General features: G+C 52.0%; 2 protein-coding genes and 1 long non-coding RNA gene across 5 annotated transcripts in view; 1 reads left to right on the plus strand and 2 right to left on the minus strand.

Moving 5' to 3' along the window:
- The window catches only part of LOC122382894 (signal peptidase complex subunit 3-like), a 6,531-nt gene extending 5,520 nt beyond the window's left edge, over positions 1–1,011 (minus strand). Inside the window, exon 1 of the mRNA XM_043368805.1 lies at positions 680–1,011. Coding sequence (XP_043224740.1) covers positions 680–822 — 143 coding nt within the window. The 5' untranslated portion in view covers positions 823–1,011. The remainder of the gene's footprint in view (positions 1–679) is intronic.
- Positions 1,012–7,543: 6,532 nt separating this feature from the next.
- LOC122382895 lies at positions 7,544–13,851 on the minus strand. Its single transcript, XR_006256743.1, has 3 exons — positions 13,539–13,851; positions 8,047–8,172; positions 7,544–7,778 (listed from the first exon to the last, which is right to left on the minus strand). It is a non-coding gene; the product is annotated as an uncharacterized LOC122382895 (long non-coding RNA).
- Positions 13,852–23,039: 9,188 nt separating this feature from the next.
- LOC122382873 (adenylate cyclase type 9-like) lies at positions 23,040–60,712 on the plus strand. 3 transcript variants are annotated; one of them, XM_043368743.1, is made up of 7 exons: positions 23,040–23,111; positions 34,915–36,421; positions 49,063–49,259; positions 53,282–53,369; positions 54,610–54,695; positions 56,988–57,090; positions 57,588–60,712. In XM_043368743.1, the coding sequence occupies exons 2-7, from the start codon at positions 34,945–34,947 to the stop codon at positions 59,249–59,251; spliced, it is 3,615 nt and encodes a 1,204-aa protein (XP_043224678.1). In that variant the 5' UTR covers positions 23,040–23,111; positions 34,915–34,944; the 3' UTR covers positions 59,252–60,712. The 3 variants fall into 3 exon arrangements, with proteins under 3 accessions (XP_043224678.1, XP_043224676.1, XP_043224677.1); XM_043368741.1 differs by lacking the exon at positions 23,040–23,111 and adding an exon at positions 27,357–27,546; XM_043368742.1 differs by lacking the exon at positions 23,040–23,111 and having other exon boundaries at positions 34,832–36,421.
- Positions 60,713–60,948: the final 236 nt, after the last annotated feature.

Raw genomic sequence — 60,948 nt, forward strand, 5'->3', positions numbered from 1 at the left:
ATTCATACATATTATTCAATTCTTACATATAATATACATTTTGCATTATGTCTGAAAATTAAAGCATGATGATACTTTTCTGAGCCTAAGAGAAACAAGGCCATTGTCTAAGATGGAATAAAACCTGAATTGGAATGGCTAGAATAGAGTCAAGACCCGTGGCCATAAAGACAGCTTTGTGAGGACTGGGCATCTTTTATGTGCTAGTCCACAGAGTGACATCACCATTTGAACACTATCAGGAGTAGAAATAATATCTGTGAAATGATATTGGGTCCTTAACTTGTATTTATCTCATCAATGTGTACGCAAAACCTTACACAAAATTCAAAAACTATATTTTTAAGTGGCTTCCTTAGTCATTGTTCATAAATCATTTACACTACTGTCATCAACCCTCAGTGGACAGGCATTTTCACAGTATGGCCCACGTCAAACCGCATGATCTTCCCACAGCCACTGCAGGCACCTTAACATAAAGTGGATCCGTCATGCATTAAGTTTATAACACTGAATATATGAGAGCTTGTCAGGTATCCTTAAGACTATTACAATTTATCTAGAATTTCTTTCTTTCATAAAATCACTAATTCAGACACACAATTGAATGAGAGCCATCTATAAATTAAATTTGGCTAAGCAGCACACAAATCAATACATAAAACTTGAAAATACTTACACAACGACCTGGACAGTTCTCACATTTGCGTCTCGCCGATTATCATTGAAAAATGTTGACGCAAAGCAACAAAATGTGAGAGATGCAAGAACCGAAAGGGTGAATGCAAGGAGAGCATTACCCCTCGACAAAAAAGTATTCATTTCAAAAACTGGTGTAGAGCAAGCAACTTCAAGACAATAATGGACACGTTTTAGCAAATTTGCAATCGATTATCGCATCCACTGACCACTGAATTCTATAATAATCGTATCTCAACTACCCCTATCATTAGAATAAAACACACACGGCGCTTCACAAAGCAAAACAGCCGGCCCATAATGACAGATGACAGCGCTGTATTTGTGAAATGTGCGTCAAAATTGGCAACAGCTCGGAATGACTCTGGCGCCCCTAGCGGTAAAATAATTTTTTGAAACACGATTGCTGTTGTTTAGATTATTTCTTTAATAGATACCAAAAACGAGGAAATTCGTACTGATAATTTAGTAAATTTGTCACTTTCAAAAGATATATATAGCTATAAAGGCCTCAAAACAAAGTTGACCTAAAATCTTACTACACGTTTGTGATGACGTAATGGGCAGTAATGGGCATCAGCCAATCACGAGAGGAGACGCTTTGGTGGGGAGTGTCTAAAAAGCAGACAAGAATTATTGGCAGACGTTGCCTTGGGCAGACGGGCCCATGCTCCGAAACTACTAATGCCGATTTCAACACACCCTTCAGGATTAGGCGCGCCGTGGTCTGAAACGGTGCCATTTTTGACAATTTTTTTTATTTGTCCACCCTAAGTGGTCCAAATCGGTCCAAAACCCCTAAAATCTGTTGCAGATGAGCCCATGCTCCGAAACTACTGGATCAGGGGTGTCGATTTTTCAAAATGGTTGGGGGTGCTCAACCCCTGCACCGGGCGAAAGATTGCAGCTTTGCCATGCGGCACAACCGTACAAGGCAGGGTTGGTTATCCCCATAAGGTACTGATAATGCCGGGATTTCTACTAACATTTCCCAAGGGCAGAACCTTCTTCTTGAAAATCATTCTGCTCGTCCTAGTACTTGGCTACCTTATTACATAAACATGTTTCCGAAAAAAAATCATATATTTGCCGGCAGCATGGCGCAGCCCCGACACCTCTGTAATAAGGTGACAGAAACCAATGACGGCGATTAGCACCGGTGCAGCAGCCGCTGCGGTCCGCAGGGGCGGACATTGCGCGGAGGCAACGGTAGCTACGAGGCTCTGGTGGTAATCAGACGATCCCAATATCGCTGAAAAATGACAGGTGATCGCATTTGGATATTTACGGGTTTACGATTTTCCCCAGTGGCGTAGCCAGGTGGGCCGTGAGGCACGTGCCCCCCCCCCCCCCCCATCAGGTTCGGGCCTTAGGGTCCCCTCGGGTTATTCGGACCTGAGGGGCCCTGAGGCGCCAACTGGCCGCTAAGGGTCAGTGTTGGCCATATTTGGACATAGAAGGGATCCACGGGGCTCGTAAAAACCCCTCATGGGCCCACAAGTACCAACACTAAGATCTCCATAAGGGCCCCAAGCCAGTCTCTGAGGGCCACTTGGCGGCCTCTGAGGGCCCCTTACCGGCTTCGGAGGGCCACATGTCGGACTATGGGGGTCTTAACCGGCCTATTCCAAGCCAGCAAATTTGGTCCTGGCCGTAGCTGGTTTTACTCTGGCTAGTTCCGGCATTTGCTCCGGCTAAAGTACGGGCAAGGTCTGGGGCTCTACTGGAGCTGATACACGATACCGGAGCTCGCCCGCATCACAGCCGGACTTATGCCGCATCAGCCGTGCCGTACCTCCACCGTACTTCAGCCACAGTAAGCCAGAGCAGCTATGAGGTGCAGCCGGACCTGGTCGTAGGGAGCCAGACTTGAGCCATGGCAGGGAGTCTGACTTGAGCCAGACTTGGCCGTTCGGAACCGTACCAACCCGGGAGCGCTACGGCATATACTGGCTAGCCGGAATAGAGCCGTATCGACCCAAACCCCGGATCTGACGGCGATACTCTCGTCAGTTACCAGCGACCCTGACGGTCCCACACAGTTGACTCGGAGGGTCACAGCGGCGTCTGAGAGCACCATGCCCGGTCTCTGAGAACCCCACAAGGCTCCTGAAGGCACCGGTGACCTCTTGATATCTTCTTGTCGGCCATGAAGGGTATATCCGTTCCGTAACAGCAGTTCTGAGGGCCACACGCGCGCCTGTGATGGCCCTCTAACTTACTTTTCTTTACATTTTTATTTCATGCATTGTAAATTGCGTAATTGTTTTATTTTTAGTAGTGAAAGACTGCGGAACCAATTATTTTCCTCAAGCAGAGTTAGTGGGAGTTATTGAGGGACAAAATAATTGGGGGTGCTAACTGGAACATTTGGGGGTGCCCGGAAAACCATTGGGGGTGCTCACTTGAGCATTGGGGGTGCTGCAGCACCCCCAAAAGTATACAAATCGACACCCATGTACTGGATCGATTTCGATGAAACCTTCACCATTAGACGCGCCGCTGTCTGAAACGGTGCAGTTTTTGATATTTTTTATGTTAGGGGTTTTGGACCGATTTGGACCAGTTAGGGGCGACCAATAAAAAAATTATCAAAACAACGGCACCAATTCAGACCACGGCGCGTCTAATGGTGAAGGTTTCATCGAAATCGGTCCGGTAGCTTCGGAGCATGGGCTCGTCTGCAACAGTTTTAAGGGGTTTTGGACCGATTTGGACCACTTAGGGTGGACCAATCAAAAAATTATCCAACACGGCTCCGTTTTAGACCACGGCGCGTCTAATGGTAAGGGTTTCATCGAAATCGGTTCAGTAGTTTCGGAGCATGGGCTCGTCTGTAACAGTTTTTAGGGGTTTTGGACCGATTTGGACCACTTAGAGTAGACCAATCAAAAAATCATAAAAAACGACACCGTTTCAGACCACGGCGCGTCTAGTGGTGAAGGTTTCATCGAAATCGGTCCAGTAGTTTCGGAGCATGGGCTCGTCTGCAACAGATTTTAGGGGTTTTGGACCGATTTGGACCACTCAGGGTGGACCAATCAAAAAATTATCAAAATAGGCACCGTTTCAGACCACGGCGCGTCTAATGGTGAAGGTTATATTGAAATCCACCCGGTAGTTCTGTTTCGGAACATGGGCTCGTCTGCTTTTTAGGGGTCTATGGTTCTGGACCATTTGGTCCGATTGGTCCAGTCAGAGTGAATCAATCGCCAAAAACGAAAAACGGCACCTATATATCTTTCCTGCTATTGAATGGTGAAAGAGTTATCAAAATCGGTCCAGTAGTTACTGAGCATGGTCTCGTCTGCTAATCTCGTCTGCTTTTTAGACACTCCCCTTTGGTGGGTGCCGGCCTTGGGGGCCTTGGGTGCCAGTCTTGGCAACTATCAAACGTCGTTTGGCGGGTTACGCAGCTTACTTGGCCAAGACGGGGGACCTTGGCTATGTTTTTTCCAAGTCAATATACCCTGGTTTTTCCCACATTGTATATGTTTTTCCCGTCCCATAGTGCCCCAGCGGGAGTGTCCTGTCGACCCGAGTCGACCAGTCGACCGGTTGCCTAAAGGCTCCGGCTCGAGCCGCTTCGATCCTCGCCGCTTGCTATACCTACCGACGGCGGATGGTGATGGCCTGCGGCCAGTAACTGTCATAAAGCGACTGTGGTATGTAGGTATGTATGTATATGTATACATATATGTAGGTAGGTATTACATTTGCAGGGCAGTCCACAATCAGTCGTGGCTATTATTGTCCCAAGTCATAAGATAATGGATAAAACCATGCAAGTTGCAATCATCTCAGGCGTCGACACCATCATAATAGAGCAGTAAAAACAATCACACACGCTCACAGCCCGGGCCACATTCCACGATTCATACGCACTGACGCCTGACGGTCTCGTCTCACAAAGTCAAACATGGGCTCTTGCCTCTTACTGCTCGCACAAAACGGTGGTGAGACAGCCCGGTGGCTCCGGCAGGCAGCGAATTATAGAGGTCTGGCTCTATAGGCGAAGCAACGCCTCCCGGTCCCTGTCCTCGGCCTAGATAGACGGAGGAGGTCGTCCTGCCGCGTGCTTCTCGGCCGGGTGTCCCGGCATCGGGTAAGCGAGCTTGCCAGCGAGTCCGGTTCACCCCTCCGCAGCACTCTGTGCATCAGTTCCAGCATCTGCGCCTGCACATCTGCCGAGGCGTCATCTAGCGCACGGGAAACATGGTCGAATTTACGACGGCCAAAAATACCCTCAGTGCGAAATTGATAATTTTGGTGAGTCAGTCTGACAAAATTTTGCTGCGAGCCATTTCCGTAAACAGTTAGACAATATCGGATCCGTGAGAGTACAAGTGCCGACACTAGCACTTTGATGACTCCGTCCGGAAGATAATGACGGCAGTGAGCTAAGCCGCAGCGCGCCCCAGCAACAAAATCCACGACTGATTCGTAGGATTTAGTTGCCTTGCCAATCAATCTTTTTCGCATTGGGTAGCTGTATTGTATTGTATTGTATTGTATTGACAATTAAAACACTCTCCATATTAAAATGGCTTTTCTGAGTTTATTCTGAGCTTTGAAATGCCTGTGTATTGTGATGCAAAATATTATTTCTGTAATGATAAGAATTGATTCACTGTAGCATGTTTTCTCAGCGTGCGTGACAATCAGACATTGTGGATTTGATGGCTTTTTGTTCCACCAACTTCCCTGGAAAAGCTCCACCCCTCCTAATCATGTTTAGCATTTGTTGATGAAATTGAAAGCTGGTTTCTTGGGAGGTCTGATAAGCCCTTTTCAGTCATGCAACCTGCAGGAGTATGATTTGAGCCTTCCACAAAAAGTTCGGTCTTACCGGCCGTGATCGCACCCCTACCCCAATTCCCCGTCCGACAATTTTCGGTCAGGAAACGCGTAACTTCCCCATTTGGACAGATTTTTGTCCAATGCCTGGTATTAGCCGTTTTCACGACAGCCATCTGGTACACATCTGGTGCACATTTGGTGCAGATTAGGTGCAGATTTGGACGGTCAACTCAGGTTCAGTGTGTCTCTTATTAGCTGCAGCTAGGGTTGCACTAATTGCTTATATACCTGCTTTGTCATATTATCAGAGAATATCATCGATGAAAACACTGAAATAAATTCATGAAGTACAGATATTTGCTGTAATCTGAGATTAGGTACAGATTTGGTCAAATTAGGTGCACTCGCCGGATAGCCCGTCCTGAAAACGGCCATTGCCGTCTGCCATGTTCAGACACCCTCAGAAGTACGGTATACTTAATGGCTGAATCGGCTGGGTTAGGGTAGGTCTTATAGTACCTATGGTGGGAGGCAGAAGAATAGTGATAGGGTTAGATGTAGTGGCATACGTTACCATCCCAAACATTTTGTCTGAGACTGAGAGACTCATTCCAGCATTCATTGCATACCCTTACCGTGCCCCACAGTCTTATAAACCTGGGTCCAAATATAAATCGAGCATGCTGCGATTGCTAAGTCACCATTAATGCGGTATATCGGTGTTGTTCTTCCGTAATCCGCGAAATAATGAGGCAACTTTGGTTAAAATTAGACCTCCATTAGTGCATAATTAGCAGAAAATATAAATGAAGGTGAGGCGCATAGCTCCTAATAGGGCGAGATGGATAGTTTTTCATTGGCCCAGGCACGTATATCGATTGTGAAATGTCGGTACTTACATATAAATGCACCATTTTGCCTTTTCCATCCTTAGGACGGTCAATTCCTTCTCCTCCACGCCTCAACCCCTGCTCCGGGCTGGTCAGGCAACTTTATCCCACGCGGGAAGCTCCCATTATAGGAGCACGCCCGTAGCCGGGTGCAGTAAGTGTTTTGGGGGCTGGTTGGCCTGTCCACTGGATGGGCTCAGCCCCGACGACTCACTAAGAGGGTAGGGTGCCTGTTCAGACCAATGTCTCCCCCTAATTCCTATCATCCTCCCGGCTCTGAAATGGTCCAGTCAGACCGAAAGAGCCTAACATAACAAAACAAGTAAAATGCTTGCAACTGTTGCCAGAGTCCAGCGCAGGCCTTCCGTCGTCCATAGCCTTTCGTCTGACGCAATGCGAATGCTAACACTAACTATATATAAACATGATGTGTGCTCAATTTTTGAAAACTGTTCGTTTTATTAGTGGAGGAGATCAGGAGGGGATAGCTATCGTATCCGTTTTATTTAATGGGTCTGCATGAGCTTGAGCACTCAACCCGGAGCAGACCTCCATCCCGGATTCAACACCAGGGCGCAGCGACCGTCGCCGGTACTTGGGGCACCGTTAGCAACTTTAGAACCGTTAACGGTGCATTAGCCGGGTGTGCGCCGCCGCTAAGAAATGCCCACGCATTTTACGTTCGGATGAGAGGCACCGCTCAAGGGATTTTCCTTCTTGCACTCTACATGCATACAAAATGGAGGATAGAAGGTTATAGGGTACGTACTACGTAGGTAGTATATACTATATAGGTAGGTACTGAGTTTAATGCCTATCACCCACCTGCTTATAAAGCTTACTCTCATTCTGACTTTCACTGATACCTCGCATTATCTGGCTTACTTCCCTCTCGCTTGCCCTCCATCTCTCTCTCTCTCTCTCTCTCTCTCTCTCTCTCTCTCTCTCTCTCTCTCTCTCTCTCTCTCTCTCTCTCTCTCTCTCTCTCTCTCCCTCTCTCCCCCCTCTCTCTCTCTCTCCTCCCTGCTTTTGCTCTGGTCTTCACCTGGCTCTTGTTATCATGTAATTTATTTAAAACCACTACCAGTTTCTGCAGAGTGCCCGTACTTACACCTGATTGGCGGCGCGGCGAGCTGGCTGGCATGCTGCTCATTTCTGCTGGCCTCAGCTCTAACTGCCGTCGAGCACTTGTGCACGGAGTGGATGGTCGTACAGTACAACGCCCCCGGGGCCGCCCACCTCGTCCTGTCCCCACGCCCGTAGACTGGGGGACTCCGGTTCCAATCCCGGCGCGGATGCGGTCCGTGCTGCGCTAGCATCGAGCTGGGTTCCACGGGATGTGTGCAGTCGTGAGACCGCAGGCCAGGCACAATCAGGAGACTGAAGAATCTGCGGCGAAACAGCGCTATCAACGAAATAATTTTGCTTAGGTTAGATGAAAGAAACGGGAAGGAAAGAAAAGCTAAGGTTCTTTTGATCAAAGCTTTTTGACCGAAATAAAAATAAATTTTAAAGACCGTATAACTTTACCCGAATAACTTATAGAGTCGGAACAACGGGATTAAAATATTGTTTTCCTCCGATAAATTTAGGACGTTCACGCTAATAATTTTTCGCTGTAAGTGTCTGAACGTCTAGCCGGCAGTTGCTGACTCACGATATGACTGACGTGTTTTATTGGCGTGCCTCCTTCACGTGCCGGTGTTGGTTCCGTTCCGGGGCCAGCTGTCCACACCGCTGCGTGACGCTCCAGACTTCTTTGGGCTCGTGCCTGATTCGTCCTCTAAAAAATGGGTGGTTTTACCGCATCATGGACCGGCCGAGCGGTGTACCGCAGGAATGCCACCGGCGACCGGCGTAGAGTGAGCTTGGACTGATCTCCAGGGTTTTGGTGAAAGAGGCAAGAGTACGCCGGCGCAGGTATCTACAGATACAGCTGGCTCATTTGGTTGCCCCTGGAAGAGTTCGTTGACAGTGAATTCAAGGTCAGGGTTACTAGCCTGAACGCTAGCTGCAGAATGCATCCTTAGCTCCAGGCAGGTGCAACGATGATGTGAATCCTAATGTGAAAGCCTGACTCCTGATGGAACGGGATGTCTCCTGACAGACTTGAAAACTCCTGCTCAATTTGACTAGCCACTGGAAGAGCAGATTGACTCCTGACAGACTGAATGACCGTCAGCGGGTCTGGGCGATTCCTGTCATGACAGACGGACTTTGATTGGGGTAGATATTTTGCTGAGGACCACCCTGTCTGACTCGGCGCAATCAGCCGGTGAGAACCTCCGGTGAGAGCGCTCAGCGCCTCTGAGCCCTCAGCTCGCTTTGAGCTCCCTCTGTGAGACGGCTCGGCTTCGGACAGTCGCTCGGTGTGTGGGCCGACCTCCCTCTCTTCAGGGCCGGGCGCCAGATCACACCACTCGCCGGCCAGCCCGCGGCAGGACCCGCCCCAGAGGTGAGAGCCAGAATACGCCGCTGGCCCGCCGACGCGCACTTCAGAACCGATCGGTGGTGCTGCTGGCTTTGATGACGTCATAGGTCGAGCCAGTGACGTTAGCGGTGCCACGCGGGCTGGCCGTCACATAACCGGTTCGGGAGCCCGGCGGCAACGGTGGCGGCGGCGCTCTCCCTGCCTCCTTGCCTGTCTGTCTGCCGCTCCGATGCGAAGGGAGGGATTTCGGCTCGACTCTCGAGTCTGGGACTCTGAATAAGCTCAACGGCCGACTCTCCTGGACGGCTGAGTCGCGTTAGTGCGGGCGGGGTACCGCGCGTTGGCGCATGGGACGGATGAAAGGACAGATGGGCGCGTGTTTTATTATGTATCATAAAATGCGTCCTTTCCTTTTGCTTCCATGGACTAAACTCTCACCAGTTCTCTCGCAATACGCTCCAAAAACGGCCGTGAGAATCGGACTTGGTAGGCTTAGTAGACCGTATTTGTCTACTCATGGATCCAGACGCTACTACAGGCACTCGTGCTCATATGAGAAGGAAGCTTACCTGATTTCGTTGGTTTGCTGAAAAGCCGGTTGCTTCACAAGCTTAAGATGGTAAGATTTAGTGGATTCGGAGCACAAGAAGAAAGCTGTACTTATAGGTATAAGGTGGGTACTCACGTGTGAAGTAGGGATTTAATGCAGAACAGCCATAAGCTAAGGCTGTAACTTAATGGGAGCAAGGAAATGCCGATTAAGGATTTCACATTTTTAGGATTGTCCTAAAGCTCAAAAGTTATGTTATACGACTTTGTAAACTTTTTTACCTGTCATACATAACAGCCAAAAAGATCTTAGCCTGTCCTGACTTTTACCTTCGCTTCATAATATTTAGATTTTAGACACACACTACCTCCAGGGGCGTAGGATCCTATACAGTTGGGGGGGGGGCTTCAGCCCCCCCAACTGGCTGGTCAGCCCCCCCCAACTTGCCAGTCAGCCCCCCCCCCAACATTTTAAAATACCTATGGACAAATCAAAGAAAGCTCAACTTGGCAAGGTTAAATGGCACTATTTTGGGGAGTAGTAAAGCAGGCGTCACACTTCTTTTTGCAACCAAGGAGAGACACTGTAGGTTAGGCTGTTGGTTGTAGGTTTTAGGTTTTATTTAATTTTGAACAGTTTTTTTTTTTCGCCAGTGGCGTCACCACGGTTTCAGAACTTCTAAGGACACTTTTCCAGGGCGTCACCACAAACCTTTGCTTGAGTCTGGTCGCCAATGCCCACCTACCCCCAAATCTGCGTTCCTCGTTGGGTTTCGGCCACTCTAATTTTAAAACGAGGGACAATAATTAATATTTAGTTGGAAAAAAACGAAGAAGTTACTAGTAGGCATATTCTTCGATCATGAAACGCGTGCCCACATCCTTCTGCCTATGCATGCAGGGACGGTCGCAGACTTGGCGTTGGGGGGGGGGGGCGGGGGCGGGGGCAACTTGGCAAAGAGGCCCTGTCGACCCTCGGGAGGCCCAGTGCTAGCTTGCAGGAGTCCCATTATTACCATACCGGCCTCAAAGGCCGCTATGGGGCCCCAGAGGCCGGTGTGGGCCCTCAGAGGCCAGTGCGTGACGCTCAAAGGCAAGTCTTGGGCCCCCAGAGAACAAAATAGGGCCATTCGTGGCCAGTTTAGTGACCTCATAGGCTGGTTGGGGCTCATAGAGACCATTTTGGGACCCGCAGAGGCTAGCGTGGGCCTCAGATGTCAGTGTGGGGCTTTTAAAGATTGGTATGGGTCCTCAGAGACCGGCATCGATCCTTCAGAAGCCAGTACGGGGCCCTCAGAGGCACATAGGGCCAGTCTTTGGTCTCAAGGGCAGAAACTGGGCCATCAGAGATCGGTGTGTTTAGAGGTCGGTTTGGGCCATCAGAGACCAGTTTAACGGCCTCAGAGACCAGTAAAGGGCCTAATGGCAGTTTGAGACCATCAGAGGTCGACTTGGGCTCTCAGAGGCTAGGGGTCCTTACAGGCATGCATGGAACACTCAGGGGTCAGTGTGGGGCCTAAAAGACCGGCATGGGCTGGCGTTGGACCCCAGAGGCCAGCAGAGGGCCCTCAGAGCCCAAGATGGCCCCCCAGAGGCCAATGCAAGCCATAAATGGGCCGGTATCGGATCTTCCGAATCCAGTGCGGGACCCTCAGAGGCTAATATTGGCCCTTACAGGCCAGCATGGGGCCTCAGAGATCAGTGTGGGGTCGTAAAAGACCGGCATGGGCCAGCGTTGGACCCCAGAGACCAGCAGAGTGCCCTCAAAAGCCAAGATTGGCCCTCAGAGGCCGATGCGGGCCCTTAGAGGCCGTCATCGGGTCTTCAGAATCCAGTGCGGGGCCCTCAGAGGCTAATATGGGCCTTACAGGCCAGCATTGGGGCATCTGAAGTCAGTGTTGGGTCCTAAAAGACCGGTATGAGCCAGCGTTAGATCCCACAGACCAGCAGAGGGCCCCAAAGGCCAAAATAGGCCCTCAGAGGCCGATGCAGGCCCTTAGAGGCCGGCATCGGGTCTTCAAAATCCAGTACAGGGCCCTCAGGAGTCAGGGACACGTAAATGTTAGTCTTGGTACCCCAGAGACAGAAATGCCACCAGAGGCCGATGTGAGGCCCTCAGACGCCGGATGGGCCCTTGAGGCCAGTTTAGGGGCTCTTAAAGGCCAGCGGTGGGCCCTCAGAGGTCAATGCGTGTCCTCCACGGTCAATGTGGGCGCTTGACCACCATGGAAGGGCCCTCAGAGGTCAGTGTAGGACCCTCGAAGACCGGTATGGAGCTGTTAATGGCTGGCGTGGGTTTCTTGAGCCTCGTGACAATCGAATAAGGGCCGGGGCCCCATGGCTTGTTTGGGAGGGGGGGGGGGCAAATTATATGATGACCCCTGATTTTCCCTTGGGGGGGGGGGGGGGGCATGGCACTGATACCTTCCCCCTCTACCCGCCGTCTCCGATCCCCACTCCGATGTTCCAGAGGGCATTGATTTAGGAAATGTTGGCTTGGCCAGCGGCCGGCCCAGAGCGGCGGCCCAGTACTGCCCTGATCCTGACCTCCCGCCTGGTCCACGCAGACTGTGGCGACCAGCCCCTCATACATCTGAGTCTGCCCCAGCTCGTAACCGGCGGGCAGCTGCATATCGTCATCGGTCGGGTTTATAAGCTGGACCGGTATGTAACCAGCCGAGTTCGTTTCAGCAATCATGCTGGGCACCTCCAGAATCGGCTTGGGTGTCTCCTCAGGTGACTGGGAAACAAACTCGACCAATTTCTCGAACGAGTGCCGGCCTGCCGTATCCAGCTCTTTACGGCGACCACACGGACGTGCCTGGAGGCCGGAGGGCACCGTCACATCTGTGGGGAGGCACACCGCTCGCGGGCCTTTTTATTTACCGTGGCGATGTTGACGCGACCGTTCGCAAGGCAAAACACATGTGTTCGGAGAGCTGAGCAAGTTGCGCCATTATCGTGTCCCGGGTTCTTTGCGTGTCCCCAGTAGAGGGAACTCCAAAAACTTCTAGGGACAATCCCTAGTAGTTTTCGATGATTTCAAAACTTCTAGGGACAATGTCCCTAGTGTCCCTAGTGGTGGTGACGCCCATGTTTTTCACTATAACTTGACCAAAAAAGAGGTATCGATCTAAAATTGGTATGCAGATAGAAGAGCGCAGGAAATATCACATTAATTCCGGTTTGTTCGAAAGTCAAAAAACTTTTGGATTTTTTTTGCGTTTTTTTTTTTTAATCAACTTTTTGAATTTTGGGGGTTAAAATCCCACAATTTTTAAAATCCGAGATAGCAGATTTGTAGCGCAGTCTTTTCTCGACATGACCATTATAAAGAACTTTGCTTGCTTAGTAACTGTAGCTTTTGTGAGCGTTTCAAGAATTCATGTTTTTTGCTCATTTTTGCTCGAACATGACCTCAGTTTGACCTCAATAACTCCTGACCTAAGGTGACCTAAGACTTGAAATTTTGTGTGAAGGTGTCAAATTGATGCCCGATAAGGTACAAAAATTTGGCGGCGCTGCGCGCCGCCGTTTTCTTGTTATTCAGAAAAAAAAAACACACGGGGGCAAATTGACCCCCCAGCGGGGCGAGGGTTAAGTATAAGAAGAGCATACCTATACTGTTTTAGTGGCATCACTTTGCATTTGAAAAGAGCGGGAACATACACTGCATAAATGTGGACATGTGGTTGTAAAACGTTGAGCCGGAGTATAAATACCTACGCCTTATTTTATAAGCCTGAACTTGGATCAAGGAGGAGAGATTAAGTCATATCACTCAAGTCATAGACCCGCTTTTCACCACCACGGTCCAAGCTCCCCCCCCCCCCCCCCGGTCAACACCTTTTCCACCGCTGGTTTTTCCCTCCCCCCCCCCGGTCAGCACCTTTCGTCGCCGCCCCCACTGGCGTCCGTGGCTCAGCCCCCCCAACCTATTTTGCGATCCTACACCCCTGACTACCTCACATAATGTACCTCACCATTTCGTTCGAGTGGTCATCAGCTAATATTCAGCTCAACTCAAGCCCATCAACAGTTCGTCAAATAATCGTTCTCCGTCAAATGGGCCTGGAAGCCAAAAGTGCCGCCCGATACTTTCAAATTTAACCTTTACTTTTACCTGGATCTAATATGAGAACCATCTACGTACACATTTTGGCGCTCACCTGTGATGTGAACTCTTGTTTGACGTACTTCTGGCTCTCTACGACCATCCGTACGAAAGTTGGATTGGGCGGGGAAGGACACCTTTACCGTTCTCCAGACATTGAAAGTTTACCGTAAACCCAAAGCCAAAGCCGGGCAAAACAAAAATATAGAATTAGCAGGCAGTTACATTAACATTGACAGTTCAAATGTCGAAGCTAAGTTAATAATGCATCTAATGAAGACGGGTAGAAAGGCTGCTGAATTACATCCGGATCTCTAGCACTTGCAAAGCAATTCTTACATCACCTCACATTGTCACGGTATTCGTTTCGGGCAACCTACAGGGTGTTTCACTAAAAGTGTCAAAAAGTAAATGCCTATTAAAGTTATATAAAATATGCAAATCACGTGTTTGCGCACGTGGCTTTGTTGCAAATTTTTGGACATTTATGCTTTGTCCATGTAAGATATATTTTACACTCATACGGAGCGAGGGCAGGAGGCCAAAGAATTACTAGTGTTTTTTTCCCTTATGCAGAACAAGAACAGGTTATTTACACCGCAACAGGAGGGGTGAATTACACTTACCTTTGGTGCCATCAGAAACATTGAAACCGTATGCCGATTTTCAGGAAACGTTTTATTCTCTCACCTCGCTACGTTCCAGATTATTTAAGGTTCAAAGGGCTTCTTGAGTGGTTTAAAAGGGTTTCTTCGATGCCGGTCCCAGTCCAAAAAAGGCGGGGTCCCCCACCTCTCGGCGGAAACCGTTGAAAAGGTCAGGGTTTTTTAAGGGTCCTTGAAGATAACAAGAAGCTAATTTCAACATCAGAAATAGCCAAGGCCTTACAAGTTATCAAAAACAGCCACTATAATGGCTGTAACCACCAGGCTGGATTAGAAGTTCCTGCGCCGAAAAGTCATCTGCCTCGCCGCCGGCCTCTGGCCAGCGCGAAGCCCCGATCTGTCACCGCTTTACTTCTGGTTTTGGTCAGTAGCTCTCGCAGAGCTGAGGAAGACTCAAATCGCATCACTTCGGGTGCTGAAGAGCACCATTCAAGGCTTTGCCGACAGTCTGGACGCTGAAGATGAAAACGGGCTGTGAGGCACCTCCGGACACGTGCCGAAACGGTGCATCAAAAGAAGGGGCGGATATGTGCAATAGGTTAGAGTGACGGTGCTATCGTTTTTTATATATTCAAATGTCCAACAATTGCGGATGAAATGGTATGCAAATTTCCGTAGAAAACATTGTTATTATGTGCATTATGACCTTTTACTTTTTGACACTTTTAGTGAAACACCCTGTAGACGATTTGTTTCCTCGGCCACTGCAATGCAGTATATTTTACCACAATCTGATTATCGAATAGGTATGCACACCGGATGGTCACAGGTGAGGGCCGTTATACTGCCGCGGTCGGAAGTGGGCGTGCTATCCGGGGAAGGTGCAGACCGGAGCGCTGACCGTCCGCTCTGCAGGAGAGCGTCCACGGTGACCGGAACGGGAGTGGCCGCACCAGATCACGACCGGCACTCCCCGACTAACGAGCCGGCGGGCTGGGGTGGGGTGGGGCGGACGGATCCACCGGGCAGGGTCAGCACGGGCCGCCAGATGGAGGGCGCCTCGGGCGCTGCGGCGAGGCGCCGAACTCCCGCGAGTGGAATGTGAGTCAGTCAGTGGCAATGGCTGCAAGAAAGTGCTTTTAGACACCTTGCTGTCCACTCCCGGCACCTGCAGGTTTCCCACCAGCTCTGTCCCAGAGTCCCAGCTCTGCTGTCCCGTCCCTGCTCCTTCCCTGTCCCATCCCATGAGTCCCAGCCCTGCTGTCTGTATCGAAGGCCGGTCCCAGCTCTCCCATCCAGAGCAGAGCGGGCCCTGTCGACACCTTCCAGGCGCGGCGCCCCTACCCGGCCGTCCAGCTGAAGGTCGGACCGCCCCGGGCCAGCCTCTGTTACCAACCGGCCGGCCGGCCAGTGACGTCACGTGCGTCAAAACGGTTCAGCGAACGGGCTGACGTATACGTATAGTTTTTCTGCTAATGTAATATTCAAGGAATGTTAAAACGTAAGCAGAAAACGTTTTCTGCGGGCGTAGGCAGGATTGAGAGCTGCGCGAGATACGTCTTTGTGTGTGTTTTAGTTGGAATCTAATTAGAACTTACTCTATCATTGGTCATGGACATACGAGTATGTCTGATGCCAACTCTAAAGGCCGCCGTTCACCGGTTGAGTACGCGCTGAATTTAATATTGGAGTCTGTGGACTGCGCGCCGACTACGGTTCCGTCAGTGCCGAATGCGTGATGAATCGCATTCAGCTGATTATTCGGCGGCTGTTGGACAACGAATTATGCGCTGACGACTCAAGATTACTTAACTTCTCACGACTTGAAATGCTGGACGGCGGCCTTAGGTGACCATGACATCCTAGAGGACTACCTGCTGACCGCCGCTTATTAAATCTGTCCTTTGCGTTGCAAATGAAATCACGCTTAGGGATGCAAATGCCTTTTCAACAATTGGGATGTAGGAATCTGTGAGGCTGCGCCTGACAAAATTTGTATCAACTATTGGTCTCGATTACGGCTGACAGATACGTTTGTGCATTTTTTGATGCCTGGAATGACTTACTTGCACGCGTGCTCTATTGTCCACCAGAGGAAATTAGAATAACAGGTGCCAAAACAGTGTTGCATGCTGAGTACATGCCTTGTGACCAGCTTTTCATTGCGAAAACATGCGTCAAAAGCATACTGAACTTATTTACCGCTTACGTGCTCTTACAGCCGACTTATTTATCCTTTCTTTTGGCCAGCATTCGGCCTCTAACGGCTCTTACCCTATAGGGAAGTCTGCAAGTCCGCGCTGTGCAAGGATATCCCAGTCACCAAAAGCAGCTTCTATCTCAGCGATCGCGTCCCTTGCATGCATATACCGATGCCTTTTAATGCCAATGTTTTGGTCTTGCATATGGTGATCTTACATGTTTGCTGCTCGGCAGCAACAAAAACCTCATCAGATTCGGCGCTCGGGGCCGAGGCGGCGGTGCACTGCACATTCCTCAGCCACGGCCACCATACCGGCGCGGCGGCGGCTCAGACGGCGGCGGGCCGTCCCGACAGCGCGACATGCAAATATCGGCCAGTCCGGCCACGGCCCGGTTATGCAGAGCCGCTGTCCTCCGCCGGCCAACGCCTCTTCAACAGACGCTGCTACCAGCCCAGAACCGCGGCCGGCCGGCACATGGGGCGGCTCATATATGTATCGGTCCACGGGTGGCCCTGCAGAGCGGCCATCATCCACAGGTGCCGGCCGACAGTCACGACTGCGGTGACCTCTGCAGAGGCCCGGCGAGCGACCAGCGGCCTCCTCTGGTTCCGCCGCCGCCGGCCGGACGATCACCCCTGCCCGGGGAGCGGGTGCGGCGCGCGGCCGGATCAGCCCCGCTTCCGGTGCCCGTGGAGCGCGGCTGCCGGCGGCGGGGTGCCGCCCGATTTGGAGGCATCGGGCGAGCCGGGCCCGCGGCGAATCAGAAATGATTGGTGAGCGCTCGGCACGGGCGGCGTGCTCTCGGCCTGTGCGGGCGGCCGTCACGGTTCGTCCGAGAGCGCTCGGAGAGGTGGCGCGCGGAGGCTCCCTCCCGGGGCCTGCCGATCCCGGGTCCGCCGACCGTCAGCTGCAGTCAGCTCCGCTCAAACTGGCTCAGAGCGTGCTGCTCCGGGGGTGATTGATAGCCTTATGGCGCCCGGGGAGACGGCCGAGCACAGTGCAATCAGCGGCTCCCAGAGCTGGGGCTCCGCAGTCGTCACGGCTGAGCCAGCCGGCGAGTCTGCGACCGGCTGACCGGCGAGTCCGCGGCCGGCTGGACTTGCCGGATTCCACTGATTCGAGGGACTCTCTTTGACTCTTGATGTAATAGTTATGCCTCATGCTATGGTGCCGGCGATTATTTACCGCATCGCTGAATGCAAACTGTATGCAGTATGCACTATGCACCGTTTGGCAGTCTCACTGAAACCACTTTTATCTTAAAATTAATCAAGGAACATAACACCATTTTGAATATTCCCAGCGCACAGAGTACCTGAGCCGATTTCCAAATACGTCTACATGACTACCGACCCGGAAGAAAGCCATAGATATGCCGCCTCTAATGTCCGCCCATACAAATTGTCCACATATGCCAAGCAGGCATTCTAACACAAGTTCTCAATCATTGCTCCAACCCGTGAGGTATTATGCAGCAGGAATTCAGAGAAAATGCCTTGTGTTCGTTCATGGAATGCCCTGTGAATCAGACCAGTCTCCTTTCCTTGTCCATCATTTCCATTGTCCGATGTTCACTCCTATTTTTAGCGTTAACGGATCTGATGTGAACGGCACTAGTTAGATAACGGTACGTCATGTTTTCAAAAAGTTTCGCTTTCTAGGGAAACATTTCGGTATCCTATGACTCGGTGTACTTACATGTTGTTCGGCAGCCATGGATGTTCTTTGCTTGCCTTTTGGGCGCTGTAACACTTGTAAGGCTATAGCTTTGGAATGTGCAATGTTTTGTGCAATGTTTTAATTTTGTATGTTATCTTTAAGCCATACCTATATCTAATGATGTGTCGATCCTTGTTTGTCCAGCATATCTGTCCAATTATGAAGTGAGTGGTCACTGGTCAGGCTTTGCTAGCATTGCACTCAAAACGTTATGGTGCCACTCAGAGGCGCCAGCCGCCAATAGCAACTGGGATTTATGCGTTTTAGCTGAGACAGGTAGACAATGTCAATTGTCATCATCCTCCTCTCACTTGTAAAATACTAGAATGTGTTAACTATAAATGCTTTCAAGTGTTCCTGTAATGACGCTGTGAAAGAAGTTTGCAGGGTCACCAACCAATTACTGACCAGAGAAAAATTTTAAGGGATATGGTAGGCCCCACATGTCCAATGCTACCTGTCTGAATCCGCCTATTGCCACCAATCCAGGTGGGCTGAGTGGTTTCAATACAGAACCTCACGCCATGCGAGAGTCGCTCACCAAACGACGGTGACCTCGCAGCCGCATAATCAGCGCGGAATGCGAGATGAGGTCAAAGGTTCGGCCGTGTATCACGTGTCATCACTGTGGTAACTGACATCGGATAATGGAGCACGTGTAACGCTCAGACGCTTCACTCGTAACTCACATGTGCCACAGTGACGGGCACTCTGGTAAATGAAGCGCCGTTTGCAGCGCATTCCACTAATTGCGAACGAAAAAGTTGGCCCTCTGTGTGTAATGTGTATTCGCATGCCGTAATTTCAGTCGATATGCCTTTGTAGTTACGCATAACTGAAGTGTCTCCCACCTGCGCTAAGGTACGAACTGTGGTTCAACTAATTCTGTACGACACATCTTATTTACGATTCTTTTGATATTTATTCTTACGGTCATTTGTATGCAAAGTCAGCCACAGACGGAGAAGCGAGATCTCTGGAACGATGTAAAATAATGGAACAAAAGTCAGAAAAAGAAAATGGTTATCAGGCAATGCAGGAAGCGTTTCAATAAAAATATTGGTATTGTTTTGCTTTCACTTACTTTTTTATGCATGAGTCCGTGATACGCTTTGCTGATAGCAATGATATTGTGCTTCATTCTGACACTTAACACGCGCAGTGGAAGGGGGGGGGGGGCGGATTTCGCCCACCCCTCCTGTTTTTCGCCAATAACTCGCGCCGCAAGCATAATATCAATGTGAAATTTCGGCTACCTGTCCAGAATTGAATTGCGGATCTTCTCGTGCAAAAAGTAAGAAAATCGGTTCACAACTTTTCTAGTAATAGCGGTGTAAAGTCAAACATCCTGCCGCCGCGGCGGCGCGGCGGCGCGGCGGCCGGCGCTAGCCGTTACGCGCCGCCTGAATTGTAGGCTGTGCCGGGGCGGGACGGTTCCGTCTTTACATCGCGCTCCTTACCGCTGATTATATTAGATTCGCGTCAAATTCGGTGAGAAGACTGAGAAATGTACAGGCAATCATATGGTCAAAGAATTTTGAAAATCGGCCGGTAACAACTTGAGTTATGAGTGTGTAAACACAAAATTGTGATTGCCGCGTTTCCCGCGTCGGCCGATCCCGCTTCAGCCGGCGACATCTTACCCTTAGCAGGCTTCTAACCACTGGCGGTCCCAGGGGGGGGGGGGGCCACGGGGGCCATGGCCCCCCCTTTGGTGCTGAAAGGTGGGGCCATACTATCTTTTGGCCCCACCTTTCAGATCGAACAAAAGTCCTAGAAAAGCTTTTCGTATGTTTCAATTTTCTTTCTTGCGCCATCAAAGGACGTAAATTTCACTCATGAGTGGGCTCAGTTTCGCATCCTGTCAATTTGGCGGTCAGCGTCGCTGGCACCGGTTCACGAGTATGGCCGGATATATATGGAATATCAGCGTGGGTTTACTTGAGGCTCTCGTAGGCCCAGCAATGGCTGGCATGAGACCCTCTTCGGCAGTGGTGGGTGGGCCCTGCTAAAGGAGATTGGCTCTAAGACACTAAAGTAAGACCTCATGGGTTGGTGCTGTGTACCTCAGAAGCCCGGTGGTGACGCCGCATGCCGGCTTGGTTTCTTAAGGATTAGCGTGGGAACTCCGGGGCCTGCATAGAGTTTGCATGAGCTAGTATATAATCTCAGAGGCATATGTGTGTAATGTGTACACAGTGGCGGTCGCGGGGGGGGGGCATCAGGACCATGCCCCCAAAAGGTCAATAAAGGGGGCCATCATATCATTTGCCCCCCCCCCCTCAAACAACCAATGGGCCCCCATATAGGTGTATGGGGCCCTGGCAATTATTCGATCGTCACGAGGCTCAAAAAACCCACGCCCAGCTATTAATATAGCTCCCACACCGGTCTTTGAGCGTCCTACACTGACCTCTGAGGGAACTTCAGTGGCGGTCAAGCGCCCACGTTGGCCGCTAAGAGCCTACATCAACCTCTGAGACCCCACATCTGACCTATGAGGGCCCCTGACCGGCCTCAGGGGTCCCAACCGGCGTCTGAGGGTCTCACACCGGTCTCTGGTGGCCTTATTTCTGTCTGCGGTGTCCCAAGACGAACCTTTAGGTGCCAATGAGGACCCGCACTGGCTGCTGAAGACCCGACGCCGGCCTCTAAGGGCCTGCATTGGCCTCTGAGGAGGGCCCATCTTGGCCTTTGAGGGCCCTCTGCTGGCCTCTGGGGTCCAACGACGGCTCATGCCGGTCTTTTAGGGCCCCACGCTGACCTCTGAGGGCCCATGTTGGCCTATAATGACCCACATTAGCCTCTGAGAGCCCAACTCGGTCACGGATTGTCTCAAACTACTGGCCTTTGTAGTTTGCAGGCCCTGTACTGGTCTCTGAGGGCCCTAAACTGGCCTCTACGTGAAAAGATACATGGGTGGGTTTCTGAAGATCAGAGGGCTCACGCAGTCTCCGGCACAGCCTTACGTTGGTCCTGATCGAAATTACTTTACGTCCTGATGGTCCCGCGCAGATTCCCTCATATTTCGACGTCGGGACCCCATGAGCCGGTGTGGGTCCTGGGGCTGGCATAGACTGATGAAGTCCTTAGGGCTCAGGGCCAGTCTTTTTAGCAGTAAGACTAGGCAGGTTGAGTGAGCCCCAATAGAGCCGTTGCGAAGCCCCGCAGGAGTCGCGCGCGGCCCTCAGATGCCAATTTTGAAAGCTCGGAACCTGCATGGGGGGTCTCCAGAGGTCGGTGTACCTACTCTCTCCCGCCGCCACACAACTAGGTACGTTACCTATATGGGTAGGTAAATGTCATAGTCTGAAAATGCTCTCTGGGTTTCACATGCTTGTTCAAAGCAAGAGGTATCTGTACTTTTCCGAATTGTTTTATAGTGGTAAGGTCATGAATCCGCGTGCCTGACCTTCCAGTATACCTATGCTACACCGTTCCGTCGTCATGGTGCAGTGGGCCGACCGGTGGAAGCACCGTGGGACGGGAAATGGAACTGGTGATTTTGCCTTAAATTGAGCTTAAAGATTTCACGCAAGAATCAGATGGATGAAGCATAAGTAATGCCAACTGCGCGGCACCTCGTGGACGTAAAAAATTAGCCGATCACCCCCCCCCCCTCCCGGTGACGGATAAATGTTATGTCCCGCGAGTGTGACTTTGGCCCCCCCTTTTGCTAGCGGCTGCGACCGCCAGTGCTTCTAACTGCCATATTTATTGTTGGATTATCTAGAAATTCACTATACATACTTACAAATGTTTACTCTTTCGTATAGTGAAAGATTTTAAAAAATCGGCCGGTAACTTTTTGAGTTATCGGCGTGTAAACGAAAAAAGTCGCTAATATGGCAGATTTGACCACATTTGACCTCATTTGACCTTGAAGATATTGACCTAGGGTCATGAAATTCACACACAACAGAGTTCCCCATGGCCCCCACCTACCCTCCAAATTTGGTCTTTCTAGCTCCAGTGGGAGCTGAGATCTTAGGGGGGGGGGGCGACATCCGCCCCCCCCCCCCTTCCACTGGGCGTAGTACTCGCAACCCTTCCACTGCGCGTGTTAAGAAAAGGTCAATGAATGAACTAGCGAATGTGTGACTGAAGGTCGACAGTTCTATTGATTGATGAATGATACAAACTGTATAACTGTGGTAAACTGGTCAAATTGACTTCTAAATAAGTCTCGAATGTGGTTCGCAATGTCTTGAGCAGCTACAGCTATTGTAGTGTCTTTACATTAAACGGACATTTGATTAATACTTTTGACTGCACATATGAGTGCAAATGCTCGTTACTGAAACATCCGGCGCTGAGGGAACCACTAGTGAAATGCCCACCGGGTCCACTGGTTTCAACCACACAAATGCGCTTTATGCTATAAACGCATTGTTCGGGCAACAATGGCGCTTCCCGCACCGTTAATTTCATGGTGAGTGATCTGGTGTCCTTTCCAGAAATCGGCACCGGCCAAAGAATGGCCGCATTCTTTGGCCATTCAGTCCTGCTTTTATCTAATTCATGAATAGCGATGTGACAGATTTATCAATAGCAATGATCTGTCAATCAGTAGGTATTTAACACAGCTCGGACATTCATAAGTTGGATTGAATGCGTGTTTAGTGCGTGGTCGTCACTGGAATATGTAGTTGAGCTAAGCTTAGACCCAATTTCACATGTATCGCTATTATGCGCTAGTGCTGGCGTTTCCGAGGCATAACCATCGACGTTCCCACTGTAATTCCACTGTCGTTACCCGGCACCCGCGGCTCCAGACGGGGCCCCGCGGCCTCTGAGCCACAATGGCTCGGCCCGCCCGCTGAGCAGGTGCTTCCTTTTCAGGCCGCGTTTTGACGGCACGATCTGTCGGGATGAGCGGCGCGGCGCTCACAGCTGAGTAGCCCGCCCCTCGCCCGGCCCGCCCGGCCCCGCCGGCTGGCCGCTGGGGCCGGGCGGCGGCGGCGGGCGCGTGCGCGGGCGCCGGCCGGCGCGGCCGCCGTCCGTCCGCCTCCCATTGCCAGTGAGCGGCGGACCGGGGTCGGATCGGCAGCCGAACAGACGCCGTCAGCGCGCCGGCGGCCCACACACGGATCCCAGCAGGTGAGACCGGCCACTGCCCGCGGCTGCGTGTGTGTGTGTTGCGCACGACAGCAGCTTCCCCGCCAGTCCGGCGCCCTCGGCGGCCCGCAGACGGCCGCACCACGCCGCCTGTATCGACGCCCGGGCGGCGCCGTCAAATATTTATGCCGACGCGGTCAGGGCATGCGCGACCTGTCGTAGAGGTCACCGAGACAGAGGACATCTTCCGTTGGGGCGCGACGGCGCCGTCCTGGGCCGCCGGCGCAGACGCCTGGTGTCCGGACTCGTCCGCTGGCTGTTTTCCTGATGGTGACAATGGGGGGCGGCGCCGACTGGGGGCTGGGCGCCGCGGCGGCTGGGGGGGGGGGAGGGCACTGGGTCAGCGTTACGGGCAGCTGGCAACAGACACGGCTGGTAGTCCGGGCCGTCAGCGGCGGCCAGCGCGCGGCCAGCGGAGCTGAGCGCAGAGGTGACTTTGACGGCAGCGCGCCGCTGTGGGGGAAGCTTACGGCGGCCCGACGAAAGCTGTCCGCTCTCGCGCTCCGTGCGGCGTCATTTTTCGGATTTGGGGGATAACGACCGCCGGCTAGGAGCCGTCGCCGGCCCGGCTCGGCCCGCAGACCGGTATGGCGGACGACGGGAGACCGCTCGCAGATAAGCTTATGAGGTGCACGCGTCCCCGATATGCGCCCATATTAGGAGCACAGGTTTGAGAGCCATCTCGACCCGCCCTCGCTCTTTTGTGCTCCCTTCGTCGTCACCAGTTCTATTTGTGGACCCACTCCTTCCAAAAGCGATGATGCTGTCCGATGAGCGATCTCCAACACGCAGCCCATGCTTTTTAAGAGCGCGATGTCGTCTCGCGTCGTCCTCGTTTCAATAGCGCCAGGGGCTGCCGGGGGCCGCGTGTACAGACGATAAGATAGTCGGACGGGCGGGCGGCGGGCGGCGGCGACGGGCCAATACGTCATCATGGGCCCCGTCACGCTCGGTGACCCATTTCTCAGTAGGTGAAACCTGTTCTGCGGGGTTCCGGCCGGTCGGGTGGTGTGAATGGGCCGTCTGCAGCGATGCCTCTGCCGCCGCCGCCGCCGCCGCCGCCGTCACCGCCTCCGCCCACGGGCCGGCGGCGTCCGGAGAGAACCCTCTCAAGGCCAACTGGTGGCTCTCTCGGCGCCGCACAAACTTACATGGATTCCGCAACTGTCTCGAAAAATGCGCCTCACGAGCTCCCGCTCAGAGGTGGATGGAATGCACTGCAGTTTTCACTCGGCTACCCGTGTCAGCGCGGCATGATCTGCAGATGGAGAGCATACGTATTGCTGCTACTGCTGCTGTTGCTGCTCCTTTTAAGGTCGTACATTTATGTGAACTTGTGTGATCGGTGATTCAACGCAATGCCATGACTGGGCAAAAATGATTTAATTTTTCTTAGACTCGCTAAGCTTTCGGGATTATGTTCAAGCAAAAAGCAAAATCCCATAGCGTGCATTGCTGGAGGCTCAAATAAGAAATATTTGCATGCAATGCCTGTACCGGCGGCAGTTGGCAACAGTGAGATTGAATGAGCTTTTCAAGAAAAGTTTTCGTTCTTTTGTATTCATGTGGTACGAACTAATGTTCCCTTTAATAAGGCCCAGTGAAATCCTGATAACGCTACTCCGTAGCCCGGCTGTCTTTTGTCATGATTCGCAGTTTATTCGTACCGTGCTGAAATGCTAGAAACAACCATCAAAATGCGGCGAGAATGTTTGACTTCACAGCATGAATTCCAAACACTGCATGTTTTTGTTGGAAGTGTTCAGGACCTCGCACTTCAAAGGATTGCGAGCAGCATCATTCTCTTCTGTTTATTTTTCTGTGCTGAATTTTGTCATTCCATGTTGTTGCCAGCAATGCTCAGCTGCATCTATACTGTCTTATGCCATGTTGTGGCCGCCCGTGTGTCAATCTCGACGAACTGTTTGTATTAATTTTTTTTCTGCCCCAGGGGCCACTCTCCTTCAGATGTTCATGCCATCAAACTTAAAATATCTTTCTTCAAGACATCCATGCTCATGATATCAGTATGGAAATTGTCTGGTTTCGGAGATGAGACATCTCAAAGTGTTTGTAACTGTTCGCAAATTTTGTATGCGCAAGCCCGCTTGCCTTTATTTTACCATCACCGTTACCTGTCTGTCAGAAGAAGCCTTTATTTACTCCGGCATTGAGATAGACGTTCCTAGGCTGATCGTCTTTGATGTCGGAATCACATCATACGGTGTGTCAGATCTGAGAGGTCGCTCAGGCTTGCCAAGTTAACAGATAATAACCCAGATTGAGCGTGGATATTGGTGTCAAGAGCGATATGATTGACCTTTAAAATGCCTTTACTCAGCATCTGCATGACACAAATTCAGAATGAAGTAAATTCAGATTCCTTGTCTTCGCGAAATAGATTCGCCGGTATTGTATTTACCTGTTCGATTTATCATGCCTATTTTGCGTACTACGATGCCTTCCACGGTGCTCAGAGCACAATCTGTGGGTACTCTCGTTCATTCGTTCCTTCATTCGTTCGTGCGTTCAAAGTCGTTCATTCCGTTCGTATCATCCACCCCCTTCTTGTTCAATTTGCCTGCCTCAGAAGCCGATGGGAACATGTGACGGGCCCAACACCCACCGCAGCTCGGTCGTGGCTGGTCGGCTTTACCCTGTCCGGCTTCGTTAGACGTAAGCCCCGGCCTTCAGATATGATCTGGCTGGCTCACAGCCTTCTGTGTTGGCAAAGGAGCCGTGAGCGTGTCACTACAGAGCACGCTGATACAACCTGACAACTGCAGAAGGCGGAGTGACAAGGCTGGGGACAGAGGAATCGCGGGATTTCAGTCAGGTGGATTTGAAACGAGGAAGCACTGCGGCGTATCGATTGCAAAAGTATCGAGAGGCGTTGCTCGTTGACCTGTAAATGGGATATCGGTTTCTGAATTGTATTTACAGATTTGTTGCCGTTTGGTTCGGATGCTGAATATAATCTTGTTTTAACAGTTCTGACGCATAGGCTATTCGTGACTATTCGTTGGTGAATGGTGCTCAGGGGCTTCCAGCCACCTGCCACCCAATAACACAACAACAATAAAACATTTCTCACGAATACACAAAACACACAATGCAAATGTGCAATTCGATATCGCGGCTTAATAATAATTTCAATTTTTTTTTTCTTCTGATTTTATCCCTGTAGAAATTAGCATCAAACAGAGCAGAATGACATCATCTTTTCCAATGTACGACATCCGTTCCTCTTAAATCACATCCATAATTTTAACAATGTGCAGACGCAGTTACCCATCACGTCATATTACGACTTAACGACGCCCATCCATCAACAGCGATAAGAATGACAAACGAAAATAGCTCGGAGCTGCTGATGAGGCAGGCCTGGTCTGAACGATGGGACATAAATTCCTCACCCAGTTGATTGCCAGTTTATTTTTCAACATTGATTGCAATGTTTCTTCTACAGCTAAGTCAATATCAGCGCTAATTTGAATGCTGTCCTTCGGTATTTGTCTCTCTGACACAGTTACATCACTCCTCTGGAGATTCCGTGGGTATTCAATATTGAAGATTCTCCGCGCTGCCCTCATCCTTTGACCAATACCCACTTTAAATTTCGAAAGGTAGCCAGAACGAGATCCCACGATTTTTTATCTAGTTCAAGCTTTGGGCATCCACTTCGGTGAAAATGAAATATTTTGGAAAGTTGGTCAAATTTTGTCAGTTCTCTTGAGGGATGCATAAGCTCCCTTCACAACCAGTGCCCACTTATCGACTCTACCGGGCTCTGAGTTCCGTTCCAGCCACCGGTCCGGATCCCGACGTTGCGTCTGGCCGTGCCTCCCCTCCCCTCCCCATGATCCGGTCCCCGGCTCGGGTCGTCTCCCGCCGTTCCCACGGCTCGCAGACAGGCTGCCGTCGCTCCCGACAGAGGGCGCGCCGTCGCTCTCGACGCGCGACTATTTTCAGCACCGCCGCCCGTCGCGTCGGCCCCGAATAGACGCCCCCTCGACGTCGGGGGCGGCACACCGGCCCCGGCCCGGGCCGACCCGTGCGTACCGACTCGAGCGGCCGGCGCGGCTAATTTTGGCTCCAGACGGCCACGTAACCAACTGCGCGAGGCGCGCGGAGGACCGCCACCGGCGAGCACCGGCAGCCGGCCGCGTCCGGCGCGCAGTGTCCGACCAGCCGCCGCGCTGCGCGTGCAGCTCTGCGTCGTGTGAGTCCGCACTGGTGAGCTCGTGGTGAGGGAACTAGCGGGTGGTGATTTGTGTCAATTCCGGTTGGATGGGTCGAAGAATTGTCGAGGAGTGCTCAGATCGTATAGCGCGTTGGTGATTGAGGTGAACGGGAGTGGATGCGCTGAAAGTGAGACGACCTCCGATCACTACGTCACCCTCGTGAATCCCTCCTGGTAAGAGGCGCGGCGATTTGTCTACCACGTCTAGAATCCGCTCTTATTAGAAGCGACAACATATCACTGCTAAGTACTTCTTATGTGCCCTCATGCTGCCATGCATGTGATTCGTGCCAAAGACGTCAGTCCGTCGTGGGGTGGGCTTAAAGAGCTAATATGCTGCCGTACTCGGGACGTCAGAGACAGACTGCAGTCACGTCTGAGCCTGCCTCCTGTCCGTGTCTCTGCGGCTTGCGTCGTGATCGGATTCCGTCACAACTGCTGCGGATCACGCATTTCGTGACGCCCGACTTTCTGTCCTCTGAGAGCGGCCGGCTCGGTCCAGGCCGGCGCGGGACCAGTGGCAGCGGCGGCAGCTGCCGATCCGCCGCGGGCCAGAACTATTTCCAGACGGCCAGCCGGCTGTTATTATTTGCTACCCGCTGGCAGGCTGTGCTGCAACTGGCCGCCGCCGCCGCTGTCGGGAGTCCAGCCGAGTCCATGAGTCCAGCGGCGTCCAGCGGCGACAGACGACAGAGGCTGAAAGTCGGTCGGACGACGTCGGCAGCGGTGTCTGACAGTTCCGCGAGGGGCTGGACCGGTGCCGGCTCTCCGGCGCGGCCGTCCAGCCAAAGCTCAGACGGAAGGCCGGGAGCGAATCAGTGGGTGTTCTCAACAGGTGACCCTGTTGTAGGTTCAGTATCAGTCTATTTGTGCTGGAAATGCCGCACCGCAGAGTATCTGACGTCGTCAAAAACGGCTTGCTTGCGCCTTTTCGAAGGACCATAAATCTCTGAGGAGGCTGGAGTACATACGTGTTGAAGTTCAGTCTGTCCCCTGATGCGCACTCTTTCCATTTCGTGCCTTGTAAGTGATCAGCTTGGGCTATTCTGTCGACGGTGGCTATTGATTCTCGAGTTTGGGAAGGATATACTGCATTATACCACCTCCGCAAAGATTAAGCTCAGTAAAATAACGAAATAAAAGAAAACTATGCACTCAATCAACTGAAGCTCGGTGGGCCGTTGTTGTGAGCGTGCAGAGTGAGATGTGGTGTAGCCATTTGAACCAGCGGTGTGACACCAATCCGACGGGGGCTAATCCAGCAGTCACGCCTCGGTGCCGATCCTCCGCTGGGAGCCCGACTGTCACCTCGCTGCCGATCCTCTGAGTGGGAGACCGACTGTCACCTCGCTGCCGATCCTCCGCTGGGAGCCCGACTGTCACCTCGCTGCCGATCCTCTGAGTGGGAGCCCGACTGGCACCTCGCTGCCGACCCTCCGCTGAGAGACCGACTGTCACCTCGCTGCCGATCCTCTGCTGGGAGACCGACTGTCACCTGTGTGCGCGGTCCTCTGCTGCAGACCTGAGTATCACCTATGTTTTTGGACCGTGTGGCCGGCAGTCGCTCTGTCCTGTCCGCACGAGTGGCGACTGGCGGTCCACCAGCGCCCAGGGGCCGGTCAGTGGTCACCGGTCACCCCGTCCGACTGACCACTGCACTGGCCGGCGGTCAGCGGGCGCCGGGCCAGGACCGCGCCGCCGCCGCCGGCTGTCGTCTCTGAGCGGTGCCAGAGCGGCCACTCTGGGGGCTCGAACAGTGCGTGCTCGCCGTCAGTGCTGACGCGGCACCGGTCCGGCGCTCCTCTCTGCCGGCGCCGGCCGCGCGTCCGGCGGACAGGCTTTGTTTTCAGCCGTCAGACTGCGCACCGCGCCAGCACGGGTCATTCATTTCTGTGGCGTTCTTGGGGCTCGACTTGTGGCGTAAAAACCGATGACGAAATTGGGATGTTTGACTCGTGTTGACTATTCTCAAGTTTCAAAACTTTTTTATTTTTCGCTATCATTGATTCAGAGTCAGACATTGCCAAACATTTGTGGCATCTGAATAACTTACTCGCCCCCCCCCCCCGCAAAAATGTTATTCGTCATTCGTTCGATTAAGCATAAACAGAATACCAGTAGACCAGTAGACATGAGCGACGTCTGGATCGTCTTGTCTCTATCAGAGAACTACGGCTAACTACTTCCAGGGATGAGGCACGCATCTGCAAGTGGCATCTATTCCATATCAAAATTGGTGAGGGAAATATGCACAGTGCGGAGTGAAAGAGGGGCTGGGGCGGGCTGCCAATGAAAATCGCTGCTCTGACGTGGGCCAGTTTACCATGGCGGCCGGGTCAACAGTGGCGTTTCCAGCTGCAGGAAACGGCCTGGCACGGGCCGCCGCGGTCGCCCGTGTCGCGTCCCTTCCGCCGAGCGACCGTCCGTGATCCCTCAGCTCTGCTGTCCTTGCGCAGCGGCTATCCGTGAGTCATGCGTGTGGGGATCATCGATTGTCTTATTATTGGTATGATGCTTTGATTCGTCGCTTATCGTAATGCCACAGAAGGGCTGTGCGAAGACTGTATTGATTTCACATTTTGTTGTGCTTTTGTTGCACGCTTGCAGTTTGCAGTAATGTATCGGGTGGCGTGTTCAGTGCTATATCTTTGTTCGGAAAATCGGTTTAAATTAAAGAAATATTTTCGTTATTTATATGACCAGACTATGCCAGTGAAGGTATATTTGATCGTGCGTTTCCATTGTAGGTACTCAAATGTATCATGTATCTTTAAAACGGTACTTTGATGAGACTGAACTATGAAGAAATGTCTCGAGCTTATGCCCAATGAACCGGGATTATGCCAGTAGTCCCCGGGTGGCCCCGCCGCACAGTCCTCCGTTTTATACCGCCTGAACTCGGTAAAAGGGCCGCAACAATTGACTTCCTGTAGCCGGCTCAGACCGGCACTATAAACACGCTGAGCTGGTCAGGAAGCTCCCGAGCAGCCCGCTGCTCAAACATCGTCCCGTTTATTGACATTCCCGAAACATTCCCGATTTGTGGCGGAACCACTACCAGGAACCCTTCTCTTCCGACGGCTACCGCCCGAGCTCGCGGCCTGACGAGCCGCCCCAGACGAGCGAGCCGCCTGTAACGAACGAACCCTCACTGAGTCACCGCTCTGTGGCCCAATCCCCGCCGGGTCTGAAACGTAAACAGAACGCCGCGCAGCGTCAGCCGCGCCGGAATTGTAAACAGCGCGGCGGAGGAGGGCGCCGGTCACTGTGGTCGTGCCGGGCACTTGGCACGCTCCGGTTCCGGTCACTTTAACCGGGACGGTAGCTGTGGAAATTTGGCCCTTTTTTGAACCGTGAGAGGATTGGTATCGGCCCTGAAGGGCGCCTTGATGGAGGGATCTATGTGGAAGCTGGATGGAAGCGCCTTCTTTGATGCACAATGGCTGACATGTCTTGGTGATGCCCTGCAATATTCTATGAACTGCATCGACTGGATGGCCGCTGGAGGTTGGGCAAGCCCCAATTGACAGGAGGTTGCGAATGAGTTGGAAGGGAACGTTGGGGTCTTCGGATAGATCTGAGACAGCCATCGGCCGCCAGCAGCATTGTTTATGTCCTGCTTATGCTACAACGCTAGTGGGGACTACTGAGTTGCTCGATGGTCTTATTGGATAACCGAACGTTGCGGGTGTTTTTGCGTTGGATGCTCTTGCTTCTAAATATTGATGCTTGAAGCCACAAACTGAGATAAAATAATATTCCATCCGGAGAAGTACCCACTAACGTTCCGTGAAGCCCGTGTGTGCTGTCGGCGGTAGCCTTTGTCCGTTCCTGACACATGAAGTCAGCGCCGCTGGGGCCGGGCGGGGGCGGGGGCGGCGGGTCCACCCACCGACCGTGGCGGCTCCACAGTGGCGGCACCCCCCGGCCCGGCCCCGCCCCCCGGCGCCCGGCCCGGGGTCTGGACGCCCCTCCCCCGCTATCACGGCCAGGGGGCCGTCAGCGCGGCCTCGGTCGGCACATGGGCGTCGGTGGCACCGCAGGGGAGGGGAGGGGGTGTGGGCTGCAATGGCGTCGGTCAACATTGCACCTCTGAAGCGGGCGGTGGTGGCGGTGGGCGGTCACAAGGGCCGACTGCGCACCGTCCAGACGCACACCCGGCTCTGGCCGTCTAGACCCGTGTTGACTGTAAGGTGAATCACGGCTCCAGTGAATGCCAGCGTTGGAGGGGAGCACTGCGCAGCGTGAGTTCGCCGGCGCTGAGCGCTGCCGCACTGGCTGCAATATGCAGAGCATATTGGGGCGAATCGTTTACCCACTGGAAAAAGTGTCAGTGGTATGCGCAGTAGCTTGAACTTCAAACTTGCATAAGCTGAATCATTTCTCTGATATTCGGATTTAGCACGTGAATGGTAATTGGTAGACATAATTATCTTGATAACCTCGTGAGTCGCCAATTCGCCAGCATTTTGATCATTGAGGTGTGTGTGTGGGGGGGGGGCATTGCTAATGTATATTTGTATATAGATAAATAGAAAACGACGTTTTTTGAATTGTGTATTTGGATATATCGTTGTTTTATAACATATGTATGTAACATATGTTATGTAACATATATATCACCCGAAGGGTATTTCTGTATGCGAATAGGTTGGCTGTTGTCCCCGGCGCTGGTGTTTGGGGTACGTCGGAGCGGCGTTGCGTCATCATTGACAGTGAACCAACACGGCCCACGCGACTGTCCATCACTGCGGCTGGCTAATCGCAACCTTTTCCTGGCCGGTCCCGACCCCGCCGACCCCGTCTGGCGGTCTAGCCCCACCAGTGCAGGCCGGCCCGCCCCCCCCCCCCCCAGTGGCAGGTCTGGCCCCACCAGTGACCGGCCTGCCCCCTCCCCCCCCCCCCCAGTGGCTGGCTCTGCCCCTCAGTGGCCTGCCCGGCCCCACCAATGACCGGTCTGTCCCTATTGGCCGGCCGGCCCGCTCCCCCAGTACCGCGCAGGCCACTCCGTGCCGGTAGCCCCTGTCACGGCGCGCGCCGAGTCATACCGGAACTGACCCCCGGGCGGGCCCCTGAGCGGGCACCGTGTCCCCGGCACGTGCCGTGGGGAGGGGGGAGGTGGCACCGCCCCTCACGGATGCTGTACACGCACGGTGTATGGCATGCTCGATACGGGCGACCGATAGGGCTATCGCTCCTGATTGCGCCCTCACTGGACAGTTTATTGCACTCGGTGACGTGAAATGAAGAATCCCGCCGGTTACCTACCAGATTGGCCGACCCTAAAAGCCGCGCCGGGATTTCAGGAACAGGCGAGTTTTATCATGTGAATCTGGCCTGTAGTACCTAGGTCGGTGTTATTCATTTTGAAGAGGTAAATTAATGCATGCGCATACCTATTGCAATTAGGAATTTGTGACTAGAAAAATCGAGATTGGTGATGATGTAAAATTCTTACCGTAAAACTAATAGAGTCGGATGCGAGAACCCCATCACCGTTGTCCGACCAACTCTGGGCGGGCCACGGGAAAAGGGGCGCCGTCCCGCCGTTTGACCTTGTCTGGCCTGTGACGGCGAGTCGTCCCATTGTCACAGAGTGGGAACATCCGGGACCTCGTGTCGTCAGCCCGATACCCGGGGACGAATAGAGCTGTCCAGTCACCGGGGAATCTCACCTCAGGGTAGGCGTTCGCAGGTCGGTTACTGAAGGGTTACAGGTGCCATGGGGGACGGGACGGACCTCACATCCGGGCAGAAGGGCCCTGCCGTCGGCTGCCATCGTCCCAGGAACGGTGGTGGAGGGCCTGGGGTGACTGGGAATGACCGCTGGGTGGGGTTTCGGCCGGCTCATGCTGTGTGACAGCCGTCAGGGGCACCGCTCATTCCTCAAAATGTTTTGGTACATGATGATGCAACGTGACACGGGAAAACGACAGTGGGTGTCGAGACTTGAGAATAAGTGTGACAAATAGTGTTCATCGGAAGTGCTCACGAACTGATGCCACTTACTGTACGAGTGTTGCCATGGAAGCCAATCAATTAAGCCATGGTGCAGGTGATATGTTACCGAAACGTCTAAGGATCGGTTCGTCTCGGGTCTGGCGGATGTCCGCCCTTTCATTCCGTCGCTGCTGGGACACTTATGAGGCCATTGTACCGTGTGTACCCTGCCACCATGGCGACACACGTCTAAAAGCTGATGAATGTTGTCTCTGCCGGATCCTGTGGTCCCTTCCCGTCTCCTCTGGTCCCCTCGCTGGCCCCCGTATGGTCCGCGGTCGCTCAGTCCGAGTGAACAACCGCGCCGGCGCAAACTCTTCGGGATCCGTGACGGCTGAGGCCAACTGTTGGCCCGGCTGGGAGCTCCTGCCAAAGTCAATAGGCTGTCTGCGCTCAACACCAGCGACTGGGCGTCCGATACCGCGCGCTCGGAAATACCTCGTGTTTCATCAGCCGGCTCCTGGAACAGACCGGCCGCCGATACCGTCCCGGCGCGCGGCGTCAATTAACGTGCCACCACGATAGCCCGCCCGGTGTCGGCGGGGGGGGGGGGGGGGGGGGGGACAGGGCTCGTGTTCGGTAGGAAGTTCGAGATAATAGTCTCGGGATGACTGATGGGTCTTTACGTCTCTACCGGAGGCGGGTTGATGTTATCCAGTTTCAGTTTCTTGTGGTGCTCTGCAGGAATATACAGAGTGTTTGATGGAGCGTCATCACCGCCAATATTTGAAATATTATCATCGCGGCCACCGCCAGCGGCCGGCCAAAGCTGCCAAACTCTGGTCATTTATCAGCAGCGGCTGATGTAGCTGCGCGGCCGCCGGAAGGGGCGGTCTCTCGCGTGGCGGCGCTCCCGGCTCCGCCACCCCATGAGCAGCGATCAATGTACGGGGCCCGCCGGGCGTGCACCGTGCAGACGTCGGCGGGTCGGCGGGTGGGCCGCCGCCGCGCCGCCGAATTCCGCAGGGCTCAGTGGGCCGGGCGAAATCGGGCGGGCCGGGCCGGGCCGGGCGGGGTGGGAGCCGATCCGGCGGCACGAGAGACGAGCCGATCTGCCGCCGCCGGCGCCCGTCACCCAGACGACCCGCGCCCTCCCTCCTTCCGCATGCCGCCAGACTTTCGCCGGGCGGCGGCGGTGGCTGAGGCGGCGGCTGAGACGGCGGTGGCGGCGGCTGGGACCAGTTGGCGTCAGGCTCGAGGAATGCTCGCTCCCAGTCGGCAGCTGCTGACTCGCAGCTCGCGCCGCTGCGCTTACGTGTCAATTATGACTCGCAACTAGAACCGCTCGGCACGCGGCGGCTTGCGTAAGGTGCGTGCGCGCGCGCGTCCCGCCCCCTATCGCGCATTGACCTTGAGGGGCGGCCTTCGCCGCCGCCGCCGGCCGGCCGGCGAGTGGTAACACGGCTGGCCGCGAGCGGCGGCGGCGGCGGCCCCGGGCTGAGTCGTCTGCCGCCGGCCGGCCGCGGCGCACGTCCCTCGCTCGCTCCGTCTGCGGCGGCGCGGCCGGTGAGTGACCCGTGCGCCCCTGGTGTCTGTCCGCAGATGGCCCTGTAGCTGCCGACTGGCCGCACCATGGCGAGCGGCACGCCGTCGGCGGATCCGGAGCGCGGAGGGCGGCGGCGCGCCAAGCTCTCGGAGCTCAGCAGCTTTCTGCCGAGCGTCACCACGCCGCTGCTGGGCGGCGGCGGCGAGCGGGCGCGCCGGCTGCCGCCGCTGTTCGAGCGCGCCGCGCACAGCTGGTGGGAGCCGCGCTTCGACTCGGACATTCTGGAGGGCCAGTACCGGGTGACGACGTTCCTGCGCATCAAGCGGCGCCTCCAGATCGGCGTGGCGTTCGCGCTGCTGGCGGCTGTGGTGTGGTGCGCGTACGTGGCCGTGTTCCGCGACCTGGTGCTGCTGTCGCTGCTGCTGGTGCTCGGCGCGCTACCGCTGCTCGTGGTGTTCGTCATCAGCGAGACCTCCTACCTGGAGCACCACCTGGTGGGCGTGTCGGCGGCGGCGGCTGTGGGCCTGAGCCTGCTCTCGCTGCTGCCGGCCGTGGCGCAGCTGGAGGTGTTCCCGGGCGGCCACTCGGTCACCGAGCTGCCGCTCTTCACCTGGGCCGTGGTGACGGTGACGATGGTGTACACCATGCTGCCGCTGCCGCTGTACGTCTCGGCGCTGATGGCCGGCGCCTACTCGGTGACGCTGGAGGCGCTGACGGCTGCCGGCGGCGAGAGCAGCACCGTGGCGCACATCGCCATCCGCGCCGGCCTCCACCTGTGCCTCCACCTGATCGGGCTGCGTACACTGGTGCTGGCACAGGCCCACATGCGCAGCACCTTCATGACGGTGGGCCAGACGCTTCTGACGCGCCAGCAGCTGGAGCTGGAGAAGCAGCTGAAGGAGAAGATGATCCACCTGGTGATGCCGCCGGTGGTGGCCGGATGGGCACAAGACCGCATGACCGACGAGCGCACGCTTCTGGAGTCGAGCAGCCTGGGCGCCGAGCTGGCGCGGCCGCTCACCAGCCAAACCACCAGCCCTGAGATCAGCTTCAGGCCCTTCAACATGCAGTCCATGGATCCTGTGAGCATCCTGTTCGCCGACATCGTTGGCTTCACCCGCATGTCGAGCAACAAGTCGGCCGAGCAGCTGGTCGGTCTGTTGAACGATCTCTTCGGTCGGTTCGACGAGCTGTGCACCCGACACGGCTGTGAGAAGATCAGTACTCTGGGCGACTGCTACTACTGCGTCTCGGGATGTCCCGAGCCGCGCGACGACCACGCCATCTGCTGCGTTGAGATGGGCCTCTCGATGATCACGGCCATTCAAGAGTTCGACGAGGACAACTGTGAGGATGTGAACATGCGCGTGGGAGTGCACACGGGGCGAGTGCTGTGTGGTCTGGTGGGAACCAAGCGGTTCAAGTTTGACGTGTGGTCGAACGATGTGACGATGGCCAACAAAATGGAGTCGTCCGGTCGGCCGGGCGCGGTGCATGTGTCCGAGCGAACAGTGAAATATCTGCAGGGAAAGTACGTCGTCACGCCCGGGGAGCCGCTGTCAGGTGAGTGGATGCCCGGTGTCCTGCCGGCTCGGGGTTCGGCGGCATCTGATGAGCTGATCTTGAGGGTGGGGAGGAGAGGGAACCGTTTTCCTAGTAGAAGGGGAAGACGAGCTGGCATTCCCAGCCTGTCCCGTGTACGCTAGAGGAATTATCATTGGGGAGGGTCACACCAGGTAACGGTCATTGGTATTGGTCAGCATCGCTGACCGAAAGGGGAGGCATCGGTGCAGTGAAATTTCAGCTTTTCGGGAACGCATTTTATTCAGCACAAACATGCCTAATTCTCTTCTACATTGGTGCCAGTTTTAATTCGAAGGGAAAGCTAGGAGTACAAATGATGAGTGGAAAGGGCTTCCGATGCAAATTTTCCTTAGAATCCGTTAGATAACGTTATTTGCGGTCCCATTCAAGCGTGATTCTCTTTTACCACTTCTATAATTGACCAGTGTTTCCAACATGTTGGCAGTATGTTCAATGTTCATTATTTCCCTTCCTTATGGACATGACAGCTGTCGATCAGACTACTTATCGGGTGGCTTGTGTGCCACCTGTCAATATGCATTGGTTATCTACACACGCACACTTGTATGATGGGCCCGGCCGATTCCCACGCCTGTCGTGATTCCCGCATCATCAGAGATACGTCAAATGAGTCTCGTAGTGAAATACATCACAGTGTTGCTCCTCACGATGAGCCGGAAATTCTGCACCCATCATAATCATTCGTTTTATTTACCTTTTTGTAACAGAGCGCGAATATCTCAGGTCAATTCACGTCCTCCCGTTTGCTGTATCTGGCGTCTGCCGCTCTTATCTGGGCGGTCGTAGCGGGAGTGTGTTTATTCCCTGGCCGCGCTCCGTTGTGCTCGTTCTCGGCTGTGTATCGCCGCGGCACCTTGGCACGTCCGCTCCCCGTGATCGTGAAGGTCGCCGGCGCGTGACCCGCGCCTCGGCGGGCGACTCTCCCAGCTCTCCGGGCGACTCGCCGGGCTCTCCGGGCGACTCGCCCGCTCTCGAGTGCGTCCTCCCACGCCACTTAAAGCAGTGGTGCGGACTGGGGCGGGGATGGGTCTGAGCGACTGGAGATCAGTGGATGGAATGGGGAAAAGTTAATGGGGTGGCCCATTTAAACAGCTGATGTAACGGGGTCATATCGACACCTTTTTTTAAACCCCACATTTGTTCTCCGGTGAATTTCAGACAAGTTGGTTAGAGACCTTCAAAAAAGGTACAATCACTCGATTTTGCTCAAATTTGTCTGTCTTGGCAGATAAAGCAATACCAGAACAGGCCTACGAACACACATATTTGATCAGGATCGGACGATTGGACACTTTTAAAAGGAGATCTTTCGTGCCTCCCGGAAATTCACGGGAGAGCAGATGTGGGGTTTAAAAAAAGGCGTCGATATGAGGGGCTCTACATTCAAGGTTTTCTAGCTACGCCGTTATCCTCGAGGATAGGCCGATGCGGAACTTGAAAATCGAGGGAACTTTCAACTTCTTTTCTAAAATCGGTGGCTGGCTTAACCCTCGCATGTGTAGGGGGGGGGGGTCGGATGGACCCCCCCCCCATGGTTTTTCGCGAATAACTCGCGTAAAAAGCGGCCGATCGCGACGAAACTTTCAGTACCCTCGCATTGATCAATTTTACACCTACCCTGAAAATTTCATGACCCTGACCCAAATGACCTTTGACCTGTGACCTCTTTTCCGAGACCATGTTTGGCCGGAATCGCGATTTCGCGTATGTCGGCTCGCACTAGCCGCGTGTTTGCAAGCTTTTCGTGGTTTCAAACGTTCAAACATGTGATTTGATGTTACTCCCGTGTGTGTCAAGGTCACCTGAAGGTCAGGTCAGGTCATTGACCTTTGGTGACCTCGGGTGACCTCGGGTCACTTTTTCGAGTTTTACATGTTTCTAGGCTAGTTTTTGGAGCTGAATTCGAATTTATCAACCATTTGAACATTTACGAAGTAGTTTTGGTGACTTCGTAACATGTTACGAAGCTGTCAGAGGCGGTTGACACGTACTACGAATACCCGTCACGACGCCTACTGGTTGACCTGACCTGACCTGACCCGACCTGGTCTAAATGCTTCAAGACATCATCTGTGATCAAAACTAACACGATATTCGTGATCAGCACCCCGAAAAACCCCTTAGCAGCCACACTTTACGACTTCCTAACAGGTCCCGATTTTCCCGACTTTGGGTCATTGACCTGACCTGGAAGGTCAACCAATGACCTAGGACCTTAAAATTGGGTATCATCGGCTTCCTCTCGTCACGGGCAACACGCTCGTTTTTTTCCGCGAAGCTCTAGCTCGATCAGGGGCCAAACGGCAAGGGGGGGTCCAACCGACCCCCCCCCCCCCTACACATTAGAAGCTGGCAAACGCCGCACACATGCGAGGGTTAAAGACGATTGGATCCCTGGCCTGATGCTTTGTTTATATACAAGTTTCCCAGAGACACTCAAATTTAGCAAATCTGAATCAATTGGCCTCGCTTTAACGACTCTATGCACCAGCATTCAGATATGTTCCGTACACTCTGCCTTGTATGTATATGTTAAATTTCTTTGGTTGCTAGTCCTGACATTTTCTAGATCTATGAGATTACTGCACGGTCAGCTCAGAACATTTGGCGGCCGTTTAAAATCTCGAGATCATCAATCAATTTATTCGCGTTTATGGTATTTGCGGCATCCCAGCGCCGCTTTATCCCTTCAGAAATTTGTATTTAGCGTGGCTGGCGTAAAATACTCCTGTCCCTCTCTACAGGGTGTCTCAAAAGTTCGGTTACAGGTATACCAGCCATGCTTTTTTGTCAATAAATAAAACTGAATCAACGAGAAAATAAACGTCGAATTTTTGCATGGGCATTGGTAACAACCTTCCTGAAGCAGTCGCATTGTTTTCAAGCGCATTTGACCCTTCATGAGCACACAAAAAGGGTTCACCTCTGACCATGGGTCAGGCATGAAAATGGAGGTCGCAAAATCGGGTCGGCTGAGAAACTCTCTGTTTCAGGAGTAATGGGAATGGTTAAGTCGGAAATGACACATGGCAAAGTGTCGGCGAGGATGAGTACAACATGATGATCATCTGATAAAAACGGTGGCTAAAATTTATGAAGGACGAACCCATACGAGACTAACAGCGTTTTGAACGACCTTCGTACGGCAGCAGACTCGTGCTCCGGAAAGCAGCTGAAAATGCGGTCATAATTATTGAAAACTGAATAGAAGCTCACAGACAGAGGTTACCCAGTTTCAAAAATTGCAGGTCATCATAAGATAAAGACAACGAATCATTTTTACATTGTTTATAATATCTATAGCGCTAAATTTTTGGGGAAATAACACGAAAATCGTCAATGCCAAGGCAATTGACCCTCCAAAAGTGTCATTTAATGTAAAGTTTTATCTTACGAAGTTTCAAGAGCTCGACAAAACCGCACGATGGACATGTTTTGGCCGTTTACAAAGCAGAACCTCTCCTGAGGAAAACACTCCGCAACCCAGCGAAGGTCTTGGCATGGGGAATGAAGAGCGTTTGGGATTTGCAAAATTTGCAAATGTGTCTAAGAAACAGATGGCCGACGCATTCTGCTACGATATGCTGCGAAAAATTTGCCCCTGGCACTTCCCATTTGTTCAGGAATGGGGTTGTTTTGAAAAGGAAAATGGTGCTTGGGAGGTCGGCGCCAGTCATTCATGAAGGAGTTAGCGCCAGAGAAGACCCACAAAATACTCACGGATGGTGTCGATGCAAGCTGTCGGCTTTCAGGGAGAAGCGGATGTTGCCGGGGAGTTCGTCAAACCTAAATCCGACGCAGAAACTGCAGGGGATTCCCCTACAAGGACTTGGAAGCTGGTAACCTTTTTTCAGCCTCCAGCAGCTGACGGAGCGACGAAAATCGGTATGGGCAAATATTTTTGGAGATGCAGCAAAGGATTTGGTTTCCAACCTTCCAAATCAGTTATCAATGCATGGATATTTGTCTAGTGTACACACAGACACCAAAACCTTAGATTTTTGGCCGATTCTTATATGCTTACCTAAATGGCATGAGAAATGTGTCAACGAACTTTTGAGACACCCTGTACATTGTGTCTGACTTTGAGCTCAGACAGCGGACGTTTATTTAATCTCATGCTCATTGACGTTTAGCTTATTATTGAGGTAGAAGGATCCGCTCCTAAAATATCTGGATAGGTGCTTTTACAATTGTTTCTCCTATAAAAACAGCACTAATGCAGAGACAATTAAAATGATGATGATGATGTTTATGATTCATGGGTATCCAAACGTCTATGCTTATGGCGTCCACATGCAGAAGTAAATCCGAGTGTTTTTTTTTTAACTTGCTACCTTAGTTGTTACCTACCGCTTCTGATATCCAATGCACGTTGATCGTGATAAAAATCTAACAAGATACGTCCATGGAAATATTAAATGTGACTACGTAACGCGCATGTTTGTGGATTCACCTATTTCGTACAGTATCAACCTCATCAGCTGGATTGAGATCCTCGTTATCAACATTAACCTGCCTTTAGCGACTAAAAAGAATGCATTATAACTACGAGCATGATACCTTGGGAGAATCCATTGTTCCATGTTTTTCGTCGTAATAGTTTTCCTTTATCGTTGCTGTGGGATGGCCAAACCAAATAGAGTTCTGAGCCTGGCTGAGCGGGATTGGATAAGTTTATTCTCACTCGATTTGGTTCGAAGCTCACCCGATGACCTGTCTCTACCGAACCGTGCGGTGAGGTCAGCTCGTATTCTCATTAGGCCGCGGGCTCTGTACCGTCTGCCACACACCTGTCTGCAGCGCAGACGGTGCATTCACGACAAAGCTCTTCTCATGTTCAGTGTATCGCTAAGCAGCGTCTCTATTCCATGCTTTTAAATTTAATGTAACATTGCACTGATGCAGATTAATATGTGTTGTTCCTTTTAGTAATACGGTTATTTATGCATGACCGAGCATGGCAGAGAATGCGTAAATAAATCAACAGAAACGTTCATGTAATATTTTTCGGGAAGCTATTTTGTTTTTCGACAAAAGGGGCGATCCAACGGCAAGAAGAGTGTCCACACAAAAGATAATTGCCTGAGTTACATCTCAGGAACCTCCCATTACTCCTAATCACATCGCTATCTCGATGGTGTCCAAACATCACCAAAAACCAGTCGCGCGGTGAGTGTACTCGTGCATACAGCAATAACTTTTATCTTGCAATCACATGTGTTTACAAGATCTGCTCAAGCATCTTCTGCCGTGGCCATGTGGTGGTCAGCAATGTTTGGTGTTCGTGTACTGAGTTCAAAGGACGTTTAGTAGATGTCATAAACTTGGATTAATAAGGTACAAGTGTAGAGCTAGCAGCGTTTGGGGAATGTTAGATTAATAACGCCTCCAGTCCTAAAAAAAAAAAAACATAATGAAAACCATTCAAAGGGTGCGCGTCAGTATGTCGCTTTCACAGCTCCCCAGATTTTGGAGCGGATTCAGCCGAGGATAATCCGAATAAGTTGACAGCCGCTGCCAGTCGGAATGCAAGCCTGCAGTGTCCAGATTAGTTAAGTATAGCTGCGCTGTAGTATGATCACAATGCGATTCTCCGAAAAGAAATGCGTTGCCTTCCCACATCACCGTCATGATGCTGAGGTATAGTTGCAATGTAATCACACTCGCATAACCTGCATAAGTGCATGGTGGTCTGCCTATGATAACACACGTAACCGATGCTCTAAATGCATGACATCATACCATCGGTTATATCGGGACAGGTAGAATGAGAGAGCGATGAGTTCATCAGAGTGCACTGCCGTTCAGGACGGACTCCTTATCGCGGCAGCCGATGCACTCAAAGTCTCAAGGGTGTTGACGGATCGTGCTGTCCGTGGCCCCCCGGTGACCCTCCCATGCGCCTCTGATGCAACGCCCCGTTTACAGGGCTTTTGGGGCTAATAATAGCTACATTGAGTGTGGATGGCCCGTAACGAAAACATAAACAAACAGGGAGAAGGCGGACCTGGGGAGGGCGCAGACGGAGAGGTGCAGAGCAGGTGAGAGGACCGGGAGCGAGCTCCCCGGGACTGCGCTTCCGACCTCCCGGTGCTGGGCAGAGTGAACAGTAGCACTAGCCCACAGCCACCGATGCAAGGCTATCGCCTCTGCCTTCTGCCATCCGTGAAAAACCAGCTACTTGAACCCTATTCCTGGCGGGGGAGGGGGCCTCAGGAGCCCCCCCCCCCCCTGAGGTTTTTTGGTTATTTCTCCCAAACGCGTTGAGCTAGGAAGCTCAAATTTTCTGACTTTTCCTAAAAGGCTTCTACGCAACATGTCTGAAAATTTTGAGTTGATCTGACCTCAGGTCAGGTCACCAGAGGCGGTTTGGTGACCCTACCTCAGAAAAGTTTGCAATCACGCCAGAGCTAGAGTTTTTGACCGATCAATTTCTTCTCTTCAGGCTTTAGTTAGGGTACCAGTATGTGCAATTTGTATATCTCGGAATTTTGATATCGGTGACCTAAGGTCAGGTCAGTTTCGCGACCTCCCCATTATAAGTCAATGGGGGAAAAATCAACTCCCTGTTTTTACCACTAAAACGGGTCGGAATGGCCCCATATACCATACATGACTTCATATACGATCAACCTTCACTACCTTGAGGTCTGTTTTGCTGTTGGGCAGCTGTGAGGTCATGTGACGTCATCAAAGGTCACCAAAGGTTTTTGGCCAATAACTCCGTACAGGAACAAGATACAGACGCGTGGATGGTCTCATTGTGTTCAGCTCGTCAAGACGCATCGAATGATATACATGATGACCTCGAGGTCACGTGACCTGAGGTCAACCTTTGACCTTGACCTTGCGAGGTCAACATATATATCATTCGATGCGGATTGACGAGAGGATCACGATGATGCCCTTAGTTTGTTCCTATCTTGACTAATTCGAAAGTTATTCGAGAAAAACTCTCTCCATATCTAGCGCCGCCATTTTGACTTTTTCGACCCCTGTGACGTCATCTTTGACCTGACCTGAAAATGACCTTAGTAAAAATTGTAGATCTTGACCGTGCGTATCCGATGCCGTTTACCGTTTGTCGCTATCTTGCTTCGTTCTCGAGATCTCAGGGGGGGGGGCCGAATCGGCCCCCCCCCCCCCGCCAGTTTCTGGTCCCGGCGGAGCCCGCCAGGAATAGGGTGAAAATCAACAACTATTTAACCACATTTCAGTTATCGCCTCTGCCTTCTGCCATGCGTGGAAAACCCGCAATTACGACATAAACCTCTAGCGGAAACTGCACGGACTTGCACCCATTCAAGCACTGCAGGCCGTTGGCTGCACTGCTTTGCCTGGGCTGCTGGCATCCATGAGCCATAACACAAAATCTCATCAGAGCTGCTCCCAGAGAAGGGAAACCTCTCTCCCATGGTGGGAGCTCAGCTCGGAGGAAGGCCTCTCTCCCATGGTGGGGTCTCAGCTCGGAGCGAGGCCTCCCTCCCAGAGGTGCTAGCTCGGCTCGGAGACCGCGCGTGTCGTGTCCGGGTGGCACCGTTTCCGCCGGCGCCGGCCGGGGGTAGACGGATGTGTCTGAGCACACGGCGGGCTCTGCTGCCGGGCCCGGTGTCTACCGGGCGCCCTTGACTGGGGATGAGCCGCCGCCGGGGGGCCGAGACGGGCCGGGTACGCTGGCCCCGGCACCCGGCCACGGTCACCCGGGTCACTGCGGCACGGAGGGGGAGAGCTAGCAGTCCCCGCCCGTACCCTCGGGACAGAGGCGCACTACAGTCCCGGTCCGTAACCGTGGGACAGAGATCGTAACCGTAACCGCGCACGTAACCGCGTCCGTAACCGCGCACAGCAGTCCGTGCCCGTACCCGTTAGTCAGAGTCGCCGGCCGGCCGCCCCCAAGTCGCGAACACCGCTTCAGATCTGCGCTTACCCGGAGTTGCCGGGGAAGTGCGTGGATGCACTGAAGTTTGAACGGATTGCTTATGGAGACCGATCGATATTTGTGCATGCTGCCTATCCGCACTGGCCCATACCAAAGGAAGGGTTGAATAAAAGTTAAAGAGCTTACAAGCTCATTGGTTTGAGAGCACCCGTTAACTCACGGTGTGGGTCTCAGCGAGCTTCGCCGTCGCGTTGTGTAGGGCCTTTTTGGCCACACTCGTTTATTTTAAAAAAAAGAGAGAAGAAAAACTAAGGAAGCTAGAAAGGCAGAAAAAGGAATAACAGCCTTCAATAAGAACAATTCATCGTTTGCTCACGTGAACGGTAAAGTCACTCGAGTTTATCAAAGTTCAAAGGTAATTTTTTCCGTCTACTTTTCATTACTTTGACATTTTCACCTATCGGGGCATAACTCGTGAACCGAAAAGCTTCAGTGTCTTGGATTCGATAGCTTTTCAAGGTTTTTTTGCCAACATGTCCTCCACTTTGACCTCAGGTCAACAGTTTGGCCCACACAGGGCGAACACCACAAAAATAGTCAGATTTGGCCGAAACGAGGTTTTGTGCGTAACTTCAATGTAAATCAGCATATGACATTTATTTCCCCACCATTGATGGTTCCCTAATCAAAACGCGTCAAATGAAGAACTTAACTTTGACTTGGGTGAACTTGACAATTTGACCTCATGTCAAGATTATGGCTTGACCGGAAAAGGTCATGCAGATGCTACATATCAATCGAGCGATGTTGGTGAGCGTAACACATTCCATAGTACTTTCATTGCCCTACTATATCAGTATCAAAGGTTATGTCGAAAAGCCGCTGGTGACCTTTTATGACCTCTGACTTTTTTGAGTGACTGCTGGCCATCAGCTGCTCTCTGTCCATTGCATATGGGTAGAGATGTCATGATTCTGAATATATCTTACATTATTAATCTTTTTGTTTAGAAATCGGCCCGAATAGCGGTTGAAAATGCCCAGCCAGATTCTTCAAAATATTAGTGACTGATTGTGCATTCCAAATTGTTTTGAAAATAAGCTTCAACGAAAAGCAATGATTGCATAGAAATATAAGTTAAGCACCAAATAGAATCCAGACTATGACTAGATGCTCTGCACTCTGCAGGTAAGATGTTAACCTATTTAGAGCCGGTTGGTTTCATCAACTTTTTTCTAAATACATACGAAATATGAACGTAATTTTTAACCTAACGATAAATAGACTACGCAAATAAATAAACTTTATTAAATACAGCGGGCTCATATTCCTGGGAGTGCTCCATATGTGAGTAGCGTGTCACTTGTTAAGGCTAACGAGGTCAACAGAGCTACTAAATATTTAATATTTGTGGATTGCAAAATGGTCTTGTGGCCAGACACAGCAGCATCAAGCGTGCCACTCTACAGCGAAAGTGTTCTGGGAAGTACACTCATTAGTGGTCAGTGAAAATGTTCATGAATAATCCGGCGTGACTTGACTATAATAGCTCTGGAACGTCCCAAGCAGGCGTCGAAACTCAAGCACTTTGGTCTGCCATGCATAAAGAGGCGTCTAGACAAAATAATGTTGAAAAATGAAATACAAGAGATGGAACGGCTCTCCACTTCCAGGCTACATGTGTCATTGTGACACGTTCATACATTCTGAGAGACAGTTTACTCGTGTCATGATGTAACTGAGGAAGGGGGTGATTCCCCTGACATTTGACAGTTTCGTTATTGCTTGGAACGCTTCACAAATAGAGAGACCATATTCGGTGTTCCAGAGCTTGGATTCGATTTGGTACCACCAACCGCATTTCCACAGGAGTTCAGGTCGTTTTTTAAGTGTGACTTTTTCATGTTCAATCGTTTAACTCATGCATGCTTTCATCAATTAATTAATCAATTTTGATTGGTTGATTCATTCATTCATTGTATTGTTCCGCTCATTCATTCATTCACTTTCCATTTATCCATTCCTTCATTCATTCATTCATTCATTCATTCATTCATTCATTCATTCATTCATTCATTCATTCATTCATTCATTCATTCATTCATTCATTCATTCATTCATTCAGTTCGTTATTTATTTATAATTTTATTTATGCATTCATAAGTTGGCTCGCTTTGTTTGTAAACACTTAGTTCGCTTACCCCGCGCCCCGTTGGGCTCTGCCGAGCAACGCGCCCCGTTGGGGGGGGGGGCAATTTGCCCCCCCCTAAGATCTCGAGAACCACGCAACCTAGCGACAAGCGGCAAACGGCGTTGGATAGCCCTATCAGGGAACTACCTTGTGACCCAATTTTATTGACCTAGGTCAAACCGATGACGTCACAGGTCAGGTCAAAGGTCGAATTTTCACCGTTTACAGGCATTTCAAGAAATGCGTTGTACAATCGAGTAAAATGCATTTCATTGAAAATCATCGATGGGGAAATGTTCTTCAAACACATATTTTGCTATTTGAGGTCACTGATACCAGGTCAGGTCACAGAGGTCAGGTCACTGGGGGGTCACAATATGAAAGTGTCGTGTGATACATGTTTTATGGTCCATTTTACATGACAAATGCGATTATGTGGGTCAGGCAGACTTTTGGGCCAGCTTAGGTCACGTTTTGGCCAAGGTCAAGTCAAGGTCAGGTCAAGGTCAGGTCAAGGTCAGGTCAAGGTCAGGTCAAATAAGTTCAAATTTCAAAGTTGATATTTTTGCATAAAATGGGTATCGATTCGATGCAGCTCGTCACGGGGAGTTCAATGGTGGTCTTTGTTTTGCCCTACGTGGTCTAGAATCGCGAAAAATCGAGTTCAAAAATTTGACGTCATCATTTTTGAACAGTTTTTTCGCTATAACTTGGCCAAAAAACGAGATATCGATATGAAATTTGGTATGTATATAGAAAAGCACAGGGACTATCATATATATTCCGGTTTTTTCGAAATTCGGGAAAATTTTTGGATTTTTTTTAGTTTTTCTAAAAAAAATCATTTTTTTTTATTTTTGGGGGTCAAAAACCCAAAATTTTGGAAATCCGAGATAGCAGCGTTGTAGCGCCGCTTTTTGTCTACTAGACCATATAAAGAACTTTGAAATTGCTTGGTAACTGTAAATTTGGTGAGCGTTTCAAGATTGCATGTTTTTTTGCTCATTTTTGCTCGAACATGACCTCAGTTTGACCTCAATAACTCCTGACCTAAGGTGACCTAAGACTTGAAACTGGGTGTGAAGGTGTCAAATTGATGCCCGGGAAGGTACTAAAAATTTGGGCGCCGCCGTTGTCTTGCCATTCAGGAAAAACCACAGGGGGGGGGGGCAAAATGCCCCCCCCCAACGGGGCGAGGGTTACATTATTTCTGAAATGTATGCACTGTTATTTATTATTCATTCATACACCTGTTCATTGATTTGTACATATACATCGTCAGAGGGTATATTGCAACAGGTATCCGCCATGCCTTACTGACGGAACAATGCATTTAATAAATATGTCAAAAAGCGATTAGCGATGCAGGTACAGCACAGATTTAGTTGAACAACGTAACGTCCAGTGGTTTGTAACGTCCAATGGCTTTACATGTACGCGCATTTTGTGCAGTTATCTCAGCGATGAAATACTATTCCAGCTGTTCAAAAAATGACCTCTTAACCCTATTAGTGGCAGGCTCCTGGCTACCCCATATTAGTGGCAGGGGGGGGGGGGCTGTTTACGACCCCCCCTTGATATCTCGAGATCTAACCGGCCGATTTTCAAAATTCAAACGGCATTCGATTTGGCTCAACGAGATCTACATTTCTAAAAAAAAAATTAAAAAATGTCAATAGGGGGGTAGAGGGGGGTAAAAACGGGCAAATTGCAGATACATTTTAGACTGTTTATCACGGCCAGGTTTCTGAACCAATCTTAACGCAACTTTTGCCGATCGATAGATAATGAACCAGGAATTCACATGGATCCTAAAAATATGCATTTTCAAAAATCATAGGTGGATACAGATCATTGAGATTGGGGGTACACAAAAAGTATAGTAAATAAGGTTTTTGTTGGTACTGTTTCTAAAAAGGGTGGCAATGGTCTTGTTATGTTACAATTTTCTTATGAGAGAACGACTAAAATTGTATTGGTCATGCATAGGCGGTGTCAGGGCACCTATGTTGGGAGGTGAAAAATAACCCCCCTTTTTGGACGCCTGGATCCGCCTATTATAGCAAAAACGTGTCAAAAGAGGATGCACAATAACTTTGTATATGTTATCACATGATACCTTTCATTCACTGTTCGTAAAACTGGTGCAGCATCGTGATCTTCGCCACCCCCCCCCCCCTGCCACTAATAGGGTTAAAGCAATATTTCACTTACAGACGATAAAGAGGATTTTTTTAAAGACTTTTAGAGCTATTCTCTCAGTTGCTAATTAACTTCTTAGAACTTCTTAGCTGCTTTTAAAAATGTGGATTCCTTTCTGTTCCTTTATTTCTATATTACTGATATAAGCCTTTTTCAAGTTCGCCCACTACAAACTCCCGATCATAAGTGACTCCCCGAGCTATGGCATTGATATTTACAATGACAAATGGTAAACACATCTCTAAGCTAATCAGTTCCTTCGTACCTCGACTTCCTAATCATCAAATTCCCGCCCAGTGACACGCTGCGTTTCCATGTTCACAGGGCTGGAGACGTTTTTCATCGGGGGTCGCCGGTCGCCAGTGCGGACCGAGAGGCCGGCCGAGGGGGACGGGGAGGGGGAGGGGGAGGAGCCCGGCTCACCGCCCAGTCAGGAGCGGCGCGACTCCTCCTCCAGCCTCCTGCACAAGAAGGCGTGCTCCTTACCCAGCATCATCGAGCCCTCGGGCGCCTCCAAACAGGTCAGTCTCGGCGGCAGGGCCGAGGGTTCATGGGGTGGGCTGTGGGGCAGACTGCTGTGGGCGCTGTGGGGACTGTGAGGTCCTATTGCATGTCATGTCATGTAGTGGTGAGAGTACCTACTGCTAGTGTTTGTTTCAGTTTCGCTGTCTGAATTGCCTCTGTGGTGACATTGATGATACTTCACTTTATAAAGAATTTAAAAGAAGCGCACATTTTTGTTAGATTATCATATGATTTCAAACGAAAATAATCTCCAAACGACCCATTACTTTTCAGTAGCGTATTCAGAAACACGAATCAAGCCAAATTGAGTAATTATTCGCTCATGTAGTTTAAATTGGTTATTAAGATCCTCACTCGCCGTTCAGCGGAACTTCTATAAGCCACAGACAACGAACATCATAGTGGCATTCTAGACGATAGCGTGCATTGCAGCTCAAGAACTTCATAAAACATCGCTCTCCTGATGTGAATTGGATGTCTGTTTTCAGTGCAGTATTAGACCGATTTCTTGATAAATGCAACCTTCGGAGCATGCACGGACGCATTGTTCTGCAGGGTGCACTCCCCTCTCCTTTGCGTCATGTTGCACAGATGACGTCATCTTTGACGTCATCTCTGGTCAAAAGCGTCATCGGCTAGCGGTCGCAGTGATTGCAGTTGTCGTTTACGGTAACGGTTCTGGAGAATCCCCTCGGGTAAACGCCGGGAGAACGCCTCTGGAGTTGACATTCCGCAGCCTCTTTGCGGGCTGTGACGCTGCTGCACCGCAGGCATCGCAATGCCTTAGGAATGCAGGGGCAGACTGGTTACTGGCCGCCGTCAATGCCACGGAATATGCTGTTTGTATGGCTGGCCGGTCATCGTTGCAATGCCTTTTCTCCTTCAGCGTGGTCCATGATTATGTGCTAAGGACATGAACGAAGTGACCTATCGTAGCACTGAAACGAACAAGCCAAACAGTAAAGATTTTAATTGTTTGTATGAAATCATATCAGCAACGAACAATAATGCTCTCTAGACTGTCCTTGCATCGAACAAGACTTGACAATCGGCAAAAGGCACTGAGGCATAGCCATAGGCACGCCATGGCATATAGGCATGCCAGCGTATCGTATAGGCACCAGCGAAAGCACCTGACAAATTTAACACAATGGCACAGATTCACACGCACCAGTGCGTTGACCGTGTGGACCGTATTTGATGAATAACAGACCCTCGACTGGATTGGCGCTGCTGTTTTTTGTCAGTGACGTTTATTGTTTCTGTTGGAGAGAGGTCATTTACGTTCAATGGCCGACGGTCTGCGCTCGTTTCCGTTTGTACCGAGGTCACAGATTTGTTTGGTTTGATTTGACGTCACCGGCTTTTGTGCGCTGGTTCTCCAAAGCATGATACGCTAAATTAAGTATGATGCTTTTGGTGCCCACTGCCCATCAATATATTCGAGGTAGATACGGTTATTTCCTAAATGAACTCACTTCCTGGTTCTCCGTTAATTAATATCTTCACACAAATTTAACAAATTGCACTGGCTGCACATGTGCAGTAAATGGTTGATATCACCTGTCACCAAGGCCTTGCATGCTGCGTTTTATTACTCCTGGTCATGATTTATGGCGAAATACCCAACTTGAAAGTGGATTAATTAATAGGACATTCAGTCAGGCTGTGTTACGCCAGGAAAACGTCTTCACCCGTAGCTGATTTTTTATTTATGCAATGGTGCTGATACCATTGATCAGAGTTGTTTTTACCGAAATTAAACCTAAGAAAACTGACCTAAATGCGATTTCAGCTGACATTGGTGACAACTATACCGCAGTTGTCACCAGTTTCATTTACGTTCAATTGGAGCTGGGTAAATGCCTGGGTAGAAATCCCGTCCGGGGCCGGGGCTAAAAATTTAGGTACGCTTCACGGTATGCATCATACTCAACGACGAATAAAGCTATAAGAGTGCGAAGGTTTCACAGTATGATGATACGGGAGGGATCCCAACCTACGAACCCACGTCGATCATGTCTTAGAATCTGAGGCGCGTTCAAACGAAGCTCCTTTTTAGATGGTCGAACTAACAGTGCTTGCAACAGTTTACAAGTATGTCATAGTTTATAGGTACAACTGTTATGCTGGCAGGGATAGTGCAAAAATTCACATATTTGTAGTTTTGTTTTGAGTCTGACGCGGCTGCAGTGACTCCTTGCCTACAGTGTGCACCGTTGCCGTCTTATCTGTTATATCGAACTGGGGACATAGTTTTTTCAGTACACATATACCGTTAGCCGCTGGAAGTGTTGACATTCACAAATGACGAGTTCTGCCTAAGGACAGGAAGAAATGTGGCGCTATTATTAGTGGATGTCTGGAGGGAAATAAAGGACAGCAAAGAGTTGCTCACCCATGCACATTGCACACGAAAGGAAATGCTGAATACGATTACGTTCACTCACGCAGAAAGTGTACCTACATATACCCGTATAAATAATCTATGCATCGTGCATCGTGCTATGAGAAGCTTATGCATATTCATCCTGCAGATTCATCCTACACTCATTCGTCGGATGAGGTAATGTTTATACTTTATTGTTATCTCATTTTTATTTACGTCTCTTTCCTCCCCGGACACTTTTTAGCACATTCATGAGTAGGTTTTGGTGCGATTTATTGTAAATTCATCTGATGTGCCAGTATGCTGGCATATTTCTCCATTGTGCCGGAATGTTTCTCTGCGGTGCTGACATGTTTCTCCGGAAATGCCTTGGTGTTCCCCTATGTGATGAAGCCTCCCAAGGGACCGGCGCAGACGTCGTAACTATATGCACGGGAAGCCTCTGACGTCTATCGACCGGCTATCCGGTCACTCGATGACATGACGCGCCGGCGGCGGGGCCGGTGGTTTTTCCGCTGTGCGCGGACGATACGGCGGCATACTTCAGGGTCGCGCCGTCGCCCCTCCCTCCGAGCAGCGGCAGTGTGGTCGGTCCGTCCACGTGCCGGCGACGCACGTGGACCGGGGTATCTAGGTGGTGCTCGTCTTGTCTCAGTGAGTGTTTGGTTTCAGGCGTCGATGATATACTCGTAGATGTCTGAAAGTGGACGGGGAAGGCCGTAAACTGTCTTTAGGCTGGCGGAGATCGGCGAGATTATCTGAAGCTGTGGATTGACGGTGGACTGAAGCGAATGGATTGCCTGTGGACAGTGGCCGCTATAGTACTCTACAGTCTACACTCTGGGCATCCACTGACCCTGATGGGTACACGTTGGTCACCACATACATAGGCCCACTAGGTATTTCTTCCCGTTCCTACCGATGCTACGCATACGTATGGTCAAATCTTCAATCGGCCAAACAGCTCCCGTATATTTTCAGTAATGAACAGACATTATTTAGGTGTCGACGCCTTTACCCGGTCTCAGCAGCAGTCTTCGTTGTCTCTCTGCTATTCCGTCTCGAAGACATGTAAAAGTGGCGAAGAGCGCAATCCATAGGTGTTCCATTCGGGGCTCCGTCAGAGGTCCATAGGTAGGTACACATTGCAGCCGCTGCTGCCTGCTCCCTTAGCCGTGGAAGACAGGATACTACCAGCAGCACCAAACCACGCCAAGTTTCCTCTCTTTTTTCTTATACCCGCGGTAAATGACGATGTGGTAAAAGCTTCCACAAAAAGCCGAGACAAAAACTGTGTGACGTCAAACAGTAAAGTGATGTAAGTTGTGTCAATACCGCTATCCTGTCTCAGAAGTCTTTTTTACGCTGTTGGGTCTAAATTGTCCGAAGACGAGAGGGACCTCGTTTACAAAACGCCGCCGACCGCGCTATCGTGTTTCACGCTCAGTTTAACGTAATCCATTCTGTTGGCTCAGTTTTGTTCCGCCCGTTTCCGTGGATTTCTTCATCTTGATGAAAGCTGTGTTTCTAAACGCTAGTTTAGTCATAACCCTTATCTCGAATGTGACGCATCCTATCGATAAATAAACGGTTCTCTGTGTTCTAACGTTTGCCTTTTTCTGCTTCCAGCCTGGTTCTCCGGAGCTGACGTCTACGCTGGACCGGCGAGGACGGCGGCCTCGTCTGCGGACAATCCGCACCGATACCGACCTCCGAGGTCAGCTCACGGCCTCGGGTCACGACCTCGGGTCACGACCTCGGGTCACGACCTCGGGTCACGACCTCGGGTCACGACCTCAGGTCACACCTTCGGGCGGGTCAGCCGTGGGCTACATCCGCTAGCCGCAGGGTGTTTGCTGGACTTAATTTCACAGTTGTAAAATATCTCATCTTATGCATACATAAATAAACATAAATATCTCACAGTTGTAAACGATCTGTTTCAATATAACTGTGTTTTGTTTTAGGTAGATACAATTTTCATGTTATGACACGCTAACCAGGGCATCTGGCTAAAACAAAACGGGGAGGTTTCAAAGACGGACATCGCCGCTGACCTTTCAACCTGACCCCGCCCCCTGTGACCCTGGTCTGACCGGCCTGGAGCAACTGACCCTCTCTGACCGCTTCAGCCTGACCCTGCCTCCTGACCCTGTCACCCTGCCTCCTGTGACCTGTCCCTTCTGCCCGGGGGCAGTTTACCCACGTCGCTAACTAACCTGACCCTGCCTCCTATGACCCTGGCCCTACTGCCCTGGAGCCGGCGGCCCGCTCCGTCGGAGCCGTCGCGCCGCCGCCGGGCTGACCTTGGGCCGACCATTGCCCCGAGCCGGGCCAGGGCCGATCGTTACCGGCAGTTGGCTGCGCCGCGCTAAATCGGGCGCCCGTGAAACCGGCCGCCAGATTTGTCGGGCCGGCCGGCCGAAGCCTTACGCGACACACAACACGGCCCCGGGGTCGGTTTTTGTCCGTGTGCCAGGGCTCGGACTCGCGGCCGGTGCGTGCTGGTGCGGCACTGCCGGCAGCCCACCCCCGCCGGCCGCCGCCGGGAATCGATGGGCCTGGTTGCGGAAATGGGGCCTTGGGGCGGCGGCGGCGGCGGTGGTGGCTGGGGGCGGGGCTCAAAGGGGAGACGGTGCTGCACTTGGGATTCAGAGGCCCGTGACAGACTGCTGTTAGTGCCTTTATTTTCTTCATTCAGCACAGTCAATTCAAAAGCGATTGGTGTATTGTTATTCAAAATGTTATTTTTATTTGTTGTTTTCTGACCGTTTGAACTTTCCCGAGCTCATGTCTTCACACGTGTCTTCACTAAATTTCAGCCTTGCGAAAACCTCGCGCTGTTTCAACCCCACGACCCAGGCCTGTTACGTTGTGATCTGCCGTGCCCTTGACCGGAGGTGGGGACGTCTTGTTTCGCCGTGTCCTTGACCCAAGTCGGTTATGCGTGTTCACAGGTCGACTGTGCGGAACGACGCGGACGCGGTTAACAAGCGGCAACTTTTGGCTTCACTCGCTGCCCGAGGAGCAGCATCCGCCGCACGTGAGTTGGGGGCCTCACCTCACTGACCGAACAGTGACCGTGAAACATATGAAGCATTATTCTCCCCCCCCCCCAAAAAAAAAAGACGTTCAAATCTTCTTACGAGGGTAGAGTTTCTTCATTTGGTTACCTGCCTGATTATTGTGAATGTGAAGAAACGGCGTTTCAGAATATATGTACGTCATTGGAGGTTCTTTTTCGTATATCGTCAACAAACATTCCTTACTCGTCCCTCGTGGGCCACGTGCGCATACTGCAAGTACATAGGTCCAATTTTCGTTGCTACCAAATAGTTACAGGTTCAGCAGAGGTCGGACATCTGGGGACTCACCGGACTCTAGGCTATCGGCACAAGTCGTTACGAGAAGGCCCCTTGGGGCGAGACTGTCTCTTGTAGGGGGATGACTGTGGGGACGATGATTGGATGATAATGGGATGGTGATAGTGGGATGATGATGATTCTGGAATGATGGGATGATGAGAACGAGAATGGGGAGGACGGAAAGGACAGCGTTTGACATAATTAGGATGGGATGGACTACAATAGTTGGCTCATTCCTGAGAGGGGAGAGATTACTTATAAGGACAACATAATCACTCCTCGAACCGACAAACACGAAAACCTGTACTGTGACACGATATCGATACCACCACTCACTTTACGGGATGCCCGATGCATGAACGGAGCAGGAGGGAGTCTATTGAGCTTTTCGGGACGGAGACGGTCAACAGAAGTGTCTGGATATCATCAACATGTAATGCATTAGATGCATAGTGAACGCGCCCTGTGCTTTCAATATTCATTAGCTGGACATCTATTTACATATTTTATGGGGCTTACCAAGAGGTCGTAGAATAATCGAGCCTAACGTTTTAAACATTGTGCTCGTCCAACAAGAAGCGCCATATGTCAGGCCTGATTGTCGGATAGTGGCACGGTGCGGGTCGACCTTATCTGAGTCGAGTTAGGGTCCAACCAGGAGGACCCTACTCCGCTGAGAGGGTGTGTCCCTGTCCGGGGCCGACTCTGTCAGTCGGGGAGGGGTCGGTGTACCTCAGTGGCGACTTATCTGAGCCGGGGCCGCGTCGGTAGGCGGCCCGGTCCGGCGCTAACTACACAGCTAGGTAATTGGCCGCGCGGCGTCCGACGGAGCCCATGGGAGCGGACCCATCTCCTGATTACACGCCATCGGCTCGGCTCGGCGAGTTGCAGCCCCCAGTCGGCCGGCGCCCCGTCCGGAAAACACGGGGTTTCTCCCCCTCCCCCGGTACTGCGGGGCGTACCGGGGTACTGTGGGGCGTACCCTCACTGGACCACTGACGGGCGATAGTGCAGGAGCCCACAGGGCACATTAATTAGAATTACGTCAACACCCGGGGTAGCACTAGCTACCGGTGCAATGGAAATCCCATTTGCGGATAGGGGAGGTGGTAGATATGCGAAGGAGATACCCGGTACTGTGCCTTTATAACGAGCCCTTCCATTGAAGTTAGAAGAGCTTGGGAAACTTTACGCCTAACCAGTGACCACACAGAGACATTCTGAGTATGATTCAAAAAGAAAAAATACAGATTACCGTTGGGCTAACACTGCACACCCTTTCTTCTTAGCGAAAATAAACCCTTTTCGACGAATTCCCCGCTTAGGATACGACAAAAGGCGAAAGCCTTTTAGGCAACAGCCTTTTAGGTTACTGGTTCTTATCAATTGACTGTTATGGGCATTGCTGAATAAATCTAGGTGACATTCGATCTCTTCTGATATGGCCCCAAGCCCTGAGTTCGAGAACCCGTCTGTCTTTCAGTGAAGTCTCAAGTCCGATTACCATTGAGTAGTGTCATCCTGGGGTCGGCTGACGCACCCGCGAGCACACCCCAATTTCTGCAGAAGGCTGACTCAGAAATGGGTGTGTGTAGACCGGGAGCCGATTTCGGGAATCCGCTCCGCCCCTGTCGTTAGCTGTAAAGCTACACAATTAGCACATCCCAAAAGCGGATTAGCCGAGACGCCGTGGGTGCGTCGCAATGCACGTGTCAGCGCCCGTCTCTGGGAGGATTTACCAGGGTCTTGTTTGTGCATTTTTCTTAATTACCCCGCAAAGCTCCTTGTTTGTGAGTGGGTGTGTATAATGTGAGAATTGTATATATTTCTGGTATGAGTGATTCATCTATTCGTTCGTGTTGCATCTGAACTTTATTTTGTCGACGTTCCTAGCGACGATGAACAAACTGCTCGGAAAAAGACTTTCCTCTAATGAAACGGTCTCACATCCTCTGTCGTTTCTTTCACAGATCACAGAGCTGAACGGAACGAAGCCCGGCGACCTGCCTTCCCACCGAGTAGCAAACTTCAACATCTCCAGCCAGTCCTCAATGCTGGATCCCTCCGCCACAGGTAACTACCTCACAGCACGGAAATCCAAAACGGTGCAAACGGGCTAACCACTGATACTGTGATAAAATGAACGGCTAAAGGGCCTGAAGCTCCAGTGATTCACCTCGGTTTAGCGACTGACGGACTTCTTCCAGTACCTCAGGGCCATTACCATCAAATGACATGTAAACTGACCTCCGCTCTGTGTGTTTATTTTAAAAGGCCGTCTCTCTGTACTGGTGTGACTGTGTGTCGTGCCAGCTTTCGACACCGGACCCGGCTCGACTGCCAGTCCCTGTTGTGACGATAGATGTCGCTGCTTGGACACTTGAGGGCCGTAATGTCGTGTTAGGTTTGTTGGACCATGTTGAACCAATGGAAGAACCATCAATCAGACCCTTGTAGAGCCTCCCCTGCGTCCCCCTTGTGTCCCTTGTGTCCCCCTGTGCCCCCTGAGTCTCCCCTCACCGTCACACCGTGTGAGACCTCTGCACTACTGACCCACTCTCCTTCCCCAGGCGTTCCGATACCCGGCGCCGGGGACGACGCCGACCTCCTCGGCGGCGACGGCGACCGGGCGCGGCGCGTCAGCCAGCAGCAGATGCAGCGCAAACTCAGCGACCTAGAGATGATCAAGTGCGTGCAGACCATCACCAGCAAGGCCAACTACTTCATCCATCCGCCCATCGACCGGCTGACGCTGTTCTTCGACAAGCCCGAGTACGAGCGGCTGTACCGGATGCAGCACGCGCGCCGGCACCACGGCGGCTCGGACACGCTCTCGCTGCCCAAGTACAACAGTCTGGTGGACACTCTGGTAGCCACAGCCGTGTTCGTGGTGCTGACCGCAGAGCTGTACGCCACATTCGAACCTAGCGTCGGCTGGGCAGTGTTCTCCGGTGTGGCGGCCCTGTGGCTGGTGCTCATACAGTGTATGATGTGGCTGCGGCTCACCTCGGACGTGCCACGCGAGCTGGACAAGATGCCGACGCGGTTCGAGCTCGTGTACACGTGGTACACGCGCTGGTACCCGTTTCACGCGGTGGGCGCGAGCCTAGTGAGTCTGCCGGTGGCAGCCGTGTTCGCGAACTGGTCGTGTGACGCGTTCGAGAGCGACTGCTCGCACGCCGACCTTTACTTTCTCATGTTCCTCGTGGGTCTAGTGCACTTCTGCAACTTCACGCAGCTCAACTGCTGGATGAAGAGCGGTCTGGCGACGCTGTTCGCGGCGGCGATGGCGGCCCTACTGTGCGGCGTGCCCTGCGACTGTCCGATGGAGCCGGTCGGGCCCGCGGAGCCGGACGGGGAGACGGGCGCCGAGGCGGAGGTCGAGCGCCGCCGCCTCGTGTTCTCGGCCTCGTTCATAGTCGGTATGGTCGTGGTAGTGGTGCTGATCTGGATTCTGAACCGCGAGTTCGAGATCAGCTACCGGCTGGGGTTCTGTGTGAGCCTGACGGCCGCCCACGACAAGGCTGAGGTGCAGCGACTGGAGGGACAGGCCGACTGGCTACTGCACCAGATCATACCCAGCCACGTGGCCGAAATCATCAAGGAGCAGGCCAAATACTCTGAGAACCATCGCGACGTGGCCGTCGTGTTCGCCAGCATCGTCAACTTCAACGACCTCTACGACGAGACGTACCACGACGGCCGAGAGTACATGCGCGTGCTGAACGAGATCATCAGTGACATGGACGACCTGCTGAAAAAGTACACCAGCGTCGAGAAGATCAAAACAATCGGCAGCACGTACATGGCCGCGTCGGGCCTGAACTCGAGTCAGCGCAACGAGGCGCAGCGGCCCGACCAGCACCTGGTCGAGCTGATGGAGTTTGCCATCGACCTGCAGCGCACCGTTGCCGCCTTCAACGAGACGCTGTTCGGCTTCACCATGGAGCTGAGGATCGGTTACAACATCGGCGACGTCACCTCGGGCGTCATCGGCACCACCAAGCTGTACTTTGACATCTGGGGTGACACGGTCAACATCGCCAGTCGCATGGACTCGACCGGTGTCACGGGCCGGATCCAGACCACACAGGCGTGTGCCCAGCTGCTCGAGCCCTACTTTGAGTTCGAGCGGCGCGGGGAAGTGTTCGTCAAGGGCAAGGACAACATGGTGACGTACTTCCTGGTGGGGAAGCGCGACAGTGCGCCCGCCGTCAGCAACACGGCCAGCTAGTGCGGCGCCGCGGGCCATACTAAGGGCAATATTTTTGTGATGTTCCATGTATTGTGTCGCATATCGCTGACGCAGACGGTCGCTCGCCGTCTTCATACGCCATACCACAATGAGTGCCGTCGTCGGCCGTCGTGTCTGGTCGGCGTCGGCGCCGACACGCGGTGAGCGTCGCCGTCGTCAGGTCGAGCCGAGAAGAGGTAGCTAGCCGAGTGTGCGCGCGTGCGTGGCCTATTTATACGCGGAGGAGCTGGCGCAGCTGGACGGGCGGCGCGCCGGTCGGCAGTTGGCCTGATGCATTCCTGTGGGCGGCGCGGCTGCGCTCCGCAGGCCTGTGCGCGGCACGTGCTGCGCCGGTCCGACCACGAGCTTTCTGGAGCTGCCTCAGCTCGGTGGCGGCGCGGCGGCCGCTCGGCCGGCGCACGGTGCGGCCGCTCCCACTCATGGAGCCCGTCCGGTCAGTAGGGGAGCCGCGCGCGCTCCGCCCACACCGTGGTGATCAGTCCAGTGACGTCACGCCAGTTGTTGCCGGCTGCGCCAATCAGGAGCCGCACACGGCGATCGGTGTCTTTGTTTGTGACATGTGCTGTACGTTTTCACTCGCTCGTTTTTGCAAATTGTTAAATGGCGTTACGTTTCACTGTGCTGATAATGAATGTTGGCAACTGATCAAAGGCGATATGGTAGCTGTTGCAATGTCGATTTTTTAATAGTTCAAATGATAATGGGAGTCATTCGGGTATATGATTACGCATGCCAGCTGATGACTGTAGCACTGAACGCCAGTGGGCCCAGTGATCAGCTCCTTATTAATTGTTGTGCTATAGTGTCCGCGTTGTTGTGTATTCTTTCATATGAAGACAATGTGACGGACGCGAAACTGGCTGCGTTTTAGCTGTTCCTGACATAACCATGCCTCATCGATTCGAGTCGATCTACCGTTCCGCCACTTCTGTAGGCCTTCTGAGCTCTGTATAGCGAAACTGTTCACTTCAATACTTCTACATGAACAAACACTTTGTGTTGAGCTGCAGCGTCTGACCGGTCACAGTGTGTGTCTGTAGGGGGGGGGGGGACCGCCGCTGCCCCGGCGTACTGGCAGGCGATGTGATATGCCCCGCGCTGCCTCGCACCCGCGCCTGTCTCGGCTTCCCTCGCCCTGTGCTGTTACAAGTGCCTCGCGTGTGCCCCCCGGGCGCCGGCGCGCTCCTCCCATCCGAGGACGTACGCAGCGAGTGTGCGTGTGTGTATGTGTGCACGTGAGTTCGTGTGTCGTGTCCACGACTGTTGGAGGTGCTGCCAGAGCTACTTACCGCGTGTGCCAAGGCTATGAAGCTATAATGTTATGCCAGCGTCGGAACTTGCATACCTAAATGTGGTAGGGTCCGGCGAAATCCACCCGTTTGTGCGGTGCCTTGTTGCTTGTATTCAGGCTGGATAATAAAGCCATACTGCTCCCACCCACAGCTGACTCTGGGGGCTGCGGCCCGAACGTATGTAGGTACTATGTTCTATATTTAGTCACCACGAGTATTCGCAAATGAGAAGTACCACTGCCACCCCTGAACCCACGTCGCTGAGCATACTTTGTAGGGCCATGTTCCGTGCTGTATGGACGGACGAAATGAAGGAATACCTCAGGTGGATCAGCTTATGAAATCGGGACGCATTCACAGCAGTACCTAGGTACTAAGCAGTTT

The sequence above is a fragment of the Amphibalanus amphitrite genome, unplaced genomic scaffold (assembly GCF_019059575.1).
Source record: "Amphibalanus amphitrite isolate SeventyFive unplaced genomic scaffold, NRLGWU_Aamphi_draft 000149F_arrow, whole genome shotgun sequence".
Lineage (NCBI taxonomy): Eukaryota > Metazoa > Arthropoda > Thecostraca > Balanomorpha > Balanidae > Amphibalanus > Amphibalanus amphitrite.

What these genes read in the sequence shown, in the direction of transcription:
- LOC122382873 (XM_043368743.1), top strand. Translation starts at nt 34,945, where the DNA reads ATGGCGAGCGGCACGCCGTCGGCGGATCCGGAGCGCGGAGGGCGGCGG. An exon ending in GCCCGGGGAGCCGCTGTCAG is followed by an intron (nt 36,422 to 49,062) that starts GTGAGTGGATGC and finishes CCATGTTCACAG; the next exon opens with GGCTGGAGACGTTTTTCATC. An exon ending in GCTGGATCCCTCCGCCACAG is followed by an intron (nt 57,091 to 57,587) that starts GTAACTACCTCA and finishes CTCCTTCCCCAG; the next exon opens with GCGTTCCGATACCCGGCGCC.